Source organism: Notolepis coatsorum, assembly GCF_963971535.1.
Source record: "Notolepis coatsorum genome assembly, chromosome: 15".
NCBI lineage: Eukaryota > Metazoa > Chordata > Actinopteri > Aulopiformes > Paralepididae > Notolepis > Notolepis coatsorum.
Window position 1 is genome coordinate 41,947,131 of NC_140179.1, and position 72,089 is coordinate 42,019,219.

Consider the following 72,089-nt stretch of genomic DNA (forward strand, 5'->3'; position numbering starts at 1 on the left):
CCCAGTTATCCCATTAGTTCCCCCAAACTTACTGTAGGTCTGTTATGTTAAGCTAAGAAGTCTGCTAAGAAGCATAATTATTTATTATTATTATTATTTTATTTCATTGTGTTTTTAGCCCTAGTTGCACTTTTGTTGCAACCCCAGTTATCCCATTAGTTCCCCCAAATTTACGTATGTTATGTTAAGCTAAGAAATCTGCTAAGATGCATTTATTATTATTTTATTTCATTGGGTTTTTAGCCCTAGTTGCACTTTTGTTGCAACCCCAGTTATCCCATTAGTTCCCCCAAATGTACTGTAGGTCTGTTATGTTAAGCTAAGAAGTCTGCTAAGAAGCATAATTATTTATTATTATTATTATTATTTTATTTCATTGGGTTTTTAGCCCTAGTTGTACTTTTGTTGCAACCCCAGTTATCCCATTAGTTCCCCCAAACTTACTGTAGGTCTGTTATGTTAAGCTAAGAAGTCTGCTAAGAAGCATAATTATTTATTATTATTATTATTATTATTATTATTATTATTATTATTATTATTATTATTATTATTATTATTATTATTATTATTATTATTATTATTATTATTATTATTATTATTATTAATATTATTATTATTATTATTATTATTATTATTATTATTATTATTATTATTATTATTATTATTATTATTATTATTATTATTATTATTATTATTATTATTATTATTATTATTATTATTATTATTATTATTATTATTATTATTATTATTATTATTATTATTATTATTATTATTATTATTATTATTATTATTATTATTATTATTATTATTATTATTATTATTATTATTATTATTATTATTATTATTATTATTATTATTATTATTATTATTATTATTATTATTATTATTATTTTATTTCATTGGGTTTTTAGCCCTAGTTGCACTTTTGTTGCAACCCCAGTTATCCCATTAGTTCCCCCAAACTTATGTCTGTTATGTTAAGCTAAGAAATCTGCTAAGCATAATTATTGATTATTATTTGATTTCATTGGGTTTTTAGTAGGGATGTCCGATATTATCGGCCGACCGATATTATCGGCCGATATCGGCAGTAAAATGTGATATCGGAAAATATCGGTATCGGTTTAAAAAAAATAAAAAACAATAACAATATTTGTTATATATATATCCAGTGAAATTATTAGTTACCTGAAATTATTCAGTTTTTTGGACGGGGAAACCCTGCATATATCGGTATCGGTTGATATCGGTTGATATCGGTATCGGAAATTAAGAGTTGGACAATATCGGAATATCGGTATCGGTAAAAAAGCCAATATCGAGCATCCCTAGTTTTTAGCAATAGTTGCACTTTTGTTGCACTTTTTTGTGTTTATTTCATGTTTTGAAAGATTGCGTATTACTGCAAAAATATTTTTTTTACATAAATCATAGTGGTTAAAAATGTTGGGTCACGACTTAATGACTAAGGAAAATGTTGGGTCCCGAGGCTAGACCAGTTGAGAACCACTGCTCTACATTACATTTCAATTTCTCTAACATTGGTTCATAGTTTAATTTATACAGGAGTTTGTGATTCCTAGGAATAACAACTCCAAGATAGTCAATTTTATCTGTAATTCTAAAGGGCAGGTTCTGGAGGAATCCTGAATTCAGGTCGTCAGTAAGTGGCATAAATTCACTCTTTTGCCAGTTTATAGTGTATCCAGAGAGTCTGCCAAATCTTTCAACAAGGTCTAATAAAGGCGGTAGAGATTCTTCTGGGTGTGACAGGTAAACAATCACATCGTCTGCGTATAAAGAAATGTGGTGCTCAATTCCACCTAGTTTCACAGGTGTAATTGAAGGGTGGTTTCTAATGCTAATGGCGAGGGGTTCGATTGCAATGGCAAAGAGTAAAGGAGATAATGGGCAGCCTTGGCGTGTATGGTGAAGGGCAAAGGGTGGTGATTTATTGCAGTTGGTCAGGACTGATGCAGTGGGGTGAGAGTATAGCATTGCAACCCATGCACGAAGCAAAGTCCCTGCCCAAACCAAACTCTTCTATCACAGACTGAATATAGTTCCACTCAACTTGGTCGAAAGCTTTTTGTGCGTCAAGGGCCAGGATAGCTGTGTTTATATCTTTTTTATATTTGCCATATGTGATGTTCAGTAGTCGCCGAACATTGAAAAAAGAAAAACCTCCCGGGAATGAAGCCGGTTTGATCAGGATGAATTATGGCCATTATACATTTATTGAGCCTGTTAGCTAGAATTTTGATGAACACCTTTAAGTCGTTTCCAAGGAGGGCAATAGGGCGGTACGAGGAGGGGTCAGTTTCCTCTTTACCTTTTTTCAAAATTAAAGATATATTAGCTGTGTAGAGAGAATCAGGTAGGAATTCAGTTTGTATGGAATGTTTAAACATCTGCAACATTAAGGGAGCAACATCTGCAACATATTCTTTATAGAATTCTATAGAAAAACCATCAGGGCCGGCAGCTTTACCATTAGGGAAGCCTTTGATTGCTGTAAACACTTCCTGCAATGATATTTCTGCATTCAGTGTATTACGTGCGGTTTCGCTCAGTTTTAGGAGTGGTAGAGAGCGAAGGAAACTGCTAATGTCTGATTGGCTGGCAGTGCTCTGTGAGGTATAGAGCTTCTCATAAAAGTCCTTAAAACATTTGTTAATTTCCTCTGGGCTGGTAATGAGGGACCCGGTCACCCGTAGCTTGATTTTATCTTATGAATAGCTCTTTTGGCCTGGGTACCTCTCAGCTGACCAATAATGAGCTTGGTTTATCTGCTAACTCAAATAGTTTGTGCTTTAATTTTAATAACATTACACTTATTTGACTAGAAAGGATAGTGTTGTATTCATACTTGAGTTTCATAATATTACTTAAAGCAGGAGAGGATGGAGCATCTCTATATGTCTTCTCAAGAACAGGGAGCAAAGTTTCAATTTCTAATAATCTTTTTCTGCTATTTCTTTTTATTGCAGACTCATATGATATTACATGTCCACGTATAACAGCTTTAAATGTCTCCCATAGGACTGAGTCAGATACATCTTTAGTGTCATTTAAACAGATATATTCTTTGACAATGGTAGAAAATCGTTGACAGAACTGAACATCATTAAGCAGTCGGATTGAAACGCCAGCTATACTGTGATTTTCTCACTCCAAAATCAATCAACACTGTAACTGGGCAGTGGTCTGAGATAAAAATATTGTGATATTTGGAGGAGATAATATTGGATGTTAATTTGGAATCCGTTATGAAATAGTCAATCCTTGTATATGATTCATGTACTTGTGAAAAAAAGGAGAAATCTCTGTCTGTGGGGTGCTGTAGTCTCCAGATGTCTACAAGATTCAGTGATTTAAACATTGTTTTACATTTTACATTGTTCATGATCATGATGTCCTATTTCACGCTATACAGTCAGATTATGATGACTGCTAATATCAACACTATACGGGATGGCAATATTACTTTAGCCAGCTGGAATGTCCGAGCATTAAATACTCCTGTTAAACAATCGAAAGTTTTCTCTCACCTGAAATCGCTATCTGCTGATATTATGTTTCTCCAAGAAACTCATATTAAACACTGTGACGCGCACAAGCTGAGGTGCGGTTGGGTGGGCCAGGTCTATCAATCCACTTTTTCATCAAAGGCGAGAGGGGTGGCTATACTAATGCGCAAAAATATCCCATTCAACCATATATCTACCATAGCCGATCCCAACGGCCGTTATTTGATTGTCATGGGCAATATGTTATCATTTCATGTTACCCTCTTAAATTTATACGCCCCAAACTTTGACAACCCTGGTTTTTTTCGAAGTATTTTTAACTTACTTAAATTACCTGACTTGTCAACTACACATCTAATAGTGGGTGGAGATTTTAATTGCATTCTGGACCCATTTATGGACAGGCACTCTTCTCGCCCAGCCACTCCTCTTAACTCCACTACAGTGTCATAAGAGAAACTCAACGATAATTACACCCGGATTCACCAACGCGTGGAGAGGCTGTCTTTAAAGGAACACGCCAACATTATGGGAAATGCACTTACTGTCTTCTCCAGAATTGGACAAGAAGATAGATAGTAGTTTCCTCTCTGTGCGTTCATTAGAAAGCTAGACTAGCTTAGTACAAATTAATGGAAGCGGATACAGATGATACAAATGTCTGTACATTTTCCATAATGTTGGCGTGTTCCTTTAAAAACGTTGGTTTGTAATCATCAAGTAAAATATCGGAAGGTTTTGAGCCAGGGGGTGGGGCCAAGTGGTGTGTATAAAAGTCTTTGCAGACGATATGACCTTATACTACAGTAGCTTATAGGGGCTTCAGGTGCAAGTTGAATGAGTTGAACTACATACCACTAGGGGCACCTCATGTAATTAACATGTCTATTGTGTATTAGTCCAGCGAGACTCTGTCGGCACAGCAACCTAGGTGTGTGAACTGAGAGATAAAGGCGAGAGAAGCCGCCACACAACCAACCTCACACTGCCTCAGACTGGGTTATTAAGGGTCACACACACACACGCACACACACACACACCCACACACACACACACACACACACACACACACACACACACACACACACACACACACACACACACACACACACACACACACACACACACACACACACACACACACACACACACACACACACACACACACACACACACACACATGATCTCAATACCTCTCAATACCTTCTATGCGAGGTTTGAGGCTGGTAACAACAACACCAGCCTACAAGCCACGGCAATGGGGGGGGGGGGGGGGGGGGTCTGCTGATGGAGACTCAGTGTTCAGGGTAACAGAGCATGAGGTGAGGCGGACCTTTAAAAAAGTGAATATCAGGAAGGCAGCAGGACCGGACGGCATCCCCCGCCGCGTCCTAAAAGTCTGTGCCGACCAACTGGCCCCGGTATTCACTGACATATTTAACCTGTCCTTAGAACAGGCTGTCATCCCCACCTGCCTGAAGAAGTCCACTATCATCCCTGTACCTAAAAAATCCAAGCCTGCTTGCCTCAACGACTATCGCCCTGTAGCTCTCACCTCCATAGCCATGAAGTGCTTTGAGAAGCTAGTAAAGGGCTACATCTGCTCCTCCCTCCCCATCAACCTGGACCCCCTGCAATTTGCATACCGCCCCAACAGGTCCACGGAGGACGCCATAGCCCATGTGCTGCACACAGCAGCATCACACCTGGACAAGAGGAAGGGGAACTATGTGAGAATGCTATTCATCGACTACAGCTCGGCATTCAACACCATAGTCCCCTCCAAACTCATAGCCAAGCTCAGGGACCTGGGCTTGAACTATGACCTCTGCCAGTGGGTCTTGGACTTCCTGACGGGCAGACCCCAGGTGGTGAGAGCAGGCAACTGCACCTCCTCATCCATCACCCTCAACATAGGGGCCCCCCAGGGCTGTGTTCTGAGTCCCCTCCTCTACTCCCTGTACACACACGACTGTGTGGCTCAGCGGAGTAACAACACAATCATCAAATTTGCTGACGACACAGTAGTGGTGGGCCTGATCTCTGCAAACGACGAGAGGGCCTACCTGGAAGAGGTCAAGGTCCTGGCGGGATGGTGCCAGGAGAACAGCCTCTCCCAGAACGTCAGCAAAACAAAGGAGATGATTGTGGACTTTAGGAGGTCGGGGGTCAAGGACTACAGCCCCCTCAGCATCGACGGGGCACCGGTTGAGAGAGTGAACAGTTTTAAGTACCTCGGAGCCCACATATCCGAGGACTTGACATGGACCACACACATTGACAGTGTTGTGAAGAAGGCACGACAACGCCTCTACTTCCTCAGGCGTCTAAGGAAGTTCCAAGTCAGTCATAAGATCCTTAAGAACTTCTACTCATGTACAATAGAGAGCATCCTGACTGGCAACATCACCTCCTGGTTTGGGAATAGCACTGCACAAGACCGAAGCAGACTACAAAGAGAATCATCAAGGACTCCAGCCACCCGAACAACTGCCTCTTTGAACTGCTGCGGTCAGGCAAGCGATACCGGAGTCTCAAGGCGAGCACAGAAAGACTCAGAAGAAGCTTCTATCCCCAGGCCATCAGGCTGCTCAACGAACAATAAACACTATACAACAACCATCAAATGCACACAGCACACACATCCACACGCACACACTCACTATAAACAAACAACACACTGCAGCACCCACTCTCCACACTTTAGATCACCTAAACACACTTTATATTTATTGACAAAGGATTTGCACTACAACTTGTACACCTTACTGTAAATTGTACCTAAATTGTACCTCATCGCATTTCTGCTTTGCACTATATAGTATTGTATATTAGTACACTGCATAGTATATTGTATATTATATGGTAACTCAGTTACTTCTATTCTGCATCGAACATTGTACATATGTCTATACTGAACACTGTGACCTCATTTTTTACTTCTAATTTACATGCTATACTATTTTATTTCATACTTATCTTGTCTAGCACAGTCTCTGGAGCGTAACAGTAAGAAGCATTTTGTATAAAAGTATTCTGTACTTCTGTATGACAACTATTAAAGAAACTTGAACTTGAAACACAGAGACAGAATGCACACACATTCACATACAAACTGCCACGCTATTCCTTGAACACACACACACGCACACACTGGTAGAGCAGTGATAATGAGTTTATTGGGGCGTACAGTGGCCAGGGAGAGAGAACATGCATGGACCATGAAGATTTCATGGATGTTTCAAACACACAGAAACACACACACACACACACACACACACACACATACGGAAGCACACTGTCTGTCTCGTTCTCTCTCTCACACAGGAGCACTAATCAATTATACACATAATACACACTTAAATGTGGTTGCGCGCATGTGTGTATATACTGTACACACACACACACACAAGCAATCTCTCTCTCTCTCTCCCTCTCTGTCACACAGGCATACAGTAGAAGCACCAGTGAATGGTAGAAGCGTTAGGTTTGATGTGACTGAAGAGGCTCTGGAGAGGTTGTGTTGTGGTTGTGAGACTTTCAAGTATGACTGTGTCTCTGGCTGAGTGATGTGACTGTGTGATGTCACTGTGTGTCTGGCTGAGTGATGTGACTGTGTGATGTGGCTGGGTGATGTGACTGTGTGATGTGACTGTGTCTGGCTGTGTGATGTGACTTGGTGATGTGGCTGGGTGATGTGTGTATAACAGTATTTACCAGTACAAATTACAATATGATGTGACATTTATCTTATAATTGTCATGGTGCCATTTAGGGCTGACCCCGATTAGTCAAATAGTCGACTAATCGATCGAAAGTAGCCATAGTCGACTGCCAACCTCTTAGTCGAGGTTGGCAGTCGCAAGGAAGAATGTTTTGATTAACTTAATCACATACCATATGTATATATTATTTATGATGTGTATATCGTGGACGGCGCCGGCGGTATAGTAAACATCCATACCTTTGCATGGATCCATGCAGTATACCTTCATATTGAGTTATACCTCCCAGCAACTTGCAATGGGCCTGGTCTACAAGATACACTACACCACTAAGATACCCATGTACATGTCGAAATACTTCCCAAAGGTCCAGACCAGGCTGCAGAAACAAATTAGTGGGGGGGCATAAAATGTTATCGGGGGGGCACAATGGTTTTTCAACACAGTCTTTTATACGTTTCAGCTGGGACAGCAGCGCTGTGGCTTGCTTGGCGCTGCCCACGGTGCTGAACTAAACAGCAGAGAGGCAATTGAAAAATCTAATTTCTCTCTATCTTAAGAACTTTCACTTATACAAAAACAGACTGAACGGATATATATAACAGACCTGCTGGAGCAGGGGACACAAACAGGCTGGATAAGATGGTCAGGAAGGCCAGTAGCGTGGTTGGGGTGGAGCTGGACTCTAGCGAGGGTGGCGGAGAGGAGGAACCTTGCTAAGCAACCCCTCCCACCCACTAGTTGTATAATATACAATGCATCACTGTGCCTCACTGCATCACTGAGCACAGAGTGACAATTACCATCTTCCTGGACTCTTACTTTTTAAACAGCACTGTGTATTATTACACCTACTGTAGACTTCAGTATATTTTTAATGTATTTATTTACTGTATCTTTTATTCTATTTTTATTCTATTTCATTTTATTCTATTCTTAGACCATTTGTTTTGTTATTCTTATTTGTGACTTGTTCTGTCTAAATGTTTAATGTTGAGTGATTTGCAGTGTCAAATTTCCCTCAGGATAATACATCTCTATTCTATTTTATTCTATATCTTTGAAAAGTCTCCATTTATTCAACACTTCTGAATTCACTGACAAACTGAACTGAACTGACAAAAATAAGGTGCATAAAAAAGCAAACAAAATTCCTCCACAGGCTACTCACCATCATTAGTAGAGCGGCAAGCGGCGTTTGGGGACAGAGTGAAATCTTCTTAAAGGGGAACTATTTTACTATTTCTTTCACTATTTGGGCACTTTTACACAATTCCTGTGAGTCTATGGAACACCTCTGTAATATATATATTTTTTTTATTCATTGTTTTGTATTTCTAATCAAGTCCTCAAAAACAGCATTTTTCTACCTCAAGATTTCGAGCTGTTTTGAGCCTGGGCTGCAGGGCGGCACCTAAACCACTGCGGAGCGTCGTCGTCTATCTCAACATTACCATGCAGCAGTGACTATATGACATCACATATAGGCACATTTTCAAACGACTCAGTTCAGTGAGGGTGAATATTGTGAGAGGAGAATTGGAAGAATGCGCCAATATGAGAATTTTGAGACATAGATCATATTAATATAAGTTCACATAGCTAGGAAACAATGCTAAACACTCAAAAAGGCCATTTATAAGATAGTTCCCCTTTAAAACACTGCCCCTCCACTTATTCCTGAACTTTTTTGTTAAGTCCTTCTCAAATGCCAACTGAATTAAATTGGCCTTAGTTGCGTCGATGAAGCATACTAAGGCGATGTTCTGTAAAGACGTTCTTGAGGGTAGAAAACGAATTCTCACAGAGTGCCGTGCTAGCTTCAGTAGTGTTGTTGTTGACATCAGTGCCCACTAGGGCTGTCCCCGACTAAGGATTTAGATAGTTGACTTTGATTGACAAAAAAAAAAAAAAAAAAATTTACCAGGGTGGGCACAGCTGACTCAGTGGGCGGCCCGGCCCCCTAATGCCCGCCCATGGCGCCGGGACTGCAAAGGTCAGTGAATTCCACGACCACAACACCAGAGGGAGTTCCACAAATGTTGAACCCAGATTCGGCACAAACAAAGGACTAAACACGTTTAGCAATTATGCCACAACAATGTGGAACGCCCTACCCTCAGCTGTAAAATAATGTGAATCCCTACCCTCCTTCAAAACCGCTCTCAAAGAGCACCTACGGGTGGCTGCAATTTGAAACTGGCCTCGGTAAATGTCCAAACACCCCGACCCCCCCACCCACCCACCCAACCCCCTCCAATGTACAGTTTCTTCCCCCTCGAATGTATATATTTTTTATGATCTCTTTCTCTGAAACAGTACTGTATATTTGTATATCTTGTATGTCATAAATGTCAGGATGAAACAGTACTGTATATCTGTATGTCTTGTATGTCATAAATGTCCTGATGAATTGAAAATGGGGGACCCTGATGTAAACAAGACGAAAGTCTTTTTCTGGTCTGCATCCCCTTAACAATTGTTTGTATTGCGCCGTACTTTAAGATGTTGGCTTGAAATGTGTATACCTCATGTTCCAACGTATTGTAACAAAGAGTTAATCACCTATCAAAGACACTTTGACACATTGTGACAACCAACCCCATCATGGTTGTTGGTTGTCACCATGTGTTTTAATGGGGGAACATCTTAAAAAGAAGACAAGGCAGAACTAAATTTGAAAGTTTAATTGCATTGACAAGTTGACAAATACATAACTTAATGCATCTTAACATGAACATAAACAGGAACACATCTTTAGGCCATCCTATATAAAAAAAATAATAAGAATACTCATTCACTTGTTACAGTGATGGCAAATGTAGGGTCTGGGCACTCCATGTGACAACCAACCCCAAAGGAAATGTGACAACCAACCCCAACTGCAATGGCCTGATAGCATCAAGGCTAACAGCCATCTAACAACTAGTTAGCTAGCTAACAACAATCTAAACTATAGCTATCCCTTCACATATTTTATTTTTTTTATCCACTTTTTCTCCCATTTTTTCTATATTTTCTTCCATCCCAATTTCGTATCATCCAATTCAACCCTCCCCTGTCACGAACGCTGTTTTTGCCTCCCACAAGCCGGCTGCAATGTGGACTAAGTCATACATAGCACAAGTCCCCTCCGGTACTTGAGGTAACAGCAGTCGCATCTTTTCACCTGCACAGCTCGATCTCTCAGTGTCGAGGAGTAACGCGTGGGAGGCTCACGCTGCCCCCGACACATCCTGATTCTACTGCGCAGGCGCACAAACCGACCTGTAGGAGTCGCTGTCCACAACGCCCGATCCCCACCCATCAGTTTCCCACCCCCTAATACGGCCAATGTGTATTAGTATGAACGACCAGCTAAACTGAAAGCAATGTGGAGCGCTGTCCATTCTCGAACAAAACCATTTGTCTTGAGCTATGTTGACAATTGCTTCCATGTCTAGGAAGATATATTTTATTTTATTTGTATTTTATTTAGTTTTCTTTTTATTATTATTATTATTTAAAAAGAAAAGTTATTTTTTGTTATTTCACGTGTGGGTGTTTATGGTTGTTCGAAATAAATAAAGATAAAATCAAATATCAGTTTAAAACAAATAATATAATATAATATCAGTCTGAACTCATGGCTCTGTTAGTCATCTTTACTCATGGCTATGTTAGCCGTCTTTACTCATGGCTCTGTTAGCCGTCTCCTCTTGTGTCGTTGTTTTAGACGTCTGTTTCTGTCCCGCATAAACCTTCGGTGGCATGTTTTGAGCGAACCTATTCAAAACTTAAAGAAGTGTCATATTGGGGGCGGCTGAATAGTGCACCGGACTAAGCTCTCGCCTACCACCGCAGAGACACTGGGATCGAATCCAGCTGTCAGCGGTACCTCTGGCTTGGTCAGTCGTCCCTACTAACACAATTGGCAGTGTTAGCGGGTGGGAAGCCGGTGGGTTATGTATCCTGGTCGTTGTAAACAGCGACTCCTACTGGTCGGTCGGGGCGCCTGCTCAGCAGGGAAGGGATCTGTGGGAGGTAGTGTGATCCTCCCACGCATTACACTCCCCCCGTGAGAGTCCTCGCTGTCAGGTGAAAAGAGGCGGCTGGCTGACTCCACATGTATCGGAGGAGACATGTGATAGTCTTCAACCCTCCCTAGGCCGGTAAGTGGGGTGGAAATGCGCGCAACGACCAGGAAGGGAATTGGGATAAACGGCTAAATTGGGATGGGAGAAAAATACGAAAAAGGGGGGAGAAAAAATAGACAAAAAAAAGAAGTGTCATTTTAGAGCCTTTAGTCGTGTTTTCTTTTTTAACACTTTCAGTGCCACGGACGACATAACTCGTTTTATTAGCCCCCCCACTGAGTGCCGATGACGACAAATATCGCTTTATTGTTTTATTAGCGATCTGAAATCATATTTCATCAACCGAGTCTCCCGTTGGTACAACAGCCCCTACATGAGCTCAGAATGGAAAAAAGCGCCCCCTATCGTCTATCCCTGTGTAACTGCAGGTCAGTCACTTAGACTGACCTGGGATCTGTAGATATGTAGGGGCGGAGCCAGCTGGTTCCTTCTGCTGGCAAGGAGTCTGATCAACATGGAAGTCATCGCGGGACGGGAATCAGCCTGGAATATATATTTACAGCAGCCAATACTGAATCAATAAGCGTGATCGATATTTGGAATGGCGATCAGGAATTGTACATTGGAATACTGACAAAGCCATACTTGGTCATTTACTGTACAACTGGGTAGGACATTTGTAGGGGCCAGTTTCGAATTGCAGTCTCCCGTAGGTGTTTTTTGAGAGTGTTTTTGAAGGTGGGTAGTGATTCACATTCCTTTACAGCTTTGGGTAGGGCGTTCCACATTGATGTGGCATAATTGCGAAACATGTTTAGTCCCTTGTTTGAGCCGAATCTGGGTTTAACATGATTTGTGGAGCTCCCTCTGGTGTTGTGATCGTGGTATTCACTGACCTTTGGGAAGTATTTTGACATGTACATGTGTACCTTGGTCATGTAGTGTATCTTGTAGACCAGGCCCATTCCAAGTTGCTGTACTCTGTCGTCTACTCTAAGCCATCCTAGGTTGTCAAAGTGGGCAGGGGTGAGGTGGGTTCTAGGAGTCAGGTCAAGCAGTAGTCTGACTAGTTTGTTTTGAGATATTTGTAATTTGTTTTTTAGTGCCTTTGAGGTGCTTTGGTACCATGAGGTGCAAGCATAGTCGTAGTACCCTTGAATGAGTGCTCCTGCCAGAGTCTTCAGGGTATTCTTGTTTACCAGAGAGGAGATCCGGTACAAGAATCGAGTTTGTTGGTTGACTTTTTTTTATTACATTGGATGCCATTTTGTCACAGGAAAGATTAGCCTCTAGGATGGAACCCAGGTAGGTAATTTCATCTTTCCTTGTGACAATATTGTCACCCACTGTAACTGAGAAGCCGTCGGTCTTGCTGAGTTTGTTATTTGAACCGAAGAGAATGGACTCTGTTTTGACCATGTGTAATGATAGTTTGTTGTCGGCGAGCCATATGCAGATTTTGCCTAGTTCCGAGCTGAGGGCCTTTTCAACCTGTAACTTGTTCTTGTCAGAGACCAGCAGGGCTGAGTCGTCCGCAAACAGGAACAAGTTGCAGTCACAAGCTGACGACATGTCATTTGCATAAATTAGGAATAGTAGTGGTCCTAGTATGCTTCCTTGTGGAACACCACAGCTCACTGTGAGGGGGGGGGATAGGGTACCGTTTACCTCCACCATCTGTTCTCTCCCCTTCAGGTAGGATTGTATCCAGCTCACTGATAGACTATCAAAACCAATTGCTTTTAGCTTGTCAATCTGAATGGTGTGATTGACAGTGTTGAAGGCCTTTTGTAGGTCCAGCATGACCATGCCGCCGTATTTGCCGGCGTCCACCTCTTGTTTGATGTGGTCGTTCAAATAGAGAAGGCATGTGTCAGTGGAGTGGGATGTTCTGAAACCAGATTGGAATTCGTAGATTCGATTTTTTTCCACAACGTACTTTTCGACCTGTTCGTATACTATTTTTTCCATGACTTTCGAGATGGATGTAAGGATAGAAACAGGGCGGTAGTTGCCTGGGTCTAATTTGCTGCCCTTTTTGTGCAGGGGTGTTACTCTCGCAATTTTGAAGTCCTTGGGGACGTGTCCCTGTTTTATGGAGAGGTTTATTATGTGTGTGATGACTACGGTGATGGCGGCTGCTGAGTCTCTGAGGAATTTGGAGGGGATGTTGTCATGGCCTGTGGCCTTGTTCGGTTGGAGGGCGCTCAGTTTTTTGAGTACCTCATCTGTAGTTACCATTTCCAGTTTGAAGTCGTCTTTGTGGACGCCTAGGTTCTTGTAGTATGCTACTATGTGTTCTACCCCATACTGCCCTGAGTGGGAGGGTAGTTTGTTTACCAGTGTTGTGGCTATGTTAGTGAAGAAAGTGTTTAAGTAATTGGCTACATCCAGCTTGTCTGTGATGAGCGTGTTGTCCGTCTGTATGTTTATGTTTGAGAACCTGGTTTTAAGTTTTTTACTGCAGCCTAGTTGATTATTGAGTAATTTCCAAAGTTCACATGGTTTATTTTTGTTTTCCTCAGTTTTGTCATTGATGAATATTTTTTTAGCAGTTTTGATCATGGAGTTTACGTCATTTCTTAGTCTGTTTCTTTCTAGTTTGAGTTCAGTCACGTGGTCTTGGAGTTCACTGCTCGTGCTTTTGGTAAGCTTTGACTGACTTTTACAAAACTCAGAGCATCTGGCTTACATAGCGGTCAGTATTTCAGTGTGCATCCACGGCTCAGCGCGATTTTTTACCCTGGTGGTTCTTAGGGGGGCCATGTTGTTTAGTATTGTTGAACATTTGATGTTGAAGCCAAGCCAGGTTTCTTCAACCATTGAGCTCATCTGACCAGAACATCTGATCTGAGGTAAGGAATCTATTTTACCAGTCTTGGGATAATCAGAGTTGTATTAGCTGAGATCTCAGCGTTTGCCCTATGTGTGATGTGTCTGTACGTGTGCGCGATCGCTAATGAGGAAATAAGAGAATCGATTTTTCAGATCGCCTCTATAGCGTGCATACGTACACATATACTATCGATAATCTAGTGTTTATTTGAAAACTATTCATAAATAGGCCGAAAAATGACAACGTTTTTGTGTATTCTAGAATATTCCAGTAAATGTCTTTTATCATGGAATCTTTATATTTTCCTTGAAAACGAGGGCTTTTCAAAATGCTATAAAACGAAAATGAACAGATAAAAAAACAATCCTCTTCGACAATGTTGACTGGAAAACGAGTCATTGATAAGCGACGGGCAGATTAGACACATAGCCATAATTTAAAACATAGATTAGGCGTTTTTAATGCTAACATTGAAGTGGGTTGCGGCATTCAAGGAGGTTCCGGGGCACCGAGCTCCGGCACGGAAAGTGTTAAGTAACCTCATATGGGACATTTTTCGGATTTTTTGCAACCGGCACTTTGGCGACCCCTAGTGGCTCGGTTGTGAATATTTTGTAATACAATATATATATCGAATTGAAGGCTTATTGGTTGCCTGTCGATCTGACAAAATCCGTTCAGCTGTTCTCGAGTTACATGCCAGTATTTGAGGCTTGTGCAAAGTACACGGTATTGCGCAAAATACCACTCCTGACTCAGGCTGCAGTAGTTCCGTCAATCTAAATCCGATCTCGAAAATGATTGTGGATAGTTGTAGCCAATGAGTGTGGCTTCCAATGATACCCCATGTGGGGATGTGTAAATCAGGGATCTAGGTGAAGAACTAAATTCTTTAACAGGATGCCAAATGAATTGAAGTCTATGAGAAAACTGAGTTTTTCTTTCTACACAGTTTACCAAAATCACTCCTAATCACTCATTTCTAAATGGATATTTATGAAATTTGGATATATACTACATAATGCTTCAGGCTATGGCTCCGTCTGGATTTGTAAGCCATACCACCTTCTGGGGAAATACTACCTCTGGACTACTAACTACTACAGAAAAACATGAGTAACACGTTCTTTTACAACTCAAGTTCAGACCTATGTTACTCTATTACCTTAGCACTAAAAGTGAATTATTTTTCTGGAATCAGAAACTTCAGAATGTCATCTCTCAAAAGAGACCAGGCTCATGCATGTGCTATAAGTATAAAGTATGTTGTTTTGGTTTGCAAAAAAGTATGCTGTCCTCAAAAACGAAAACGCAAATGGCCAGGAGAGTCATTGCAGGTTAACAGGTTTTTTTTATTGCCATTGAAAGCTATTGGAGTCATTCACACAGACACGGCTGATGCAGCGGTCATGGTTAATCTATGATACACTGTCGTTCTGTATAATCAATAACGATTCATACATTTTTTATTTTTAACTCCACCTCACCACAGCCACCAGCGCTTCTACGCTCTCTCTCGACAGATGTAGGACAGGAAAATGTTGACCATCTGCTTGACGATGGCAGGGGGCGGGTGGACGTCGTGGGGAAGATGATGGGACACGACCATGTCCCAGGCGTCCAGCAGGTGAACGTCCAGTCCCTTGAACATCGCCCGGAGAACCCTGTCGTGCTGCAGCGCAAACCAGTCGCTGTAATCCAGGCTGCTGTGCAGCGGCTCACGATCGAGACCCCTCGGGGCTCCTGAACGAATCACCACTGACGTCTGCGGCGCCCTGTCCAAGAGGCGCACCACTGCCGTCCTGATGGTCCGCATGCGACGCATGTACACCTCGGCGGGGAAGGGGGCGAAATGGGCCCAGACGCTGACGACCACCACGGTGTTCATGCCTCCGGCCACGCCGTCGATCTCGTTGGCCACGTAGCGTAGGTCGCTGACTAATACTGGGGTGTACTGGATAGGGGGCCCGTGAGAACGGTAGGTCATCAGGATGTTACGTGTGCTGTCCACCGCCAGGTAAGGTCCGCCTAGCTTGGAGGCGTGGAGGTCGATCTTCTTCATCTCTAATGAAGGGACAATGTGATTGAGATACACAGGACAGTGTTATGAATATCAGATCTATTATGAAGGACAATGTACTATTCATATGCATGTTTTTCTTCACAATTTTACAAATTTACAAATTTCAACTGTTCAACTGAGTTCATTGGGTCAAGATTTTAAAAGTGGCTATGAGATTTTCTAGGGATAGATTCAGAATACAAAAAGACTATTTGAATACAAAATTGTCAGCGACTTTGGGTATATATAAAATAAATGTATTATTATTATTGTTAAAAACTCAGAGAGTTTTGATGAGTCTTGATGAGTTTTTTTTTTTTTTCTGGCGATGGGAGAGGGTTGTTTTGTACCATGACAACAACACTTACCCGGTAGCACAGCATCAAAGTACTCAAACCACTGTCTCATGGTGGAGTCACCGTACATGTAGACCAGCTTGTTTCTCAGACACTCAGAGATGATGGGTGCTTTGTTGAACTGGCGAACTGCAAGACCGCCAAGGTTTCTCCAGACTCCCTGGTAGTAATATCCAGACGGCCCCGGGTTCACACCGTCAGTCTTCACTTCTGGTTTATCTGTAAAGCAAATAATTTGTCAGTGTTCTTTAAGATAAGATTTTCCTTTATTGATCCCCTTGGGGGAAATTCAGGCATCATGGCAGCATCAGTCAGGCCACTGATATTAGAAGCAGGCCAGGCCAGTGTTTCTAGTTGCAGCAGCGCAATAGTTAGATAACCTAGGTGGGGAACAACCAGGAGATCACTGCAACTCACACAAGTTGGATAACTATATCTCTCTCTCTCTCTCTCTCTCTTGCTCTCACACACACACACACAAAGGGAGCCGCATGTGATTGATGGAGGCGGGACCCTTATAAAAAACAAAAAATCCATCAAAATCAGTGTTGTTGCTAATCATTGACACATACTAGCCTGTAATACCCCCCCCCCCCCCCCCCCCCCCCGAAAAATCTACTTTGCATTTGATATATTGCAAATATATGCCATCACACACACTGGCATTTAAAGGGTTAGAATTATAAAAATGAATATGTGGTGTTATTATCAGGGCTGAAGTTGAATAAAATATTGTATTTTCTTTTATCTGACAGAAAATCCATCTAAATCAGTGTTGTTGCTAACATATGCCTTTAAAGTTTAAACAACATCAAACATTTAGCAGTGCAATGACATGGGCTTGAATCTCTATGCTAAGGCTGTGTTCAGCAGCCCAGACCCCCATAAGAGGGCCCCCCCCCCCCCTCCCGCCATCCACCCCGAGAGATAGGACTCCCCCATATCCAGGGACCGCTATACATGGAGCCGGGCCCCAGCGACACGGGTCCCTTGAATTGATTGGGCCAGGCCCAGTAGAGGAGAGGGCAGGGGACTCACCCCCACCGAGCCAACCCCGTTACCGCCCATGTCCAAAAGAACCCCACCCCCCGCACATCGACCCTACAACACACAAGACCCCACCCTCCCGGGCCAAAACTATGGTCCCCCCCCCCCCCCCCCCCCCGCCCCCCCCCCACCCCCCCCCCCCCCGCCCCCCCCCCCCCCCCCCTAACTAAGCCCGTTTGGGACTCTCCTATATCCCAGGTCCGCCACGCGCGGAGCCGTGTCCCCAGCGACACAGGTTTCTTGAATTGATTGGGCTAGGCTCAATAGAGGAGAGGATAGGGGACTCCCCCCCACCGAGCCAAGCCCGTTACCTCCCATGTCCCAAAGAACCCCTCCCCACGCACCCCGACCCCACAACACACAAGACCCCCCTGGGCAAAGCTCAGCTGCTCTGACCACCCCAATAGGCCTCCCCAAGAATCAGAACACCCCCATATCCCAGGACCACTAGTAGGACTCCCCCATATCCCAGGACCTCTTTACACGGAGCCAGGCACCTGCGACACGGGTCCCTTGAATTGATTGGGCCAGGCCCAGTAGAGGAGAGTGCAGGGGGCTCCCCCCCACGAGCCAAGCCCGTTACCTCCCATGTCACAAATGACCGCACCACCGACCCCACAACACGCAAGGCCCCCCTCTCCGGGTCGATCCACCGAAACTATGGGCCCCCCCCCACGACCCTCCCCCCCACTGAACTCAGCCCACCCACTTCTGTACCTCCCATGTCACCGATATCACTATATACATTTATACTAACATGACTTAAAAAAACTGAAAACACAATAAATGAAAATAAAATAAGTTATATGGCTAGCACTCTTTGCCTCCGTTGGCGGGTTGGAGGGGAATCAGCTCTCCTATTGGAGAAGCCCCCCCCCCTAGTGACGGAGATACCCCCAATGGAGATTCTCCAAGCCTCTATTCATGACAGCTTTCGACACTGTTAACCATACTATTCTACTCCAAAAGCTGGTCAATTTCAACTTCTCCATAGAGTTCCTCAACCTCTTCAAATCATACCTTTCATTCCGTTCCCAACTTGTCAAAATAGAAAATCATAAATCTACTGCCATGTGTCTGTCAACTGGTGTCCCGCAGGGCTCTGTCTTGGGTCCAATCCTGTTCAGCATGTACATTAACGATTTGCCTTCTGTGTGTGGCCAATGTGATGTACTGATGTATGCTGATGATAAGGTGATCTTTACACACGGTAAAACCACAGAAGAGGTTGCAACAAAATTGTCTAATGTCATGGTGAATGTCACATCATGGCTTAAGAACAGCTGTTTACAATTGAATGTCTCTAAGACTGTCTGTATGTTCTTCTCCAAGGGCCACAGAGAAGTTGCAGAGCAGGATATCTTCATCTCCGGTCAGAAATTACAGGTAGTATGAGAATACAAGTACTTAGGAGTACACATAGACCCAAACCTTAGCTTCAAAAATCACATAAAAAAAGTCTGCAATAAGGTAAAGTTCAGCCTATCAAACTTCAGGTACATAAGAAACTTCCTTTCAACCGAGGCAGCAAAGCTATATTTTCATTCAATGGTTCTTTCCCACATCACATACTGTTTGATAACCTGGTCCAATTCACATTCCACCCTTCTGAAACCACTTCAATTACTATACAAACAAGCAATACAAATTCTAGACAAGACACCATTCAGGTACCATCACGGTCACATTCTAAAAAAATATAATCTACTCAGTTGGGAAAACCTGACTCTTTATCAAAACGTCTGTCTAGTTTTTAAAATAAAGTGTGGATTGGCTCCTCCCCCTTTGTCCGGTTTCATCAACCTCAAGTCTGCCCCAACCAGGAACACTAGTCGTGCGGCAAGGGGGGACTGTACAATCCCTTTAAAAAAAAGTGTATTTGGCCAGGCTGTCTTTTCATATAGAGCATGAGCAATGGAACTCAATACCTAGTACAATTAGAGTGTCCACATCATATCATTCATTCAAGTGCAGGGTTAGGGAATGGCTCATTGAAAACCAGCATTGTCAACACTGAGGTGTCTGTGTGTGTGTGTGTGTGTGTGTGTGTGTGTGTGTGTGTGTGTGTGTGTGTGTGTGGATATGGTGCATTTGTCTATGTCTGGGTCTTTTAATATGTCATGATGTGCTCTGTCCTTGTGTCCATGACTGTATTGTGACCTGTATCCCTATCGTATGTCTATGTGCTTTTGTTGGGTTTTTATTCTAATGTTATTTTTCTTGATTTTATTCTGTTCTTATTGCTAACCCTTTTTCACACAGGATTTTAGCCTGTACCTTCTGGTAGGGGGACTGCCAATGGAAATTAGCCTTTTGGCTAAAATTGGGTGCATTTACATTTGTAAAATGTTTTATTAGTGTACGCTGTCCCCCTTGATCAAATAAAGTAAACCTAAACCTAACCTATGTCCAACATTCTTGAATTCTTGTCCTTCACAAATGTCCATGTGCACATTTAAAGCAACTGCTATTCTAACATAACTCAGATTCTAACTTAACTCAAAGAAAAAAGACAACATTTGGCGCTCCCATGGTATTAGAGGATCTTAGTCGTTTCCCTCTGTTCCCCGTTGGAAGGGTGAGGAGTAAAGGCTCTCCTAGTGAGAGGGCTCCCCCTAGTGGCAAAAGTGCACACTATATAAGTCCAACTTTCGTTCTGTGGACGGCCTCAGAGCTCCCGGTCCATGTTCTGAATCCGTCTTTCTTATGCTCATGTTCATTTGTATTGTGTGTCACGTGTAATCCTGTAGTTCCTTCATACCAGTCCATCGTGTATTATTCCACAATATGTTCCTAATCAGCGTGTCCCTTTTTAAAATACATTTCAAATCGTTTGTCTATAACGTGTGTATTGTAAATCATAGTGTTAATTATTCCAGATTCTGGTGTTATAGTATACTTTTTGGGGTAACTGTTCAATTATCTTTCCTCTGTTGCATCTATTCTCATCCCGTGTATGCTTGTATTGGATACTTCTCCATGTTGATTTTGTCTTGTATCTTTATTTGGATCACAGTGTCCTTTCATGTCAGGATCCTAGGCCCGGTCCTGGCTGGACTGGGCAGGATGGTAACACTGGGCAGTACCCTCCACCTAACTTTGGGCAATGCCCTCGATCTGACATTGGCCCTCGGCCTGACATTGGCGCCCTACCACCCTCTAGTGGTGACAAACAATCGGTGCGCTCCAGTACACTGGACATCCTGACTACTGTGTTAACTATAATTAATAGTTTGATTAATGTGATGTCATGGTGTGTACTGTCATTGTCTTTCCCTTCCCTGGTGTGATGTCATACACGGTTTTGGGTTGTTAGGAGTTGCTTTTGTGTTTAGTTGTGTTTAGTTGTGCTTTGCTTATTGTCTAGGTGTTGTTTGTGATTCTGTGTTGGCCAGGTGTTCTTAATTGGTAATTAGTCGGGGTATTTAGGTGTCTGTCTGTCTCCCTTTCGTTGTGGCGACATTCCTCCAGTTACCCCCTGTTCCTCCACGTCGTGTCGCACCGTTCTCCCTCTAGTAAGTCTTAGTGTTTGTTGTTTTGTATTGTGAAGTTTGTTATTTAGTTTCTGTATTTTTCCTTGTATTGCACTGGATTCTACAGTAAACATCATTCTCCAAGCTTCACTCCTCGCCTCTGCCTCCTCCATTCCTTCCCTTTCTGTATTATTGCATTCTACCTAACCCCATCGTGACAGAAAGTCGCCACAAACATTAACGAATGCAGCAGGAAGGGCGAGCGATACCATCACCGTTGTCCTGGCCCTGATGGCCGGTGACATGAAGAGTTACTCACTGGCCAAATGGGGGTTCCTACTCCGGAAGATCGACCAGGTCGCCACTGAGAATCCGACACTGCAGACGGCGATGTGGGAGATGGCTGAACATGTTGCTGTCCTCATGGAGAAGCATAAGCCGAAGGCTGGGGTAGCTAGTCTGCCGACTGTTCTCAGGCTTACGGTCAGCCTAGATCCTCCCACAGCCGCTGAGATTGCTCGGATGTCCATCGCCGGTCGGACGTCCACAGCTAACCTAGCTCCGCCGGTTAGCTTCGTGCCAATAGCTAACCGGTCGTCTCCAGTTAGCACAGCTCCGCCTGTTAGCTCCGCCACTATAGATGGCCAGACGTCCCCAGTTGGTACAGCTCTACCCGTTAGCTCCGCTCATACAGCTAACCAGACGTCCACAGCTAACATAGCTCCGCCGGTTAGCTTAGTGTCAAGAGCTAACCAGCCACTCCCAGCTAACCTAGCTCCGCCGGTTAGCTTCGTGCCAATAGCTAACCGGTCGTCTCCAGTTAGCACAGCTCCGCCTGTTAGCTCCGCCACTATAGATGGCCAGACGTCCCCAGTTGGTACAGCTCTACCCGTTAGCTCCGCTCATACAGCTAACCAGACGTCCACAGCTAACATAGCTCCGCCGGTTAGCTTAGTGTCAAGAGCTAACCAGCCACTCCCAGCTAACCTAGCTCCGCCCGTTAGCTTCGTTTCAATAGCTAACCGGCCGTTTCAAGCTAGCACAGTCTCCACTGCCAGACTAGGCTCCAGGTTCAGGGTGAGCCTAGTATCTGAGACAGACCAGATGTCTCCAGCTAGCACAGTCTCCACTGCCAGACTAGGCTCCAGGTTCAGGGTGAGCCTAGTACCGGAGACGGACCAGATGTCCCAAGCTAGCCAGGCATCCCCAGCTAACATAGCTCCGCCGGTTAGCTTTGTGTCAATAGCTAACCAGCCACTCCCAGCTAACCTAGCTCCGCCCGTTAGCTTCGTGTCAATAGCTAACCAGCCACTCCCAGCTAACCTAGCTCCGCCCGTTAGCTTCGTGTCAATAGCTAACCAGCCACTCCCAGCTAACCTAGCTCCGCCTGTTAGCCCCGCTACAGTAGCTAACCAGACGCCCACTGCCAACCTAGGCTCCAGGTTCAGGGTGAGCCTGGTAGCTGAGACGGACCAGATGTCCCAAGCTAGTCAGGTCTCTGCAGCTAGCAGGTCTAGGAGGGCTATTAGGACAGGAGCTGCTAGGCTCTCCCCGACTGTTAGCTTAGCCTCAGCAGCTAGCCAGGCATTCTCAGCTAGCACAGTTCCCACAGTGAGTCCAGGGCCCACAGTTAGCCTAGCCCCCGAGGCTAGTATGGCTAGTAAGGCCTCCACAGCTGGTCCAGCTTCCACGCCCAGTCCAGCCTCTGCTCTGGGTCCTGGCTCCTCATCCCCGGATCCTACACCACGCCTCGCCGCCGAGACCGATCCGGTCTCCACGCCCTGCCCGGCCTCTCCACCTGGTCCGGCTGCCGTGCCGGCTCCCGTCTCCTCGACGGATCCTGGCTCCTCATCTCTGGATCCTACACCACGCCTCGCCGCCGAGACCGATCCGGTCTCCACGCCATGCCCGGCCCCTACACCTGGTCCGGCTGCCGTGCCGGCTCCCGGCTCTTCGACGGATCCTGGCTCCCCGTCTGGTCCAGCTCTGCGCCGTGATCAGCGTCCTGGTCCTCGCCGGGGTCCTCGCCGGGGTCTTCGCCGTGGTCTTCGCCGTGGTCTGCGTGGGATCCTGCTCCAGGGGTCGTCGCCGCCGCACCTCCGGTCCGGCTCTCCTGAACCGGCCCCGAGTCCGGCGGCTGGAGGGTCTCTCGCCCGGGATCCTGCTCCAGGGTCCAGCTCCCCTTCCCGGGCTTCTACACCTGTACCCACCCCCCCTCGTCGGGCCTCGGTGCCCGTCCCCACTCCCCCTCGCCGGGCCTCGGTTCTCAGGTTCTGCCCCCCTCCCCGGGTCTCGGTGCCCATCCCCACCCCCCCTCGTCGGACCTCTGTTCCCAGGTCCAGTCCTCCTCCCCGGGCCTCTGCTCCCGTCCCCACCCCCCCTCTCCGGGCATCTGCGCCCGTTTTCTACCCCCCTGGCTGCTATGCCCCTCCTGGGGTTTTCGCTCAGCCTCCTGGTCCCTCGTCTTCGGGTCCTCTCCCTGGGTCCTCTCCGGGGTTCCGGCTTCCTCCCTCACCTGCTTATGGACGTTGTTTTCGGGTGTCTGGAAGCCACCCGTTGAGGGGGGGTACTGTCAGGATCCTAGGCCCGGTCCTGGCTGGACTGGGCAGGATGGTAACACTGGGCAGTACCCTCCACCTAACTTTGGGCAATGCCCTCGATCTGACATTGGCCCTCGGCCTGACATTGGCGCCCTACCACCCTCTAGTGGTGACAAACAATCGGTGCGCTCCAGTACACTGGACATCCTGACTACTGTGTTAACTATAATTAATAGTTTGATTAATGTGATGTCATGGTGTGTACTGTCATTGTCTTTCCCTTCCCTGGTGTGATGTCATACACGGTTTTGGGTTGTTAGGAGTTGCTTTTGTGTTTAGTTGTGTTTAGTTGTGCTTTGCTTATTGTCTAGGTGTTGTTTGTGATTCTGTGTTGGCCAGGTGTTCTTAATTGGTAATTAGTCGGGGTATTTAGGTGTCTGTCTGTCTCCCTTTCGTTGTGGCGACATTCCTCCAGTTACCCCCTGGTTAAAAGCCTCCAATGCTTATTAGTGTGTGTGCATTTGAACGTTTGCATGTTTCAACTTTCAACCATACATTTCCATTTATAAAAAAATAAAAATAAAACAAATAAATAAAAAATAATGTAATAATATTTATTTTTATTTTACCTCCTATAATAGTGGGGGTCGCGGCTCTCTTACACCGTTATTTCCGGGGTCGCGGCCTGAAAACTTTGGGAACCCCTGCCTCATGGAATGAACTCCAGCAGTCCTTAAAGCTTGAGATTCTCCCCTCTGTTGCAGAGTTTAACACCTTGTTCTCCAACCTTTGTTGTGTGATGCGTGATTTTATATGCTTTTATTTGCTTAACTCTGTATGTACACTTGACATGACTGAAAATTAGGGAAACCTCAGTTGCCTTTCGAGTTTAAAAAGGTTTGACATTTAAATTTAAACACACACACAAACACAAACATAAACACACAAACACAAACACACTAACACACATACAACAAGCGTATTTACAGTACCTTTCGTCATTGGCTGCACATTAATAACTGAAGAGCCTGAAGCAGGAATGTGGACTTTGAGGTTGATTCTCCTGTGGAACAGGAGAGAAAATATCTGTTAAAAGAGAAGAAGATTAGCCTGGTGTCTTCTCTAATGGTGAAATGTACTGAAATTAGCCTGGTGTGTCCTCTACTGGTATACTGTACTGAAATTAGCCTGGTGTCTCTTCTACTGGTATACTGTACTGACATTAGCCAGGTGTCTCCTCTAATGATATACTGTACTACAATCAACTGGGTATTAACTCTGAAAGTCTTTGTATAACAGATGCACAACATAACTTAATACCATAGGCGTAGGTTTGGGGGGGGGGGGGGTTACAGGGGACATGTCCCCCTCAACATTGAGAAGAGGTCATTGGTAAATTTAAATTCTCCAAAAATATAGCTAACATGAAAGACAACCCCTCCCCAAAGAGGTAAACAAAATAAGGGGTCAAAACATTTATAAATCTTTCTTACCTGTAACTATAGAATTTTTTCATTTCAACCTTTATTTAAAATCGTAAGCATCTGAGGTTTCCCTCATTTACAGAAACGACGATTGTACAGTACATAATAAAAACAATATTCACAGAAATTTAAACACCAGAGTAAAACAAATTAAAAACGTTTAAAAATCATTTTAAAATATCAACTAAAACAGTTACAGGTAGTCACACAATGGTCTGAAATCATACATTTAAACATTCCAAGGGAAGGGAGAACCTCCAATTTTAGCGTGAGTTGAAGGACATTCCATGAGTTAGAGGCATCAAAGGAAAAGGCTGACTTCCCTAGCTCAGAACAAATCTGAGGAACCCTAAGAACCATCCAGTCATTCGATCGAGTTGAATAGGTTCCAATATTCCAATTTAACAGTGAGGAGATATAAACAGGTTGTTTACCAATAAGGGCTTTAAAAATAAATAAATACCAGTGTTTGTTGCGCCTTTCTGCAAGAGAAGGCCAACCCACCCTATCTTACAGGACACGATGGTGAGTATCATATCTGTCACCAGTTATAAATCTGAGAGCTGAGTGATATGCAGAATCCAGAGGTTTAAGAGTTGATGCCGCAGCATGCCTATAAATTACATAACCATAGTCCAAAACTGATAAGAAGACTGATTCCACAATTCTTTTTCTACTAAATAGAGGAAAATTGGATCTGTTTCTGTACAGGAAACCAATTTTCTGTCGCAGTTTAGTGGCAAGATTTTCCACATGGAACTTAAATGTTAATTTCTCGTCGAGCCACAGGCCAAGATATTTATACTCAGTGACTGTCTCTATACAAGAGCCACTGACAGTAGATATCCTCACATCATCAAGGTTAATATTCCTTGCTCTTGAAAATAACATAAACTTTGTCTTACTAGCATTAAGAACCAATTTAAGACTAGTAAGGGCATCCTGTGTAGAGCATAAAAGGAAAGTTGCAATTTCTCAAAGGCGAGCTGTACAGAGTCTGCAATACAGTACACAATTGTGTCATCAGCATACAGATGGGCATGACATCCATACAAAGAAGAAACAATATCATTAATATGAATTGTAAAAAGGACAGGACCCAAAACTGAACCTTGTGGCACACCTTTAGTCATGGCCAAGAATTCAGATTGTGCTTGACCTAACTTCACACACTGCCGCCTAGAAGATAGATAATCCTGAAACCAGACACAGGCATTATCATCCAACCCAATGTTAGATAGTTTCTTTAGAAGTAAGTAGTGATCAACTGTATCAAATGCTTTTGATAAGTCAACAAAGAGGGCAGCACAATGTTTCTTCTTATCTAATGCTGAAATAATGTCATTTGTAACCAAAGTGATGGCTGATGTTGTACTATGTTTAGCTCTAAAACCAGATTGTTGAGAGCTAAGTATGGAGTTAGTTGAAAGTAAACATTTTAGTTGTTTACTTACTAGTGTTTCCAGGACTATAGCTAAGCAAGGTAGCCTGGAGATAGGATGATAATTATCTAAGTTATCCCTATCACCTCCCTTATGTAAAGGAATCACCCGTGCAGATTTCCAAACTAGAGGAAATCTACCTGATGAGATAGAGAGATTCAAAATATAAGTAATCTGTTCAGCGATAACTGGTGCAGCCAACGTAATAAAAAAAGACTCTAAGTTATCCTCACCTGTAGAACACTTTGCATCGATTGATTGCAAAGCATCAAATACAGCTGACTGTGTAAAAGGTTGAAAGGAGAAATGGGAGGTGACGCCCACAGGGTACAAACAATCAGAATCAACAGGACAAGGTCCATTATAGTTCCTATTAAATAAATTACCAGCCTCTGCAAAATGCCTATTGAAGGCAACACAAATGTCACTCTGCTCAGAGATCACACAGTTTTCAACTTTAATATGAGAGGGTAAAGAATTAGATGATTTTATTTTGTTCACCTTCACCGCACTCCAAAACTTTGCCGGATTAGAGTATGAGTTTGTAACCAACTCCAGATAGTAATCAGTTTTAGATTTTCTTACTACTGCAGTACATTTGCTCCTAATTTGCCTAAAAGAAAGCCAATGTTGAGGGTCTCCAGAACGCCTTGCCCGAGACCATGCAGCATTTCTGTCTTTAATTAGGGTTGACAATTCCTGAGAAAACCAGGGTATTACTCTATCTTTAATGCGGACTTTTTTAAAAGGAGCATGTTTGTCAACTAATAAATTAAATGTATTTACAAAGGAGTCCAGGGCTAACTGAACATCAATTTCAGTGTTACAATAAGTATCAGAAAGAACAAGATCATCTAAAAATGATTCGTTATTAAAAGATTTAAAATTCCTCCTTAAAACTGTGTGAGATCTTGTTTTTGGCAGTCTCGTGCTTCTTACACAGACTGTGGGGCAATGGTCACTTATGCCTAAGTCAAAAACCCCACAAGCTGAGATCCTGTCATATTTATTCACAAAAATCAGATCAATAAGGGTAGACCTAGAGTCATTTTTAAGGTTTGGTCTGGTGGGCTCAGTAATTAACTGGGAAAGACTGAGGTTACCACTGACTTCTTTAAGGTGCTTTGCATCACCACTCAACCAGTCAATATTAAAATCACCCATGACAATCACCTCAGAGTCAATATATTGTGAAAGGAGCTCAGCTAATCTGTCTAAAGAGCTAGCATCAGCAGAAGGGGGTCTGTAGACACCAATTACATATATAAAATTGTTGATCCCCAACTCGACCTTTAAAACAAGTACTTCAAAACACATTGGGATAGTGACAGCATAAACAACAGAAGCCGAAAAACAAGATTTAACATAAATAACCACCCCACCACCCCTACCTACCCTATCATTTCTAAACACATTAAAATCATGTAGATCTATTGTGGAGTCAGAATCAGATTTCTTCAACCAGGACTCAGATATGACCAATATATCTGGATCAGCCTGTGCTACCAGTATGCTAAGATGGTCCAACTTCTGGTGCATAAGGAGACTTCTAATGTTCAGGTGAATCAATCCCAACCCTTTCCTTTCTTTAAAGGTATGTGGATTATTTAGAGAAAGTGGTGTGGAATCTGACTCACGTGATAAAGAAATAGAAGACTGTAAAGTGACCGATATTAAGTTGGAGTGATTTACAGTATGCCAATGTGTTGGGTAATGCTCATAAACCCTATCGGAAATCATGACTTCTATATTAAAAGTAATAGGTGGTAGAGGGAGATCTGACAGAGTAAAAGCAGACAACATAATAACAGACGTTGGAGAAGGAGTGTTCAGCAGGACCCATAATAGGATGCTCCTCAAAATGACCAGGAGAAGATTCTAGTGCAGGGTCATGCTGAGGTGTATATCAATCTGAGTTAAAAGCAATGTACTGGATATAATTCCGTGTAAGCTGTTGAATGCCCTTTAGACTGGGATGCAGGCCATCCAGTTTATAGAGGTCATTTCTGGTAATCAAAAGTAATCAAAGTTACTAATAAATCCATGTGTTGTTGCAGTACAAAATGATTTTAGCCATTCGTGGAGGCTAAAAATACGACTAAAATGTTCTGGACTTTTTGAGGAAGCTGGGATAAGACCAGAGAACACACAGGTTCTACCCAGGCTCTGTATCGTCATTGCAAGATAATCCAGCTGGTCACGGAGATCAACAGATTGACCACGCATGACATTATTAGTACCAACATGGATAATCAGTGTGTGAGCTGAGGGATGGAGGTCAGTTAGCACTGGAATCAATTCTGTAATATCAGAAACCTTACTGCCTGGGAGACAGAAAGTGACAGCACCTGGAAGTTCAACAGATCTAACAATGGAGTCGCCAATGATCAGAATTTCAGGTTGGCCATTCCTGCAGCCCCCCATGTAAACAGAGAGTTTGGGGTGAAGAAGAGTCTGACTGTTAGCTACACCAGCCACCAGGGCGGTGTCTGGAGCAGTAGTTGTATGCGGTTCACCTGGGCAGGAAGACGGCCGCGAATCATCACAGGTGATGTCATCATCGCTGGCCACAGTGTCCAGAGGTGTGTTGTGTTGAAGAGAGGAACGTTGAAGGCCGGCAGGAGAGATCCCAGAGTGGAAGACAACAGGAGGAGAGCAGCGCCGACGGCGCTTCCCGCTGGACACAGGGGACGTCGGGGAAAACCGTCTCTTCCTCACCGAGCTGGAGAAGTTCGCTCCAGAGTAACCCACTGCAGGCTGCTCCAAAAAAGCCGGACAGACAGTCGACGCGCCTGTGGAAGCTAGCTCTGTTAGCCCTTCAAGTGGAGCATACTGGTTGTATAGCAGAAACGGGTCATCATCCACGTTTGGGGAGAACAGGGGGAGCGATACCCTCCTCCCTTTACCCTGCTTTACTACACACAACCATGGAAGAGGAAGCGCAGTAGAAGAAGGGTTTTCCAGGAGATCCAACCGGGAGACGAGCAGAGCCTTTTGCTGGATGATGTCGTCCAGGAGGCACTCAATAGTACGGAGACCACGCCTGAGACTGGATAACTCGGTTTCCACTGTGGTGAGTGTTGACATCTTGTAAAATAGCTTTTCATTCTCACCGTATACAACAGTGTACACGACGGTCCAATAGCTATCCTAGCCACCAGGCTAAAGGCAAGCCTAGCTAGGTTAGCATAATAATAATAATAATAATAATAATAATAATAATAATAATAATAATAATAATAATAATAATAATAATAATAATAATAATAATAATAATAATAATAATAATAATAATAATAATAATAATAATAGATTGGATTTGAAGAGAGAGGCGCCTTTCTCAGACTCAAGGACACTGTACAAGGAAAGGATGGAAAAAATAAGAAATAAAATTGAAAAAATATAATAAAATACATAAAAGATCTGTGTATAGTAACAACAAGAAAAAACAAATAAGATAAAAGAGATAAAAATAAAAATAAAAAAAGGAGGCAAGTTCTGTCCAATTGGATGAAGTGGTTGAAATTAACAAACAAACAAACAACAAAACAAAACAACGGAATCTGTGGCTTAAGAAAAAAAAGTCTTCATAAAAAGTTCATAAGCCGGTAGTGTTTAGCTGTAGCTATGACAACCACAGCAAGCCCCGCTAGTTTCGATCACGACAAGTCGGAGTCACATAAAACCAGTAAAACGATAAAAGCAATAAAGTCACAATGATCAGTTAAGATCAATGGCTAAAATGTTTTAAAAAAAATAACGTAAAAGAAAACAGCCAAGGAAGTTTGGAAGACACAGAGCCTCACAAAACACGTCCATCGTAGCGGTGGTGATGTTGAATAAAAATAATAAGCAATACAGAATGCCTGAGAGCCTTACTGCATTTTCTGAAAAAAGACATTACCACCATAAATTGATGTAGAAAATGCACAAATTAGTGCATAAAAGTACACCAGAAAGCAGGAAATTAAGTGGTTGATGCTCAAGAGTTCATGGGGGAGGACGCCCAGACCCCCTGCTTTAAGTGCCCGCCCCCCCTGTTTAAACCAAACCTTCACCCTTGCATAATACGATACAACGTATAAATAAATAAATAAATAAATAAATAAATAAATAAATAAATAAATAAATAAATAAATAAATAAATAAATAAATAAATAAATAAATAAATAAATAAATAAATAAATAAATAAATAAATAAATAAATAAATAAATAAATAAATAAATAAATAAATAAATAAATAAATAAATAAATAAATAAATAAATAAATAAATAAATAAATAAATAAATAAATAAATAAATAAATAAATAAATAAATAAATAAATAAATAAATAAATAAATAAATAAATAAATAAATAAATAAATAAATAAATAAATAAATAAATAAATAAATAAATAAATAAATAAATAAATAAATACAAACATTGCCAAGATAAATAACACTTGTTTTCTCTCTCTGTAAGTACCACAACAACAGTCGAGACACAACTTAGTCCTGGCCTTTAGTGACGGCTGACCAACAGTCACTAAAGAGAATGTTCTGCTCACAGGGACAGCGTTAGCGATCTGTTCTGCATGTTTTTCCATTGGGTTTATCTTATCGGGAGGGGAAACCCTTACGACCACAGGGAGAACATGCAAACTCCACACAGAAAGGCCACCTGGGTACCTGGCAATGCGGCAAACTGGTCCCCAAGTCAAGAGGGGATCAAACCCAGGACCTTCTAGCTGTGAGGCGACAGTGTTAACGTAAGGTTAACCAAATTCTATGAATACTGGTGATGCTCAGCGTCATCTGCACTAACCTCACTTCGTGCATATGCACTGAATAAAAATCTACAATGTACCTTTACATACCAACATTCGTCTGGCCACACCCCTATCCGCTACCTTCATAAGCAGGTGTGTGGCCACACACTCGCCTCCTTCCCAATCTTTCACCACAAGGCGAGATCAAAGGCCGCAGTGGCGTCCAGACGCTGAGCGTCACCAGTATTCATAGAACTTGGTTATATTCATAACCTTACGTTCTATATCATACTGGCTGCCGCTCAGCGTCATCTGCACTACGGGAGCTGAGCGGGAGCCTGAAGCTCGACAAATGTACCCCACTGAGGCCCCCCACAACCATCAGAACCGGGGAGGACTGAGCCCCCCCGACCCTCCCTAATGGAGGATACCCCCCCTATTGGAGGACGGGAGGGAGACGGATCCGACCGTGCGAAGAGAAACTCGAGCAACTCAACGCACAGGGTGAGCAGACCGTGGCTTGACCCCACGACTACCCACACGCACAACCCGCATGCCACCAGGGAACGAACGGAAGGAACAAACCTCGTTACCGCCCCCAAAAACACGTGGTCGAGAGCAAACTCAACCCCGTGGCAAGGCCGTAGCAGCGGAGCGCGAAGGAAGACCCAGACCACTGAAGGGACTGGATCCCCCGGAGCATCAATACCTCACCAGGCGGTCACTTAGTGACACCGCCCCCCACATCGCCAGCGTATTCGGATAGGGCACCTCCAAGAGCGGGCCCTTCCCCCCACTAGTACGCCGCCTGGCACACTGACCCTGACAAACTCCAAAACACACCTGCGGGTACACACTGGCTATACCGCAGTACAAGTGTTACAGTTTTCAAAAAGGGGTTATTCCAGGCCTACGGGTCGACGAAACACAACTTCGGACCGGGCCTGGCGGCTCAGGAAGCACACAGGGCTGCCAGAGGAGGTCCATAAGACCACCCCAACAGCCCCCTCTTTGCCATGCGTAAGAGAGGAGCGAAAAGAATGGAGAACCAGCCCCTTCATGATACCGCAGGGTACAACATGTACCCAACAAAGGGCCTCCATAACGCCCAACCCTGTGACACCCGGGCCGACCCGGCATTTTTCCCCCCGAAAAAAGCACAAGTCCCTCAGGGTACCAGAACAGCAGATCTGCGTCCCCGGCGGACAACGGGTTAACTAACCTAGACCAGCATGACCAGAACCAGTCCCGTGCCCTAACCACGCCGACATCCCCACTCCAAGAGAGTGTCGATCTAAAAACATGAAAAGAGGGCGCCACCCAGACGGTCCCATTCGTACCGTGCTCAGTGGCCCACCCCAAGGGCGTGAGACCCCTCTACCTATGTTTTGATCTATTCCGTTAACATCCCCCAGATATGAACGAGAATTCGTCGAGACCTAGTAACAGGCGCTCGGAAGAGAAAACCTCCATCCCAGTTGCCCTATAAAAACGCCGTTTTAATAATGAGCAACCAAGGCGTACCAGCCTCATGCGTGATTCTTATCAGAAACACCCCGAGCCAGCACTATGTATGCGTCGAGACCCAAACACATCAATGGATAGTCCAACCAGACACCAGACATTGGTCCTTCAAGTCGCCTGGGAGAACGACAAGGAGTTGTCGTGCTTCATATTCTCCCCTCTTCTTTTTTTTTTTTTTTTATTGATCTTTTTCCCCCTCCTTTTTCCTCAGATTTTCTCCCATCCCAATGTTAGTCGTTATACCAATTCCCAATCCCCTTCCTGGTCGTTGCGCACTTACCCCCCACAGTCGGTCTGGGAGAGTGGAGGCTATCACGTGCTTCCTCCGACACACGTCTAGCCAATCAACCGCTTCTTTTCACCTGGCAGCACGGACACTCACTGAGAGCGTGTAACGTGTGGAAGGATCACACTACCGCCCTTAGATCCTATCCGCGCTTAGCAGGCGCCCCGACCGAACTGTAGGAGTCGCTGTTTACAACGACCCGGACCCACCACGCCAGCTTCTCCCACCCTCTAATACTGCCAATTGTATTAGTGTGAACGGCCAGCCAAGCTGGTGACAACCCCGGAGCTGTGAGCTGGATTCGAACAGGCGAATCCAATTCTTCCCTTTTTATTAAAAAGAAAGAAACACAGACTGACATGAATCCCACGTGACGCGGCTGAGGGTAAAAATAGTTTTCATTCTTACATCCCGCCACCCTCACCACAGAGAGGAGACGGGAATCCTCAGAGAGACTTCCCACGTGAGCCATGATTTGAAAAGTCACGGTAACATTGAGCCATGTGACCAACAGACTCAAGTTACACGTATATCGAGCTTAGCAGAACACTAAGTACTAACCTCTACCTTTATGTGAAGACCTAACCTTCAGGTCGAGGCAGAAAAAAAACCTTTTTCAACCGAGTGTAAGCTGCAGGCCTTGCTTAAGCTCTAACATGAAATGTAGCGACCAACAAGACTTAAAGTCTAGCCCTTCTATCAAACCCACACTAGCGAAAGGTTCACACATCGTATCCCCATCATATGTAGTGAATAAACACACAGTTTGTAACAAAAATAGTCCCTCCCAGGAGGGACCTATTATTTCTTTAACAAAATCATATGTTGGGCCGGGAAGGGAACAGGGGGGACCACAGAGGGAAAAAAGTCACTTTTAGCGACGCCTGCCACGAGCCGCTCGGGACTTGCCACCCCGGGGAGCCCCGGAGGGACGGTAAAGGATAGGAGGCTGGTCACGACGATCCCTACCGTCACCTCCGAGCGTGGATGGGCCAGCTGCAGTGGCGGAGTCGCCCTCTTTCCTCCTGGCCTTCTTTGCTGAAGGTCCAGCAGTGGCGGTGGTAGCAGCGGCGGCTACGGCGGCGGAACCCCGCCGACGAGCCTTCCGTCTGACTCCACCAGCGACATCGGGCGGGGGGAAATGAGGCTGGAGCACGGAACGCTCCTCCTGCATCTCCCTGCAGGTTGAGGTCATCAGCTGCAACGCCGACCCGAAGAGCCCAGCATGGGAGAGGGGTGCCGTCAGAAGTGGAGTCCTCTTCCTTTCCGGCACATGCGCCTGCTCCAGCCAAAGGTGGCGCTGGGCTAGAGTGGCCAGGGCGCGTACTTTCCCAGCGGCGATGGCCTGCAGCTGGATCAGATGCAGGATGGCTCCTGCCGACTGGGCGAGCTGATCATGTTGCAAATCGGTCAGCTCCGTACCACCCGTCAGTATCCCGGACATGAATCTCGCCAGCTGCACGATGTTAGAAGTGGCAGCCAGAGATTGAGTCGCGGAGATAAATGACTGGTCACTCCAGTAAGCCAACCGCCTCGCCGATTTCCCTTGGGGAACCGGCTTCCGTAACGGCTCCCACACCACCTCAGGACAAAGGAGAGCTGCCATCGGCCTATCAAGCCGAGGCAAGCCGAGGCACCCCCTCCTTCATGCCGTCTACCAAACCCACCACCCTCGTGACTCGCACGTAGGCGGGGGTGAGGCCCATGATGTGGGAGACCACCTGTCCCTGACGGACGTAGGCCTCCATCGAGGGGAAAAATGGAAAGACAACGCCCATCTCTCTCACAGGACGGCGTTGCCATAGATGACCTATGAGATCATCAGGAACAGGAACAGGCAGTGGCTGCGGCAGCGGCACGCCGTTTGCTGACTGCCGCCACCGCTATGAGCTCGGGGGACCAAAGCACGCAGTTCCCCCTGCATACTTTCCCCCACCGAGCTCGCGTCCCTCACATGCAGCAGACTACTGGTTACAGAGCCACATTCTGATGTGGCTGATAGCAGGGCATCCCGCCGCCGAGTCGGAGGTTCTAACCCAACATCCGCGTACGAGGGACCCCAAGGAGACCTATCACCCCCCTCCAGTGTTACCTGGACGGGCGGCGGACATGTCTCCACCGGGGCGTCAAATAAGAACCCGTCTGCTTCTACCATGTAGTCCTCTGTTTCCATCGGCCATGGAGAATCAGACGCATCCTCATCCGGCTCCAGCAACTCACCAAAACCAGGCCGTTCGCGTCTACAAGCCACCATCTTACGACGGGAGCGAGCCGACGCAAAAAGTTTGTGTCTCAAATCCTCCGCCACCAGAGGAGCCGGCCGCCCAACAGCGGACGACTCTCCGGCGGCAAAGGAACCAGAGCCGGAACCAGGCCATCGCACAGGAGACGGCGCTGGTGCACCAGCTCCTTGGAGAGGCAAACTACCTATCGGACGCCTACCGGGCGCGGCTGCCGACCACGAAAGTGGCCTCAACCCCACTCCAAGACGCACGACAGAGGAGGCAATGGAGAACCGCTGGTGAAGGGTAACGTTGCTAGCGCGACCCTCCGAGGTAAACATTATGACTTAGCTTTTTTCTTTTTAAAGTTATGAGAGAAAGAAAAAAGCAAGAAAAAATGTAAACACGTAACTCAACTTTCTTCAGCTTAAACAACCTCGTCAAGTGATGTATACAACAGGCACTTCCTTGTGGTGAAAGTGAAGAAGGAGGCGAGTGTGTGGCCACACACCTGCTTATGAAGGTAGCGGATAGGGGTGTGGCCAGACGAATGTTGGTATGTAAAGGTACATTGTGGATTTTTATTCAGTGCATATGCACGAAGTGAGGTTAGTGCAGATGACGCTGAGCGGCAGCCAGTATGATATAGAATCAATGTACTGTACTTGTGCTGTATGATGACAATAATTAATCGAATGTAATAGAATCTTTCCACATCCCCAGTTTCAATGAATAAAACATAGCACACAAGGACCATGTTCACTTTTAATTCTAGTAGGGAAAAACATTTCACGGAAAGCTGTAATTTACCTTTGAAAGAACAGTTCCTCTGCCTTGGCGATGACGTTGTTCTTGAAGCCAGATTTACTATGGTAGATCCTTTTCTCACAGCTCAGGCCCTTGGGTTTGTAGCAGTACCAGGGCTCCCCCGTGTGGAGATCCGTGTAGTTGCACAGCGGTTGCCGGTTTGACGGCAGGCAAATATTACAAGATGTAATTTCGGACTTGGAGCCTGAGCGGAACAAGCTTACGCCGCTCACCCGGTCTGGCTGCTCCCTTGTCAGCCTGCTCAGCACGGAGACGGCCTCGCTGGGATGGACCAGCGTCACCTCCACCTGCAGTTTCAGGTTCAAGTTGTGTTTTATTTGTCACATAATGTACGTGTACATTACAGTGAAATGATTGGTTCTGTATGAGCCTCCTGAGAATGTGCTTCATACAGTAAAAAAAAGTTAAAAGAATAAAGACCAACACTATGCAAAATATACAATATACAACTAAAGTACAAACTAAAGTACACAATAAAATACAAATGCAAACAATGAAGTACAAATGCAAACAATGAAGTACAAAATGCAAACTTTTTAAAATGCAAAAATTAGCTAGGGGTGTGCAGAAATGAAGTAGGGGTGTGTAGAAATGAGGTAGGAATGTGCATAAAAGAGGAATGGATGTGTATAAATGAGGTATGGATGTGCATAAATGAGGTAGGGATGTGTATAGATGAGGTATGGATGTGTATAAATGAGGTAGGGATGTGTATAGATGAGGTATGGATGTGTATAAATGAGGTATGGATGTGCATAAATGAGGTAGGGATGTGTATAGATGAGGTATGGATGTGTATAAATGAGGTAGGGATGTGTATAAATGAGGTAGGGATGTGCAGAAATGAGGAATGGATGTGTATAAATGAGGTATGGATGTGCAGAAATGAGGTAGGGATGTGTAGATGAGGTATGGATGTGTATAAATGAGTTAGGGATGTGTATAAATGAGGTAGGGATGTGTATAAATGAGGTAGGAATGTGCAGAAATGAGGAATGGATGTGTATAAATGAGGTATGGATGTGCAGAAATGAGGTAGGGATGGGCAGAAATGAGGTAGGGATGTGCATAAACAAGGTAGGGATGTGCATAAATGAGGTAGGGATGTGTAGAAATGAGGTAGGGATGTGTATAAACGAGGTAGGGATGTGCAGAAACAAGGTAGGGATGTGCATAAATGAGGTAGGGATGTGCATAAATGAGGTAGGGATGTGTATAAATGAGGTAGGGATGTGCTCACCTGCGCCCTCCCCTCCCAGAGCAAAGGGAAGAAGGCAGAGTAGGACCCATTGAGGTGGTCCACCAGCCGCCCCGCCACGCCCGCCACAAGCTTCGGGTCGTGCAGCCGAGCAACGAGGAAGTCTCCCCCGTAGCGCTTGGGATGCCCCTGGAAGTCCAACATCTGGATGATGGCCTCCAGCTGCTCCCCGACACGCCACCCTCTGCCTCCCTCCTCCGCCGGGGGGAGGGTGAAGCTGCTCTTCGCGGGGTCGCTCGTCTGGCTCAGGGGTCGAGGCGTGACATCCGGAGGCTCGGGCCAGGCGATGGAAGCGAGGAGAGAGCGCTCCTCCAGAGCCTCCTCGGGCGAGGGCTCCTGGCCGCGGTAGCTGCATGCTCTGTGGGCGGGTTGAGGCGTGGGAGCACAGGTAGAGGTTGAGGTGACGGTTTGATTGATTGAGTGATTGAAACGTTTATTAACAGATTGCAGAATGGGTACAGTACAGTACAGCTCAATACATACAATTGTTAAGGGGATGCATTGCAGACCAGAGAAAGACTTTCGTCTTGTTTACATCAGGGTCCCCCATTTTCAATTCATCATAACATATATGACACACACGACATACAGATAGACAGTACTGCTACATCTATACATTTATGACATACCACATTTGCAAATACAGTACTGTTTGTGATACAAAGTGTTCAGAAAAGATTGTATATACATTTGACGTAGAAACTGTACATTGGAGGAGGTTGGGTAGGTGGGGTGGGGTTGGGTGGGTGGGGGGGGGGACTGTACATTGGAGGTGTGGGGGGGGGGGGTTGGGTAGGGGGGGGGGGGCACATTGGAATACTGACAAAGCCATACTTGGTAATTTACTGTACAACTGGGTTAGGACATTTGTAGGGGCCAGTTTCGAATTGCAGTCTCCCATAGGTGTTCTTTGAGAGTGTTTTTGAAAGTGGGTAGTGATTCACATTCCTTTACAGCTTTGGGTAGGGCGTTCCACATTGATGTGGCATAATTGCGAAACGTGTTTAGTCCCTTGTTTGAGCCGAATCTGGGTTTAACATGATTTGTGGAGCTCCCTCTGGTGTTGTGATCATGGTATTCACTGACCTTTGGGAAGTATTTTGACGTACCTTGGTCGTGTAGTGTATCTTGTAGACCAGGCTGATTGCAAGACGGTTGAGGTAGATGTAGAGGTTGTGTGGATTTTATCCTGAAAGTGCTGGAGGAGGAGGAACAGGTGAGGATGCAAAACGTGACATGTTTAAAGATAGCTATGTGCAAGAGTGGCCAAAATCGTTTTTTGCTCATATGTTTGATTGATTGATTGAAAAGTTTATTAACAGATTGCAGAATGGGTACAGTACAGTACAGCTCAATACATACAATTGTTAAGGGGATGCAGACCAGAGAAAGACTTTCGTCTTGTTTACATCAGGGTCCCCCATTTTCAATTCATCATAACATATATGACATACATGACATACAGATAGACAGTACTGCTACATCTATACATTTATGACATATCAGATTTGCAAATACAGTACTGTTTGTGATACAAAAGTGTCCAGAAAAGGAGTGTATATACATTTGGCATAGAAACTGTACATTGGAGGAGGTTGGTTGGGTGGGGTGGGGTTGGGTGGGTTGGGTGAGGGCTGTACATTGGAGGTGGGGGGGGGGGGGGGGGTTGGGAAGGGGACACACACACATTTTACACTGTACATTGGAATATTGACAAAGCCTTACTTGGTAATTTACTGTACAACTAGGTTAGGACATTTGTAGGGGCCAGTTTCGAATTGCAGTCTCACGTAGGTGTTTTTTGAGAGTGTTTTTGAAGGTGGGTAGTGATTCACATTCCTTTACAGCTTTAGGCAGGGCGTTCCACATTGATGTGGCATAATTGCGAAACGTGTTTAGTCCCTTGTTTGAGCCGAATCTGGGTTTTACATGATTTGTGGAGCTCCCTCTGGTGTTGTGATCGTGGTATTCACTGACCTTTGGGAAGTATTTTGACATGTACATGGGTACCTTGGTCGCGTAGTGTATCTTGTAGACCAGGCCCATTGCAAGTTGCTGTACTCTATCGTCTACTCTAAGCCATCCTAGGTTGTCAAAGTGGGCAGGGGTGAGGTGGGTTCTAGGAGTCAGGTCAAGTAGTAGTCTGACTAGCTTGTTTTGAGATGTTTGTAATTTGTTTTTTAGTGCCTTTGAGGTGCTTTGGTACCATGAGGTGCAAGCATAGTCGTAGTACCCTTGAATGAGTGCTCCTGCTAGAGTCTTCAGGGTATTCTTGTTTACCAGAGAGGAGATCCGGTACAAGAATCGCGTTCGTTGGTTGACTTTTTTTATTACATTGGATGCCATTTTGTCACAGGAAAGATTAGCCTCTAGGATGGAACCCAGGTAGGTAATTTCATCTTTCCTTGTGATAATATTGTCACCCACTGTAACCGAGAAGCCGTCGGTCTTGCTGAGTTTGTTATTTGAACCGAAGAGAATGGACTCTGTTTTGCCCATGTGTAATGATAGTTTGTTGTCGGCGAGCCATATGCAGATTTTGCCTAGTTCCGAGCTGAGGGCTTTTTCAACCTGTAACTTGTTCTTGTCAGAGACCAGCAGGGCTGAGTCGTCCGCAAACAGGAACAAGTTGCAGTCACAAGCTGACGACATGTCATTTGCATAAATTAGGAATAGTAGCGGTCCTAGTATGCTTCCTTGTGGAACACCACAGCTCACTGTGAGGGGGGGGGATAGTGTACCGTTTACTTCCACCATCTGTTCCCTCCCCTCCAGGTAGGATTGTATCCAGCTCACTGATAAACTATCAAAACCAATTGCTTTTAGCTTGTCAATCAGAATGGTGTGATTGACAGTGTCGAAGGCCTTTTGTAGGTCCAGCATGACCATGCCGCAGTATTTGCCCGCGTCCACCTCTTGTTTGATGTGGTCGTTCAAGTAGAGAAGGCATGTGTCAGTGGAGTGGGATGTTCTGAAGCCAGATTGGAATTTGTAGATTAGATTTTTTTCCGCGAGGTACTTTTCGATCTGTTCGTATAACATTTTTTCCATGACTTTCGAGATGGATGTAAGGATAGAAACAGGGCGGTAGTTACCCGGGTCTAATTTGCTGCCCTTTTTGTGCAGGGGTGTTACTCTCGCAATTTTGAAGTCCTTGGGGACGTGTCCCTGTTTTATGGAGAGGTTTATTATGTGTGTGATGACTGGGGTGATGGCTGCTGCTGAGTCTCTGAGGAATTTGGAGGGGATGTTGTCATGGCCAGTGGCCTTGTTTGGTTGGAGGGCGCTCAGTTTTTTGAGTACCTCATCTGTAGTTACTATTTCCAGTTTGAAGTCGTCTTTGTGGACGCCTAGGTTCTTGTAGTATGCTACTATGTGTTCTACCCCATACTGCCCTGAGTGGGAGGGTAGTTTGTTTACCAGTGTTGTGGCTATGTTTGTGAAGAAAGTGTTTAAGTAATTGGCTACATCCAGCTTGTCTGCGATGAGCGTGTTGTCCGTCTTTATGTTTATGTTTGAGAACCTGGTTTTGAGTTTTTTACTGCAGCCTAGTTGATTGTTGAGTAATTTCCAAAGTTCACGTGGTTTATTTTTGTTTTCCTCGGTTTTGTCATTGATGAATTTTTTTTTAGCAGTTTTGATCATGGAGTTTACGTCATTTCTTAGTCTGTTTCTTTCTAGTTTGAGTTCAGTCACGTGGTCTTGGAGTTCACTGCTCGTGCTTTTGGTAAGCTTTGACTGACTTTTACGAAACTCAGAGCATTTTTTGTCTCTGGCTTTCATAGCGGTCAGTATTTCAGTGTGCATCCATGGCTCAGCGCCATTTTTTACCCTGGTGGTTCTTAGGGGGGCCATGTTGTTTAGTATTGATGAAAATTTGGTTTTGAAGCCAAGCCAAGTTTCTTCAACCAGTGTACCATTGAGTTCATCTGACCAGTCCAGACTCTCCAGTTCAAGGTTAAAGGCCTCGCTAGAGTAGGTTTTGAGGTCTCTAGATGTGACTGTTTTGTGACAGCCAGCCTTTAGTTTTAGCTTTTTGCGGGTACAGAATATCATATAATGATCACTTAACCCGCATGCTATAACCCCTTTATTGGAGATCTTGGTCTTGTCAGAGGTCAGTATGAGGTCAATGGTAGTCTGAGTTGATTCACATATCCTTGTGGGTTGGGTGATTAGTTGGCTGAGGCCGTGCAGATCACAAAACCTATTGAAGGATTTGAAGACGGGTGCATCTTTTTGTTGCATATCCGTGTTCCAATCCCCAATAAGAATTTTTTCCGCATCCTCAGCTCCAGCTAAGCACACATCCAGAGTATCATAAAAGCCAGTTTGATCTGGCGGTCTGTATATTGTGCCGACTAGAACAGATTTTGCCCTTTCAAATAAAATGTCCACCCATACGGTTTCAATTGTCTCATGATGAAGGTCAGTACGGGTAATGAATTTGGTGTCCTTATGTATGTACATACAAACACCACCTCCATACTGGTTTCTGTCATTACGGACTATAGTATAGTTCTCTATTTCTATTTCAGGGTCTGTTACAGATGGATCAAGTTTAGTTTCAGTAAAGCATATTAAGTCTACCTTACCGCTCATAAACAGGTTTCTTATTTCGTCCAGCTTATGCTTAATGCTGTTCACATTAAGGTGAAAGATGTGTAGTCCGTTTTTATTAGCTGTGTTATTGATGTCTTCAAGTTCCAGGTAATTGTTTTCTGGTGCTGCTGTGGGGGAGGGAGGGGGGGGGGCTTTGTTGTTGTCTCCGTGAGGTCTGTGTGCTGGTGTGTGGGGAGGGGGGATACTTTGTCCTGTCTTTTCTGGCGGCAACCCTTTGTTCTCCTGGGCTGGTAAACATAGCCAGCCTGGCTAGGTTGGCTAATTTATCAGGCGATTTGTCCGTGGGGTTGCCGGTTGGGGGGGCTTTGTTGTCGTGGGTGGGAAGGGGGGAGGGGGGGGGGTCGGGACCCGCGCCGTGCTGGTACAACAAATCCCGCGTCGGGATGGTCGTCATGGTTTCGACCCTCGGTTCACCTCCTCTCGTCTCTGCCTCACGTGTGCTCGTCTGCTGCGGCGTCATTTGGGAAGAGTTGCCGTCCGCGCAGTGGATGTAGCCACAGGTTGAATTGTTGATGTTGGTCGCGATGGTAACGTCCATCGCTTCTTGCGCTGCCAGACCAAGTCTTCTCGCCTGAGTTCTGGTCAAGACCGGGCCTGGGTTTAGATGAATGTCTCCCGAGAGTAGCAGGATAAGGGACAAAAAGGTCTTTCGGTCCATTCTGCCATTCGGGGGTCTGTTCTTTCTTTCAGGATTGGCCGTTAATGTTGCGTGAACGGTCGCTGTCCCCACGGCCAGGTGCTTATGCTCCGTGCCGTTTTGGAAATAAAAGTCGCTGTGTACCTCCTTTTCTATTTTTGCTCTTCTCTCCTCTTCTGTCTGGTTATGCTTCATCGTTGAGTAGAGGTACGAATCCGTTATCCAAAACATAACGAGGAGAAAATGTGCGCAAAATCTCTTTGTGACTATGTGATCTGTTTTTTCTTCACGACAGTGTGAACAACACAAAGATGGTAGATGTAGAGCAGTGGAGGTTTCTCTATGACAACACGTGAAATACAAATTCACTCATAATTCATAATTATTATTCATTTACATATACATATATATATATATATATATATATATATATATATATATATATATATATATATATATATATATATATATTTTTTTATTATTATTATTTTTTTTTTTATTATAAATGTTTTCCTCTGTAAAAAAATGTCAGTGAATTTTTTTTTTTCAAAAATGGCCAAAATTGACAGCTCTGAGCAGGCCTGCACTGCAGTATTGCCTGCAGTAATTATTCGTGCAGAATACTTCACAGGTTGACCCATTGTTAAATAAATAATAAATAACAGCCAATCAAAATAGGCTATTAACTTCATCTAAGCACGGTCTGTGCAGTTAAACTCTTGCCATTGAATGGATAACAAGGCTGTCAATCATTCAATCCACCAATCAGCTAATGGTTTCTCTTTTTCTGTTCTGTGGCTCTGCAGCTAGCATGATTGACAGCCTTGTGGCCCAATCAGATAATGGTTTCTCTTGTGCCGTACTGTGGCTCTGCAGCGAGCTTGTTTTCAAAATAATTTTTATCTCAGTTTAAGAAGATAACTTGTTGTAGCTAATGTAGCTAAAGGGCTACCACCAGGGTGGAGTGTTTTGTTATTGTTCATGAACTTATTGTGCATCGTTTGATTATATATATATATACACCTGCGATAAAAGCTAAACGTCACAACAACAACAACAACGTCATCGCCTCGCGGGCACTTTGAATTCTCTAGTACTGTAGATAGCGTTGCAATGGAGGAACGAGATATTGTCGACTAGCTTGCTTGCTAGCTAACGTTACGCAAGTCTTGTGAATGTCTAAACAGGGCTGATGGCATTGATGAAGATGATATCAATAACAACAATGCCGCCGCCCTATCTGGAATGAATTAATGGAAAAGATGACGTTGTGGGATGTATGCAGCAGGCGCGGCTCATCTAAGGTAAGGGACAATACATAATGTTGTTGAAACTGCCGCCGTGCAGTTGTAATGTTATGCAAGTCTTGTGAATGTCTAAAAAACAGCATTGTTTGATTGATTGATTGAAAACTTTATTAATGACGCAATGAAGCATATAGCACTAGTTAGAGGGGACATTCGGATTCCTCTCGGATTCATTCATTGAGCAGAACTGCAATTTGCTTGATTGAATTGATTGATTGATTGAAATCTTTATTAACAGATTTCAGAATGGGTACAGTACAGTACAGCTCAATACATACAATACAAAAGCTCAGCTGCAGAAACGTTGAGGAGACAATACCCACAGGACTTCGAGGATAACTTTGTTTTCACTGTCTGTCTATTGTCTACACATTCTGCCGTGAATTGAATTGAATTGAATTGTAAAACTTTATTAACAGATTGCAGAATGGGTACAGTACAGTACAGCTCAATACATACAATTGTTAAGGGGATGCAGACCAGAGAAAGACTTTCGTCTTGTTTACATCAGGGTCCCCCATTTTCAATTCATCATAACATATATGACATACATGACATACAGATAGACAGTACTGCTACATCTATACATTTATGACATGTACCAGACTTGCACATACAGTACTGTTTGTGATATAAAAATAGTCCAGAAAAGGGAGTATATACATTTGACGTAGAAACTGTACATTGGAGGAGGTTGGGTAGGGGGGGGGACGGGACTGTACATTGGAAGTGGGGGTGGGGGACATACACTGTACAACTGTACAAACAAAACTGTACATTGGAATATTGACAACCATACTTGGTCATTTACTGTACATTGAGGGGGTTGTGTTAGGACATTTACAGGGGCCAGTCATAGCATACTGTGTTATTTTTTGATGTCTGCTTGGTTTGATCGGGCCGCCGAGCCACTGTATACTGTACATGGTCTGCTTGGTTTGATCGGGCCGCCGAGCCACTGTATACTGTACATGGTCTGCTTGGTTTGATCGGGCCGCCGAGCCACTTAAACAGAATAAAGTTGTGAGTTGAGCTGAACAAATGCATTTTTTTCTTAATTTGATTGAGAGGATATGCAAATGCCTTAGTTGCAATTTTATGAAAGCATCCAGTCACTGCAGTCAGTGAGCGTTGGCAAGCCCTGAAATAATCTCTCATTAAAAAGGTTCACTGTTAACGTGACAAATAGACAGTAAATTAGAGGTTTTCATAATTATGTAATTTGTTGTGTTACCAAAATTTTGTGATGCAAGTAAAATGACACAAATGTAATTGACTGCTTTGGTGTTTGTGGCTAATCAGACACACCAAGTGGTTTGCTTTGAATAACCAACAGGCTTGCTCTTAACACATTCCCGCCTAGGCACGGAGATCTCCCTGTTTCGATTCCACCCGTTGTGGACAGAGGCACGGACATATCCGTGGGAAGTTGTTATTGCTTTTATTCCATTTTAATAACCTATTCAAGGTCGCAGAGCGGCATTGCAGATTTACCCTACTCTATGAATTCGAGAAGGTGCAATACCGGCCAGATCCTCTTGGGGGCGCTATCGCGCTAATGCAGTGTGCCCTGTGGCTGAACGGATCAGTCTTTTTTTTTTCCTTTCAATGGAGATTTCAGTAGCAGGATTCTGGATGTGCAGCATGTAGCTTGGATTACGTTTCGGATTGCAGATTTCACCATGCAATAAGGGGATTTATCATCAGCCAATTGACATATCGATCTACCAGATGGCGATCGATAACGGGGAAATGCTCGGGGGGATCAGCCCGGACCACGGTAAGATCTTTTTCACGTAAATTACAGCCCGATCGGGCATTGTTTTGATAGCCATCCAGGCGATCGGCCTATGTGGCTAGTTAGACGAACACGGTTATTGGTAATCAATAATAATAAACGACGTCCCCAGCCCCCCCCCCCCCTTCATGCATACATGCTTTGGGATCGTCCCGATCATATGCAGTTTGAGTTATTTCTGTAGCATCTGTAAAACGGAAATGCCATTGGTTATAACGTTAGCAGCTATTAGCCCTATATCTAGCCTTCCAGAAAATATATTAGTCCCAAATCCCGTATAACGCTTATATTCACGGCGCTATAAAATGAGAACCTATTGATGATTTTTTTTTTCTTTAAGCCATTTTGAAGGGACGGTTTATGGACTCAATTGACAATGAGAATGGACAGATAGCAATACTATAAAGTATAGATTTAGCTGTACAAAAAGCCCCATGTTTGTTTACATTCCCCGGTCTTCTTGACATTAATTAGACTCAGCCCAATGGCCCCGAATGTGTTAAGCCTCGAGTTGTGTCTGGCAACACTTATTTACTTACAGCATACTTATTATCATTACCAAAATCATTAATCTCATTTCCGAAACCCATGTATCATTACCACAACAGCTGTTAATTTAATGTTTATTTAATTTAGTGAACAATTATAATTTGATTCTAAAAGCATGTCCATGATCTATTTGTTATGTGCTTTCAGGTTTACAATGACATTTTAAGACAAATTCAGGTTTCCATGAAATGTTGTCGTTGTCGACTGCAGAAGGTGTTGCGGTAATGAGAGTAATATGACAAACTATTCTAAACATCAGTATTTAAAGATATATATTATTTTATAGTTTCAGGTATGTGTCTATGACTGTTAATAATCAATTCTTAAAACTGTGAAAATGTATACGCTTTTCTTATTGTCTTGAAGTTTTAAGACTGTTGCGGTAATGAGATTTTGAAGGACTTATTTTGGAAAATGTGTTCAAAAAGGTGTTAAATTGTAAATAAATATTTTCTAATTATTATTCACATATACTCCAGACCTGGCTTATAGTGCTTGGAAAGGACATTTGTTGATGCAAGTTTGTTAAAAAAAAATTATGTTTGAAATTTTGAAATCAAGATTTCATGAGAATCAGCAATGCATGCTGTCACACTCCATTTGTATGTGTCCAGCAACAAGGTACTTCTGTGTTATTAGTACCTCATATTTCCTGGCAAGCTCAGAAAATGCATTCGCCACATTTGCATTGCGGTTCTGATAACCACAACCATCGCTCCACACTACTATCTCCTTGATTTCTGGATGATCTTTGATCAAACCTTCAAAATGGCGAGATTGAAGGTGTGCGAATACTTCGCTACTGAGATCGCACTGAGTCTCGTCCCACATGTAGCAGTACCCTTCCTTTGATTTCAAGTCATAGAGGGTAAAGTTATGGACCTGCAGTTTTGTTTTGTAATACAGGCAGCTGGCTTGGGTTTTTGGACACAGCAGCACAGCTTGCAAGTCCATTGTCCAAACGGACTTATCATTGTTTGCAGAATCCTTGTCGTGTGATTTCTCTTGTCTTGCTTCATCTTTTGCCATCACATGTGCATCATATTTGGCCTTACTGATATTACCATGCTTGAATGAAACACAAACATCACACTGATCTTTTCGAGGAATGAATATGGAATACTTTCCTTCATGGAACACATCTGTAAAATGCCATATCCCAACGGCCCTCACTCCAGCAGTTGCAGCTGCTTGTTAATATTCCCGATGTAGTTGGGAGATGGTTGTGCCTGGGTGAAGGAACTTCTTGTCTTTGTAGGTCGCTGTGCTCAGTTTCCAGCTTTGCATGCTTGCCACTCTTAGGTCCAGATTTAGTTGGCGGGGCTGCTGCTTGTCTGTCATGGTCGATGGTGTCTTTATTCAGCCATGGTTCTTTCATGGAGACAAAGAAAAAAGTGCCTGGCACACTTTATGACTCGTTCCATCCTGAAGTTTAAGTTGGTAGGACAATGACACATTGCGCCTGGATTCTTCAGCAACGTTCCTTTGCTTTATGGCGACCTTTGTGACCAAAGTTTTGATGTATAACCGACGTTCTTCCCAGATGTTCATCGACCAAACATTCTGAAATATCCACTGCCTCTGTTCTTCTGTAATGGATTGGCAGTCTCGAGTCTTGACTCGTTGACAGAACTTTGAATTGCAGGGAGGACCCTTAGCCTTTGCAGGTATTTTGTTGCCACTTTTGCCCTTGTATGGCATTCCTTTGAGACGTTTCTGCTTGGATTCATTCACTATTTTGTGTTTGTAATTAAACTATAATTTGTGACAGTAAAAGACTAAATAACTACACAACATGTATAGCCTGGCCTATATTATAGTAAACCTTATCACTTACCAATAGGGGACGAGCCCTGAATCATGGAAATTACTTCATCCAGACTGTAGCTTTTCTTGCTTCTCGAAGCATCTGCCATCTTGAAAAGTTGTAAAATTGCCTAAGTCGCATGTCTTGTGACTTAGGCAAAAGATAAAACTGCCTAAGTCACACTCTTGACATAGGCAATATTCTTCCAGGGTAGAAACAGCATGATCCTTTCAATTAAGGATGTAGGCGATTGTACCAGAGGGTGGCCAGCATCATGAAGATACTGTATGAGTTAGGCAAAAAAAACATTTTCTCCAAAAAATGACTTAGGCCATTATTTTAAGAGGGTGACGATATGGATGGTATTGTGCATTTTATGAAAGAAGCATGACACTTTCTACAGTGTTTCTATATACCATGAAGTTTGTTTTCAGATGTGGAAACACTTCTGAATTTACCTCTGGAAATTGTCAGAGGCTGTACACATTTTGGGCTCTCAAAAACATGTTATTTTAAACTTTTTTTCCAGGCACAAAGGTATTATATCAAAAAGAAGAGTTGTGGAAGAGTTATTTAAATTCACCGCCTTCCTAAACTTAGCAGGATCTGAGTATGAGCTGGTTACTAGTTCTAAGTGATACTCAACTTTAGCCGTTCTCACAGATGCTGTACATTTATTTCTGAGCCGTCTAAATGCTGCCCAGTGTGACTGATGATAAGGAAAGTTGTATTATGTTATCAGTCATTTCTAAATACAATAGCAAATTATCAATATGCACTTCATTTCTGTATCATATGTATTCATAAAGAACATAATACTGTATGTGCTCTCTCTGATTCGGATGGCACAGGATAACAGGTACAAAGGTTAGCTCTACAAACAGCCACTGTTTAGCCTCACTCCTAACCTACCCCCACCTTTTGTGTCATCATGACCCAGAGCCACTCTGTACCCCATGTCTACCCCTCCCCAATATCACGCCACTGTTGTGTTGAACCAAGAGTACACTATACTGTGTATGAATCTAATTGGCTAAGAACTGTCATGCCATAATGTACACTCCTCTTTTTGTTCTATATAAACTGACTGGAAACGTCCATTAAGTGTGTGTCGGCTCCCATGTACTCCTTGTGGTCATGGGAAGTCGGTTCACTATTCTGCAGAATAAAAGACTCTGAACTGAGAAACCTTGAGACAAGTTTCCTTTTGTGTGCACACCCCGGATAAGACGTCTTAAGATTTCCATAACACTGATCACCAGAGCGTCTGGCAAGTGACCAGGCTCTATCGCTCTCCTTAATGCGAGACAGCACCCCCAAAATGGCCTTTTAGCTTTTTTTCGACTATATTTAGATTTTGTTATATTTTGCTTCCTAAACATGTCTTCTATGAAACGAGTGGCAATAAAATGTCAATAACACACATTTAGTTGTTTATTTGACTTCATTTTGCCTGATTGCATCCATAAATGTGCACATATTTAATGGAGAAGTGCTTCATTTGCATATATAAACATACAATTCAGGAAACTTGCAATATATTTTTTCTTAGTTTATATGTACATAACAAACTGGCAAAGTTTCATAGTGATATCTATTCAAATATTTGTTTGCCTATTAGAGTGTACTACTGTACACTTACTACACTGTTGGTAGCCTGTGTCTAGTTCTGTTCAGTTCAATAACATCATTAGTATTATTATTATTATTATTATTATTATTATTATTATTATTATTATTATTATTATTATTATTATTATTATTATTATTATTATTATTATTATTATTATTATTATTATTATTATTATTATTATTATTATTATTATTATTATTATTATTATTATTATTATTATTATTATTATTATTATTATTATTATTATTATTATTATTATTATTATTATTATTATTATTATTATTATTATTATTATTATTATTATTATTATTATTATTATTATTATTATTATTATTATTATTATTATTATTATTATTATTATTATTATTATTATTATTATTATTATTATTATTATTATTATTATTATTATTATTATTATTATTATTATTATTATTATTCAGTTATCAGGCATGTGTTTAGGTTGTCTATTACTAATGGTTTGATTGGGTGTTGTGTTTGTAAATAGCGATTTCAAAAAAAAAAATTGCATTTTACAATACAAAACGTTGAGGTCGTTTTCTGAAAAACTAGTTTTTATGCATTTTACTTACACACAAAGAGTTGGAACTCCATTTACCTAGTACCTACACACACCAAACTTTCCACATTTCTTCCCATCCATATTATGCTTCTTTCTATAGAACGTTTTGTTGATATATATCATTCATAGCCAGGTTTATAGTACATTTTATACCAAAACTAGGGGGGAAATCGTATTTTTTTATGACAGTAGACAGTATTTCCTGATATATGGGCTGGTAAGAGGACATAGCCACAAAGTCTTTCTATACAAAGTTTAGTTTTGAATGTATCAACAAAATTAAACCAAGTTTTTGAATCTGGCATTATCCATTTTGGTGATGCGAGTCTTGGCGATACATGCAATGATATGTGCATATTTAATAGGGGAAGTGCCTCATTTGCATATATAAACATAACATTCAGAAAACTTGTAATATATTTTTTCTTAGTTTATAATTATGTACATAACAAACTGGGAAAGTTTCATAGTGATATCTATTCAAGTATTTTTTTCCCTATTAGGGGGTGCTGTCCCCCCTTAAGCAAGGCAGATAATTCAGGTGTAAACCAAGGGATTAATCTATTTTTTATTCTAAGCCTTTTATAAGGTGCATGTTTATTAGCAATTGAGAGAAAGGTTTTTGAAAAAAAGTTTAGTGCTACTTCGACATCGGGAATCTCCAATGTGTAGTGGATGTCGCTATGGAATAGGTCAATTAGAAAAGCCTGATCACTAAAGTTTTTAATATTCCTTTTGTTAATAGTGCGAGACTGTGATTTCTCTAATCGAGAGTTTCTAACACAAGCTATAGGACAGTGATCACTGACACCTAATTCAAAAACACCACAAGCACTGATTTTATCAGTCTTATTAGAAAACATTTAAGTCAATTATACTTGTTAAAGTTAGAGGTTCTATGTAGGATTGTTAGTAACTGTCTAACTGCATATATATAACTGTTTCCACTAGAGGGCGCTCTAGGCGGAGCTACTCATGATACCACCAGGTGGCGAGTATAAAAAGAGATGTCTCCTCCTCTACCTCTTTCTCCACCAGCCTCTCAGTGAGAGGAGAACTCATGTGCTGCTGCTCATACTATGTGAATGAATAAACCACGCCAAAGGCTAAAGATAGAAACCATGCCTCTTGACCACATTATTGTCGCCCCATAGCCAGATTCTGTCAACAATACTTGACCTAGAATAATTTTTTAGATTTGGCCTGGTGGGTTCAGTAACCAACTGAGATAAGCCAATGCTACTATTAATGTCTCTAAGATGGTTTGAATCATTACTAAGCCAATCAATATTAAAATCCCCTAGAACTATCAGTTCAACATTTGAGTACTGAGATAGTAACTCTGCTATCCTATCAATAGAGTTAACATCGGCTGAATCAGAATCACCTTTCTTAAGCCAAGTTTCACTTAAAATCAGGATATCGGGGTTAGACTGCATGACAAGTATCTTGACATGATCAAGATTTTTATGTAAACTCCTAATAATCATATGAATGATCCCTAATCAGGTTCTCTTTTTAAAAGTAAGTGGGCTGAATAGAGACTCTGAATTGGTGTAAAAATCAATAACATGATTAATAACAGGGGGCTGAATTGATAAAACCAAGTTTGGAGTAACAGCAGTACGACCTAAATGATCAACCGGGGACCTGGTAGTGATTCGAACAGGAATAATAGCAACAGAAGGATTTGGACTATGAGTAGACACAATATTAGTTACACAAAGAGGATTAAAAACAAAAGATTATTTAAACTACTTACATCATTGCTTTCCTAACTTAGTGAAACTAAATGTAACAAATTAACACATAGATATAAATGTACTGAATGGTTATTTCTTATTTTATTTCTTATTTATAAAAGAATTAAATGAATAAATCCGATATATATATATATATATATATATATATATATATATATATATATATTTTTTTTTACCAATACCCAATCCAGCTATTTTACTGATATCGGATCGGTGCATCCCTACTTTTCATGTCACGCATCCCCAAGAGGGCTCACGCACCACAGTTTGGCAACCGCTGATCTAGATTAATCTAGATTAAAAATAGCATTTTTCGACTTAAGACCGAAGCTTGTAACTCGAGGAAAATCATGGAATTAATGTAAAATCAACACAAAGAAAGTATATTTAGATTCAAAGACTATTTTAATAGCTTTCTTTGAATACAGTTTCTCTCCTGTGAAATACAAAATGTTCAACAAAACCATCAACATTGACTCAGCTGCACATGACAGTAAGGTTAGTTAGGGTTAGAATATTTTTTTTTTTCCTCCATTTCAGATAATGCAAGTATTATTCAGTTAAATGATCCTACCCTCTCTGCTGTTTGTCATCAGAATGAATTTAAAAACAGAAAAAGCTGGTATTTAACAGAAAAACCTGTCTATCAAGTGCCCACTCAACTACACAAAAGCCACATGCACAATGGCCACGCCTCCAGTCTCTGTCAGCTGGGTGAATCTACTTTAGGTTTATTTAATTTTATTTTATTTTATTACATTGGAGGGGGTTGAGTTTGGATATTTACAATGGCCAGTTTCGGATTGCAGTCTCCCGTAGGTGCTCTTTTAGAGAGGTTTTGAAGGTGGGTAGTGATTCACATTCCTTTACAGCTGTGGGTAGGGCGTTCCACATTGTTGTTGCATAATTGCGAAACGTGTTTAGTCCCTTGTTTGAGCCGAAACTGGGTTTAACATGATTTGTGGAGCTCCCTCTGGTGTTGTGGTCGTGGTATTCACTGACTTTTGGGAAGTATTTTGACATGTACATGGGTACCTTAGTGGTGTAGTGTATCTTGTAGACCAGGCCCATTTCAAGTTGCTTTACTCTGTCGTCTACTCTAAGCCATCCTAGGTTGTCAAAGTGGGCAGGGGTGAGGTGGGTTCTAGGAGTAAGGTCAAGCAGTAGTCTGACCAGTTTGTTTTGTGATGTTTGTAATTTAGTTTTTAGCGCCTTTGAGGTGCTTTGGTACCATGAGGTGCAAGCATAGTCGTAGTACCCTTGAATGAGTGCTCCTGCCAGAGTCTTCAGGGTATTCTTGTTTACCAGAGAGGAGATCCGGTACAAGAATCTAGTTTGTTGGTTGACTTTTTTTTATTACAATGGATGCCATTTTGTCACAGGAAAGATTTGTCTCTAGGATGGAACCCAGGTATGTAATTTCATCTTTCCTTGTCACAATATTGTCACCCACTGTAACTGAGAAGCCGTCGGTCTTGCTGAGTTTGTTATTTGAACCGAAGAGAATGGACTCTGTTTTACCCAGGTGTAATGATAGTTTGTTATCAGCGAGCCAGGTGCAGATTCTGCTGAGTTCCGAGCTGAGGGTTTGTTCAACCTGTAACTTGTTCTTGTCGAAACTGGCCCCTGTAAATGTCCAAACCCAACCCCCTCCAATGTACAGTCCCCCCCCCCCCCCCCCCCCCCCCCCCCCCCCACCCTGCAAAAACCAACAAAGAAAATGGAATAAACTTCCTTCTCCAAAGCCAATGTGCTCTCATTCAAGATGGAAACTCCTCATTCTACTTGCGTGATGTGCCACGAACAATGAAGAATATATCAGAGCGCACCTTCAAAAGTCGGCTACCGGCTACAGCTGAAACACTATTCAGCAAAGACACTTACCTTGACCATCTTCATTTACCAAAATCAGCTGAGAGTTTATTACATATGAAAGTCAATTTTAAGTATGTAGTATGGTAACTACATCTCTGACATTTGTAACAAACCAAACCTTTGGAAATCAGTTGAAAATTGAGCAAGCTATGGTTATTTCAATAGTACATGCACCATAGACATTCATGTTATGAGTGGGCGTGCTGCCTGTTTGGGTGAGTCATCTAGCCTTTATATATGTCTATGGTCGGGGGACTGTAAACTGTATATGGCCGCCCCCGGTGATGATGTCACTCAGTCCTCCTAATCTACCCCACAATGCAAAGCGTCCGGGAAGAAATAAGGGTAATGCTTGAATGTTCCATTTTCTCGATTTGAGGTACAGTGGAGAACTTTTGGTCATGGCAGGTGTAATCATTTAGATAGAAAGGTCATCTTGGACTTAAGTTGAAGCGTATACATGTGGGACGTTTTTCATATCCATGTGAGGCAGTGACATGTTTAATAAAATACTTGAAAATGATCACTTTTGATGACAATTTGTAAGGCGGTCAGAATTTGTTTTGTCTTTTGAGGTATGCTGAGAGTGATATTTGACAATAGAAAGGCAGTACGCCCCAGATTATTATTCTGATACTTTCCCCTATGTGTCAGGATACTTCATGCAAAGTTTCAGACGTATCTGACCATTTATGCAGTTGCAGTACCCTAATATTTGCAATTACATCATTTCATCAGAAGCTTTTCCCAAAAAGAGTTTTTTTTTTGCCCCTAAGGCCAAACGGGGATGAGTTGGGGGTGGTCATTATCAACTGGTTATGGCCCAAGGTATGGGATAACAGGAAATAATAGTGAAAAAAAGGTAGCAAAAAACATCCTGAGGGGTGGACCTGGCTCCCGGCCTATTATACTTTTAGCCAGAGGAGTGTCATGGTTTCTCCATAGAGCTCCATTATACTTTTAGTCAGGGGAGTGTCTTGGTTTCTCCACAGAGCTCCATTATACTTTTAGTCAGGGGAATGTCATGGTTTCTCCATGGAGCTCCATTATACTGTTTGTTGGAGCCAGATTCAGTTGTTATTATTTATGCATAATATGTGAGAGAACATTACCTCCCTCCGCGGGCGGGATGGTGAAGTGGTCGGTTGTCTGGCTCAGGGGGGAGGAGGCGTGACGTGTGGAGGCTCAGGCCAGGCGGCGTGTATCGCTTCCGCGCGGCAGAGAGCGGCCGCGGACTCGCTTGCTTCCTCAATTTATACACATGGAAGTATTGACTGAATGAATGAGAACTTTATTTTTTACATGAGTGCATGCTTACCAACTGTCCGTCTGCAACACTACTATCACCAACATCTAAGAAGGGAGATCCCCCCTTGAATGGCCCTTCTAAGGTTTCTCTCCTCCACACTGCCTGTGGAGCTTTTTTCCCTATTGTTAGGTTTTAGTGAGTTTTTCCTTACCTTTGCGTGGGGTATGTCTGGGAGTGCTTGCATTCTTTCATTTATTTGCATTCATCTAAAAATGTTTGGACCTTATGGTGTTCTTGTTCTGTTCTTGACTTATTGTTATGTTTTCTTCTTGACTTGTTTAAAGAAGACGTGTACGGCCCATGGGGACATTAACGTGTGTTGTCGGGCCCTATAAATAAATTTGATTTGATTTGATTTGATTTAACAGATTGCAGAATGGGTACAATACAGTACGGCTCAATACACACAATTGTTAAGGGGATGCAGACCTGAGAAAGACGTTTGTCTTGTTTACATCAGGGTCCCCCATTTTCAATTCATATAGAACGACTACGCCTTAACAAATCATTAAAAAAATATACCGTTAACTGGAATATGTTGTGCCTTTACACATACTGTATGTTAGATTATGTAATTGGTTTGTCATGACAAACAAATAAAAAAATCACGATTTACCCGCTGGCTACGCCAACACACAGTGACTGCATGTAGTCACTGTGTGTTGATGTTGTAGCCACCTCCTCCGCGGCAGGAATACTAAGCTCCCCCTTAAGCTCCAGGAGAGAGGGGAGAGGCTGAAAACCCGCAGTTCTTGCCCGCCTGATCGGAGCCGAATCCCCGCATCCGATTTGTCTGATGAATACCCCCAAACATGGAGGTCAGGAATGCATGGAAGTATTGATTGCGCCGTAACAATCATAAAAAAAGATACCGTTAACTGGAATATGTTGTGCCTTTACACATATGTTGGATTATGTAATTGGTTTGTCATGACAAACAAATAAATATCGCGTCGTTCTATATGAATTGAAAATGGGGGACCCTGATGTAAACAAGACAAACGTCTTTCTCAGGTCTGCATTCCCTTAACAATTGTGTGTATTGAGCCGTATTGGATTGTACCCATTCTGCAATCTGTTAAATAAAGTTTTCATTCATTCATTCATTCATTCATTCATTCATTCATTCATTCATTCATTAATTCATTCATTCATCATTCATTCATTCATTCATTCATTCATTCATTCATTCAGTCAATACTTCCATGCGTATAAATTGAGGAAGCGAGCGAGTCCGCGGCAGAGCGGTGGATAGGGGGCGGGTCACGTGGGGGTCGCGGCCAATCAGAGGAACCCGGAAACCGAATTCCGTTGCGGAAGCGATACACGCGGCCAGGCGATGTAAGCAAGTAGAGCGCGTTCCTCCAGAACCTCCTCGGCTGACGACGGCTCCCGGCAACTATAGCTGCAGTTTCTGTGGTCACGCTACCGGAGAGAGGAACCGCTGTGAACAGCGACCGAGTACAATGCACTTGTTGAGAAGAAAGAAAGAAAGATTTATATTTTTATTTCATCTCAAGATTAAAGATTAAAGATGAAAGAAAACGGAATTGTCCGTTATTCGATTTGATTAGATAAAATGTAAGGTGGGCTTCCCACTCTCCAGGGCATTTACACGAGGCGTTGCAGGGCCAAGGCTAAGAGAATAGTCAAAGACTCTAGCCACCCAAACAACTGCCTCTCTGCACTGCTGCGGCCGGCACAGAGAGACTCAAAAGCAGCTTCTATCCCCAGGCCATCAGAATGCTCAATGACTCTATGCAACACTAACCCATCCATTCTACATTCATTACACACACATACACATCCACATGCACACACTCAGTTTAAACAAACACTCACCCTTAACACTCACTTTAAACACTTTTAACACATATTTTGTGTCGAGACGCCTACCTGTCCTCACCTCTCTTATGTTGACGGTATGGAGCAGAAGGATAAAGCCAGACAAGACCAACGTGAAGAAGAAGGCATATTTTAAATTCATCTTTCCATGATGAGGCTCTGCCCAACACTCCTCCATCATGGCGGCCTGTTGCAGTGGAAGAGAAGAAAAGGGAAAAGACTGAGTGACGCTAGAAGAGAGGTTAGAAGACACGGCCTCAGTGTAGAATAAGTGACGCTGAGGTTAGAAGACACGGCCTCAGTGTAGAATAAGTGACGCTGAGGTTAGAAGACACGGCCTCAGTGTAGAATATTAAGTGACGCTGAGGTTAGAAGAAACGGCCTCAGTGTAGAATAAGTGACGCTGAGGTTAGAAGACACGGCCTCAGTGTAGACGCTGAGGTTAGAAGACACTGCCTCAGTGTAGAATAAGTGACGCTGAGGTTAGAAGACATGTCCCCCTCAATATTTGACCATAGGTGTAGAGTTAGGGGGGACTGCAAGGGACATGTCCCCCTCAATATTGAAAAGAGGTAAATGTTTCTCCCTATAGCTTTGAAAGACAACCCGCTCCCCAAAAGAGGTAAGAAGGACCTGGTGAGAGGACACAAGTTCCCCTTGAAGGGTAACAGGAGGGACAAAGGGGACAAAAATAAATAAATAAAATGAAACTGAAAGAGACAGACGATACATACTTCACAGAGGTAAGGGAAATAATTAAAACACAACATCAAACAAACAACCAAATAAAATGACAAGTTACGAAGCAGAACAGACAAATTACAGTTAAGAGCATAGGCGTAGGTTTAGGAGGGGTTGCAGGGAACATGTCCCCCTCAATATTGAGAAGAGGTAAATTTGTCCCCCTCAAAAAATATAGCTAATATGAATAAAAAAAAAGTAAAAAAAAAAATAACCCCTACCGGACCATACCATCTCAACCGTGCAGACTCCCCTACAGGACCGTACCATCTCAACCTCGCAGACACCCCTACCGGACTGTACCATCTCAACTTTGTAGACACCCCTACAGGACTGTACCATCTCAACCTTGCAGACGTGCCTCTCATGAAAGTTCACCAGAATGCAGGAAATCCCCCCCCCCCTGTTGAAACCAACTCTGCGCCCTTGGGCTGAGAACTCCCATCACTGTCAGGTGAGAGAGTTATTGAGACGTTTCAGGAGAAGAGCTCAGTGAAAGCAACTCCACAATGGGTCCCCGCCCCGTCTACATTTACATTTCCATGTAGTTTAGTCATTTAGCTGACGCTTTTATAACCCACCTCATAATAACTGACTGTCATTTTAACCTGCAGCGGTTTTGTTTCTCACAAACACCTATTTTTGACACCTAAGACTGTGGAATAATAAGATAAGATAAGAGAAATATACCCATAGATACATACATACATACATACACATACATACATACTACATACATACATACATACATACATACTACATACATACATACATACATACATACATACATACATACATACATACATACATACTGACAGACAGACAGACAGACAGACAGACAGACAGACAGACAGACAGACAGACAGGCAGGCAGGCAGGCAGGCAGGCAGGCAGGCAGGCAGGCAGGCAGGCAGGCAGGCAGGCAGGCAGGCAGGCAGGCAGGCAGGCAGGCAGGCAGGCAGGCAGGCAGGCAGGCACGCACACACACAGTATTACTCATACGTAAGAAAGTTTAAATATTATTATTATTATTATTATTATTATTATTATTATTATTATTATGGTTGTTTTGTTGTTACCTGTTGTCTAAAGTCCCTAATCTTAAAAGGAAAAAAAGTTATTTCAATTACAATTCTTTATTTCCTAATAATTTGAATGGGGTTTTTTATGGCAATATAAACTATAGACAACAAAACCTCTTTACAAAAGTAAAGAAACACTTTCTGGGATGGTTTACTTTTCATGTACAGTATGGCAATGTAAAAAGAATAATTATTCTAAAAACCTTTTCCAGCGCCCAATGACCAAACTCTGCACCATGGGAGATTGGGCTTTCTACTTATCCGCTCCCAGTCTGTGGAATGCTCTCCCTGACCACCTGAGGGCACCACAGACAGTGGATGCTTTACTGTAAAAAAGGGCCTCAAACCACGTCTTTTTAATAGAGCCTTTTGTTGATTTTTATCTAGTTTTAACCCTTCACATTCTATGAAGGGTTAAATTCATTTCATTTCATTTTCATGTTCTTTTGACAATTTTACTAGTTTTAGCCCTTCTTAATATATTATGTTATTTTACTCCTTTACTAGTTACATTTCGTTTTTGCTCCCATTCTGCTCTGCTGCTCATCATTACTTATTGTATCACTGAAAGCTTTTGCCACATGCACCTTCATTTGTCCGGCCATGCCCATTTCCGGTTATGTATAAGCGAGGAGCTTGGCCGTACTCTTCCTTCCCTCATTATTCATTCGGAAGTGTTTATGTAGCACTTGTGTCACGTATATCTTGTATGTCATAAATGTCAGGATGAAACAGTACTGTATATCTGTATGTCATGTATGTCATAAATGTCCAGATGAATTGAAAATGGGGGACCCTGATGTAAACAAGACAAAAGTATTTTTCTGGTCTGCATCCCAATTGTGTGTATTGGCGGTCAGGTGGCATAGCGGACATTGCGTTCGTCACCAACGCTGGAGACGCTGGGTTCGCCTGTTCGAATCCAGCTCCCGGCGTTGTCACCAGCTTGGCTGGCCGTTCACACTAATACAATTGGCAGTATTAGAGGGTGGGAAAGCTGGCCAGTACTCGACCAGAACCTCTGACAGCCATTACAACTGGTACAGGCAAGACTAGTACCAGAGACGAAGTCCTTCATGCAGCATCTGAAAGGCTTGATGAAGATGTACATCTTCGGCTACTCTCATACCCAGATCTCTTTGCGTATGATGCCAAATATCATAGAAGCTGCCGTGCACACTACATATCTGAACGAAATATAGCAGCTGCCAGGCGAAGACAAGAATAAAAAAAGCAGACCATTATCTATGACAACGCCTTTATTAAGCTCACTGAAGCCATTGATAAAACAGTATTGTCTGAAGATATGAAAGTGATGACTCTAATCTCTTTGACTGATAGTTATGATGACATACTGAAGACCCTTTCTGAGGAAGAAGATGAGACCACGGTCCAACACAAGAAATATAGATCCTGGAAACTGAAGGAAAGGCTCATACAGCATTACAAGGATAGGCTGGTATTTGTCACACGTGCCGGAAAGTCAGATCTGGTGTGCTCTGAGAGTATGCCCGTTGGTTATGCAATGAGGGAAGCTGCCCAACTCACAGAAAAGACAGAAGACTGTGAGACAACACTTCCACAGACAAGTCAGAGTCTCTCTGAAACCCAAATATTACACAGGGCTGCAGACATATTGAGGAAAAGCATGGAGCAGGTTGAACATGACTGTAAATCATATGTCAGCAGTGATCGGCTATCGCGTCTCCAATGCAGCAAGTGTGTACCCAACATCCTGTATGACTTTGTGAACTGGTGTGTTGATTCACACACCCACAGACATTACCAAACATGTGATGAGGAACTAGCTTTGAAGGACAATCTGTGTGTGATTGCAATCTGCCATGATCTCATTGCACAGTGCTGTCACATCAAGACGCCAATCACACTGGGACTTGCCATTTTGATTCATCATGAGTTTGGTAGTAAGACACTCATCGATGAGCTCAGTGCAATGGGGCACTGTGTTTCCTATACAGAGGTTAGGCACTTCCTCACATCTGTGGCAGCAGACCAGATATCAAGGACAGAGAGTGGTGTCTACATCCCAACTGGCCTCACTGGAGTCTCTGAACACGGAATTGTTGATGCAGCCATCGACAACTTTGATCAAAATGAGGACACTCTGGATGGGAAGCATACAACATATACATATGGCTTCTGTTGTGTACCGAAGAGGCCATGTCTCCACAGCAGATAAATGCCTGGCACGGGTCCCAGAGAGGTCTCTCACCACCTTAAACACATTTGACTTGAATGGAGATAAACTTCACAGGTACATTTTGTGTATTTCTTTTTTATCTGAAATCTGTTTATGTTATGTATTTGCTCAGTCACATGAAATACAAAAAATGTATGGGGGGGGGGTCAGTATAAATGTACTTAGAGTATTCTGATTTGATATTTAATGCATATGATCACAAGCTTATCTTCTCATTTCAATTTTGATCTCCAAATCTCCAAAGCGGCCAGAACCACCTGAACTTCCCAAACTTGAGATACTGCACACAAACACAGCAGTCTATAAAGCTGTTTATAGCTGAAGATAGAGATCTGGTTTGGAAGCTGGCCCGAAACATAAGAGAATCAGCAGCATGTCCCTGTATGGTCTGCATTCAATGCCTTCACGTCAGACACTGCTTGTCCAGTAGCCCGTGTACTCTACATGCCCTTCATAAGAGAATCACCCACATAAATCTACAAATCTATGATACGACTTGTACAGCGTGCTGCAGACCTGGGACAACACCATATTCTTGTGACTGCAGACATAGCTATTTATAGAAATTGCCAATTTTGGACTGTCTGAAAGCCTAGAGGAGGCTTTTCCTGTGGCAAGAAAGTATGCCCTCCTCTTGTATGGCCAAAAGAAAATGGAGAATGGATGTCCTTGCACCAACCTGGATGAGCAGAGGTACACACTAGCATCTACCACAGATTCATCAGCTGCAAATCTACCCCCAACAGAAGATGCCTTCCAGCAACATGTGTTGAGAGCCTTATACCAAACAGCAGTGTGGCGTCACAGCCATCTGGCCAAGCCTCTTCTCTGGAACCCAGTTGGTAGAGGGTGAAGGCTCAGAGAAGATGGGTCCATTGAACCTGTGATGTTCCAGAAAGCACCGGCACCTAAGGAAGTTCGAGACATCACCCACCTGTACTGTAAAGATGGAAACTGCAATGATGCCAGCAAATGCCAATGTCTTTCAGTGGGCTTGACTTGCACTGAGTTTTGCTCTTGCTCTTTCCCTGACTGCCCAAATATGATCCATTTAGTCACTGATGATAATGTGGATGAGTGACAGTGATGTGTTGCTGTAGATTGAAATAAAGGTGTTCTATTTCAATTTCAACCTGATTTAATTGGATCTTTGTTTCCATATGAAGTATCATAAAATGTATCATATGAAATGTATAATTTATTAAATGTATTATAAATATATTAACATAGACCAGAACATTACCTCAAGTGACTTTACTTTGCAGTAACATTGAACTTGTCAACATGCTTCTCACCACTGATAATGGGCTTTGGACTGAAGACTTCATTATGTCAATGTTTCATTTTTCTTTAATTTAGGACACCTCATACTTTTACTGATGTAACTCCCTGACCATGCATGCTATATTTACACGTGTGGTATTGCTGGATTCAGCACAACCACACCTTTCCGAAAAGCCCTCATCTGTGTTTCTATGACAATCCATGGCAGAGGTACTACAAAGTGAATGAGAACATTCTGCATATAATTTCATTTTTTACATTTCCGCTTATTTTAAGTATGTGTACATAGGTATATATTTCCTACATGCAAAAAGATATTCACATCCAGGTTTTTCTATTAGGTTAAGCAACTGTCTGACTGCTAGCATGCCAATTTTGAAAGCTCTTGGAGCTTGCATTATTAATCTACATGAGTTTACATGTCTCAACTCCCATACGGCCAGGCTATATTTTGGTTATTTTTTCCTTTGGGGGTGTATAACAATATCTATCAATTGACCTATTTTTGCAGTAATTCTTTTTTATACAAGAATCCATTTCATATATGGGAGACCTTAGAGATGAGGAAAAACAATGTTGTGTTTTGTTCTACCTCCGGTAGGGGTATCTCAACATTTTGGGGGCATTGTCACTAGACTATAAGGGGGCGTGCTAGCGCGGGTCACGTGGGGGTCGCGGCCAATCAGAAGAACCTGGAAACCGAGCTCCGTTGCGGAAAGTATAGACGCATCCTGGGCACGTGAATACTTTCGGCAACCAACATGTCCTTCCGCATTGCTCTGATTGGCCGAGCGCGAGCATGCGCATGAGCCGCGATGGGCTCCTCAGCCAGCTCCTCAGCCAGGCTCCGCTTAAGGCAATTTATACAAATGGAAGTATTGATTAAGCCGTAACGAATCATTAAAAAAATATACCCTTAACTGGAATATGTTGTGCCTTTACACATATGTTGGATTATGTAATTGGTTTGTCATGACAAACCAATAAAAAATCGCACGACTCGGGCATCGCTTGCGGTCTTGGCTGCAGCCATCCTCTCGGCGCCAGCTACAGTAGTCTTCCAGAATATATCTTTGAAAAACTTTCGGGAATGATACCCATTGTCCGCTTCTGTATATTTGAGAGGAAAGGTGAATCCTCTTAGTAAATTAAATGTAATCACGTAACCTTACTGTGTTGGAGTATTGAATTTGAATTGAATTGAAAACCTTTATTTATCCCAGAGGGGCAGGCACGTGCACACACATAGAGCCCAAGGGGTGCTTGAGCACCTGCCTTTTTGAGCCTCATAAAAAAGTGCCATAAAAAAAAATATTCATCTTTTTTCGTTACGCATAGACTGCCCTTCCAATTGAAAAATGTCAGGATAGAATAAAAATATTAGGTAAAGAGAGAGAGATGCCCCATATTCCATTGCAGTTTGCACGGCCTCCTCAGCGTGCATAGTGTGGGTGGTGATGATGATGATGATGATAGAAACCGCTGTGGCGCATACAGTTGAATGCTGGTATTACACTTATTACACTTTGATCGAAGTAACGCAATGTTTGTGTGGAAGCTGGTGCACTGGCGCAAGTTCGATTTATGTCAACAGTCAGTGAGCAACTGGATACAATGAATAATAATAATAATAATAATAATAATAATAATAATAATAATAATAATAATAATAATAATAATAATAATAATAATAATAATAATAATAATAATAATAATAATAATAATAATAATAATAATAATAATAATAATAATAAATTGGATTTGAAGAGAGAAGCGCCTTTCTCAGACTCAAGTTTTGTGTGAATGTATCTGAGGACGTATTTTGCTCACAGAGCCCGTTGCTCGTCGTGCAACCCCGTCCCATGACCAACGCACCCCTGGAGAGAAGCTATATTAAAAGAAAGGGTAAATAAAAATTTGAAAAAATGATGAATATATGTGTATAGTAACAACAGGAAAAAAAACAAATAAGATTAAAAAAGGAAGCAAGGTGCTGTCCAATTCGATGAAGTGGTAACAAGAAAATTAACAAAAACTAAAAACAAACAACAAAAACAACGGGATCTGTGGCTTAAAAGAAAAAGAGTCAGGGGATGAGCTACCTGGGAGCAGGGTCGTGTTGTGTGAAGGCAAGTGTGAACAGGTGTGTTTTTAGGTGTGTTTTGAAGAGGTTGATGGCGTCAGAGCCTCGGATGGAGGGGGGGAGAGGGAGTTGAACCGCCCTGACATATCACAATGAACTTCCCTGACATATTACACCATTGCTGTACAGTGTACACCAACCTATAGTAAGTAACCTAATCCCTCCCCAAACAATGTTGCTTATCTTGTTAATCTAAATACAGATTTGACGCGGTTTCTGGTGTAACAAAAGGAAAGGTCTTTACCTTTGTTTTACACTATTCATGATAAGACCGAATCAAATCAAATCAAATCAAATCAAATTTATTTGTAAGGCCCGACAACACACGTTAATGTCCCCATGGGCCGGACACGTCTTCTTTAAACATGTCAAGAAGAAACATAACAATAAGTCAAGAACAAAACAAGAACATCATTAGGTCCAACTAATTTAAAATAAATGCTAAATAAATTAATGAATGCAAACAGTCCCAGACATACCCCACGCGAAGGTAAGGAAAAACTCACTAAAACCTAACAATAGGAAAAAATGCACCACAGGCAGTGTGGAGGAGAGAAACCTTGTAACACCCCTGTTGGGATGTTAGATCCTAATGTGAAAAACTGTGATTTTATATGTCTGCACTTTGTGTGCTCATTTTATGCCTGTCTTTTTTCTGTTGTGAAGCACTTTGAGCTGCAGTTTCTGTATGAAAGGTGATTGAATGAATGAATGAATGAATGAATGAATGAATGAATGAATGAATGAATGAATGAATGAATGAATGAATGAATGAAAACTTTATTTAACAGATTGCAGAATGGGTGCAATACAGTACGGCTCAATACACACAATTGTTAAGGGAATGCAGACCAGAGAAAGACGTTTGTCTTGTTTACATCAGGGTCCCCCATTTTCAATTCATAGTGAGGTGCTATACAAATAAAGTTTATTATTATTATTATTATTATTATTATTATTATTATTATTATTATTATTATTATTATTATTATTATTATTATTATTATTATTATTATTATTATTATTATTATTATTATTATTATTATTATTATTATTATTATTATTATTATTATTATTATTATTATTATTATTATTATTATTATTATTAGGTAGCACTTTATAATAACACCCTGTTATAGTCAAGTCAAGTCAGTTTTATTTGTATAGCACATTTCCAGGCAGCGGCAGCTGACACCAAAGTGCTTCACAAGCAAGTTGATAAAAAATAATTGTGTGAGGCAAGGTATAAGATTAAAAGAAAGAAAGAAAGAAAAACATAGCAAAGCAATGAAAGCAACAAAAACAAACCAATATGGTGCAAGATATATGATTAAAAACATAATAAAGCAATGAAAGTAATAAAAACTGGTAGGACACAGTAAAACAAAGAGGATAGAGGGGCCAGGGGTCTAGTGGTGGTTAAGTAGGGGGGAAGGCCAAGGAGAACAGGTAGGTTTTCAAGAGTGATTTAAAAGCCTGTACGGTCTGGGCAGTCCGTACGCTGAGGGGGAGGCTGTTCCACAGTCTAGGCGCTGCGGTGGAGAAAGCTCTGTCTCCCCTAGTCTTGAGCCTGGTTCTGGGTACCACCAATAGCATCTGGTCAGCTGATCTGAGGGATCGGTGGGGGGTGTGGCGGTGCAGGAGCTCGGACAGATAGGAGGGAGCCGTGCCATTTAATGATTTAAAAACATTTAGTGCTAATTTATCCTGAAGCTGTTTGTTCCTAATGTGTGCTCAGTGCTCAGTTCATCACATACCGCAATATACTGAGCACTGAGCACACATTAGGAACAAATGTAACGTTAGCGCCCACCACATCAAGTACGTCTACACAACATATAAGAGTTGTTTGTAGGTCGGAAATGATGGAATAGATTTACCAACAAAAAATCTGTTTAACCTATATATATACCTTATTAAAAGCGTGGGGCAGGAGCAGCACGGATAACTTGGTTCTGCATGTATCGTGCTTCCATTCAAACAGACGGCAACACACGTGACATCAAGTCTCACTCGCGTGATACTTCCTCTCTGCGTGTTGCCTTTTAACAGCGGAGGAGTGCAAGAATGTGACAATGTGACCATGTGACCGCGGCAGCGCGAGAGAGCGGCAGTGCGGAAATAGGCTGTCTATTGCCATTCTCTAAGACAAACGCTAACCTTAACCAGCTCCTTAACAGCGCCTAAACTTAACCTTTCTAACCTTAACCAACTCCGAAACAATGCCTAACCTTAACCTTAACCTTAACCATGCCTAACCTTAACCTTTACCATAGAAAGAATATTGCCATTCTCTAAGACAAACTCTAACCTTAACCAGCTCCTTAACAGCGCCTAAACTTAACCTTTCTAACCTTAACCAACTCCGAAACAATGCCTAACCTTAACCTTAACCTTAACCATGCCTAACCTTAACCGGCGAAAGAATACACGTTAAAAAAATTTAAATAAAAAAAATGAAACCAACGGACTGCCGGACCGCAGGACCGCCGCTCTGCCAGGTGAGCTAAGCTTCGAATGAGAATCATGGCGGTTTACGGCTAAATAATGCCGCAAGCTCTGCCGCTCCGCTCTGCGGTTGCCGCGCCTGCCGCGGGGCGTGTCGTTTGTCGTAGCCAATCAGGGAAAACGCAGAAGCATTCGGCGCACTCCTTCGCTGTTAATAAGCAATAGGCTTCCTCTCTAGATACTCTACCTGGCCAGGGTACTCCTGGGTCCTAGTGCCCCCCCATGTTACACTATATGTCATGCACATGTATTTTATATGTTAATAAAATTGCATTTATCTATAGTCCTAATTCCAAATTGCAACCCTCAGGATCATCATCGAGCAATTCATAGAATGGCACGCACCTGTCTATGTCAATTTCATAGATTTTGAAAAGGCATTCGATAGTGTAGACCGCGAGCTGCTTTGGAAACTCATGGCACACTATGGAATCCCTAAAAAATACATCAGCATAATCAAGAACATGTATCAGGACATGAAATGCCAAGTGTTAAATAACGGATGTGCACAAGAACAATTCAAAGTGCTCACCGGCGTGAAACAGGGCTGCCTACTTTCCCCCTTCCTCTTCCTCCTATGCATCAACTGGATCATGAGGCAAACCACAACCAATAAAAAGACTGGCACCCAGTGGAGTCTAACGGAGCACCTCGAAGACCTGGACTTTACGGATGACATCGCACTACTCTCACACAACCATCAACAGATGCAAGACAAAACCCAGCTGCTAGAAACAACTGCAGCTGGACTTGGGCTCAAAATAAATGGACAAAAAACTCAAGTAATCAGGGTCAATAATAAAAGCACAAACCCCACAACCATCGGGGGCCATACACTGGAAGAGGTTGACAAATTCACATACTTGGGTCGTGTTATAGCTGTGGATGGCGGGACTGAGGAAGACGTAAGGGCAAGAATAGGAAAAGCAATAGCAACATTCAACAAGATATGGAAAACCCGAAACATCAAACTCAACACTAAGCTCAAAATCTTCAACTCCAATGTCAAATCCATTTTGCTATATGGCTCTGAAACCTGGAAAACCACCACTAACATCAACAATAAACTGCAGACCTTCATCAACCATTGTCTGAGACGTATCCTCAGGATCTTCTGGCCAAACACAATCACCAACATCAAGCTGTGGGAATGCACCAAGCAAGAATCAGTGGAGGTCCAGCTGACCAGGAGAAAATGGAGCTGGATTGGGCACACACTTCGAAGACACAACACCGCAATAACCAAACAGGCATTAACCTGGAACCCACAAGGCAAGCGAGGCAGAGGAAGACCCAAAAACACCTGGAGAAAAGACACTGAGCAGGAACTCAAGACAAGGGGACTGACGTGGAAACAGCTGGAGAGGATGGCGCAAGACAGACGGGAGTGGAAACTTTTCATCAATGGCCTATGTTCCGAAAGGAATAAAAGGCCTAAGTAAAAGTAAAGTAAGTATAGTCCTAATTCTGTCACTGTTTGATGTCACAAAGAAGGGTGTATCCGAAAGCTGTCTACAACATTTGTAACAGGTGATGAAAAAGTAAACAAATAATTAACTGTATTAGACATTTGTTAATGATGAATAGGCTTCACTTCAGATTAGGGCACACAATAGCATCTGCAAATGATTTATAGATGTTTTATGAATGTCTTAACAAATCATTTGTTGAACATGAACAAATAAATGGAGGTACTGTATAGTCGTTTTTCATATCCTTTTTCAAAGGGTCTACAAATGTGTTACTACACATTAAACAACATTATTTAATGATGAACAAATCAAGTACAAACAATGTTGATAATGGGTTATAAATAATGTAGAACTAATTTGTAAATGTTATACAAATATAGTTAAAAAATGATTTAATAATAATTTACGAATGTATATAAATGATTTGTTCATGATTTGTTCATTATCTACAGATACCTTATAAACGTATTATAACAGGGTGTTATTATAAAGTGCTACCAAACATTCATTCAAAGGCAGCTGATCATCCAGGCGTGCTTTGAGGGGCTGAATTCTAAGTGAGGTTTCAGTTTGCTGAAGATGATGAGTGATGACAGATGGACTTTTTTTTGTTGAAGATATTTTTTCTTTAATCTAAATTACATTTGTGATTGACAATCTTTGTTGTGATACTTTTATGAGCATAAACATTTATGTCATCAGCATTTGGTTGAAAACAAAATAGGCCACCACAAATGTGACCAAAAGATTAAATTTTTTTTTATTATTGATTTGCCATGAAGGCTATTCAATTCAAGGCTATTGTGTATTATTTCAGTTAACAAACTTTGCCATCTTATTTATATTGAAACATATTTTTTAATAAATTGTATAGTACATTTTGCTCTGGTAATCCACTGGAAATCCACCCCTCTGGTGGGATCAAGATAATCCAGTTTTTTGGGATCAAACTGATACCAATCCTGTGTTGTCAGTTTGAACTACCCGTTTTGAAGATTTGATCCAGATTAAAGCTTGGATTTGATTTCCTGATCTGATCGGATATCAAAGTGATCCTAATCCTGTTTTTTGATTTTGAACTATATCAAATCTGATCCAATCAGATAGGGATTAAACGTTTTGAACTCCTGGGCCCTGTACATTGTATATCACTATTGCACTTTACTGTTACATTTGCACTCTGGTTGGATGACAAAACGTCTTTTTGTTGTGTATGATGACAATTGACAATACATTTGAATCTAATCTAATCTAAAATTTATTGGAACGGTCATAATAATGCTCTTAATCAGTATACTGTCTGTACAGCTCCTAATACCACACACATCCATAGCACATTATGATCCATATTGGCTGGTACCGAAAATGAAAGTTGACCAAATCTAATATGACAAAGAGATGACTGAAGTCTATAAAGTATAAAGTGCAATACTCTTGGAATAGTCCTGATTGCATACGAATCCCTTGGTTGTTTAGTTTAAAAGCCTTAGTGGTGACTACATTTTAAAAGCCTTGGTTGTTAAGTTTAAAAGCCTTGATCATGACCAACCAACCAAAGGATCAGGCAATGACTTTCACACATGGATCAATTCAGACAGAAATCTCACATAGAGAAAGAAAGCTTACCCCTGGTACTGCAAGCCCAGGGACAGTTATGTAGAGAGAACACTATCCTATACTGACATAATCAACATTAAAATCAGGACAAGCAAACCAAATAGCCTATATTTTACAAATGCTGCTCTACCCACGCATTTAAGTGTGTGTTTATCTTAGCACTTTGTCAATAAATCCATCTCTTAGCACTCAAACACCAGAATATCAGAGTTCTAAATCTGCTTCAGATATGGCCAATATAGTTTAGAAAGCAGATACCATGGAGATACCTACAGTAAGACAGTAGAGGTTGAGGACTTTATTATCTAAAGATGGTGAGTTAGAGTGTTGTGTTCATTCATAGTTAAAGACAGTAGAGGTTGAGTACTTTATTATCTAAAGATGGTAAGTTAGAGTGTTGTGTTCATTCATAGTTAAAGACAGTAGAGGTTGAGTAATTTCTGATGATGCATCACATTCATACTCCAAGTGATTTAGAATAGATTACCTTCACAACTGCAAATACATGGACTGTCCAAAACATTTAAAAAGTGCACTGGTTCAATCTGCTCCCATCACAGTAGTGATACAGCATGCATTTCCCAAAACACACCATCCGCTAAAGTAATGAAATTCAATCACAATCACAATGTAAATGTAAACATCCCCACAGAAGCAATAAAAGGAGTTCTCTGTTTCTTACCTTAAGGAGGTTCTTTCACTACGACTCCTCTCTCACACCACAAAGCATCACTGCCATGGATTTGCAAAGCAGCCTCACATATAGTCTGCTCTGGCTGCCCCCCCCCCCCCCCCCCCCCCACATGAAACTATGGGACACATCCTGAAAAAGGAATCAGGAGTAAGGGGCCTGCTCAACAGGTTTAGTTATCTCTTCTCCTCTCTCCCTGCGAGACACACTAGTCGCACACAATAGGCAGACTGAATAATCAGAGCAGTGTGTCATGTGTGTGTGTCTGTGTGTGTCTGTGTGTCATGTGTGTGTCTTTGTCTGTGTGTGTCTGTGTGTCATGTGTGTGTCTTTGTCTGTGTGTCATGTGTGTGTCTTTGTCTGTATGTGTCACACATACACACATTCACATTGACAGGGCCTTCACACATTGACAGTGTTGTGAAGAAGGCACGACAACGCCTCTACTTCCTCAGGCGCCTAAGGAAGTTCCAAGTCAGTCAGAAGATCCTTAGGAACTTCTACTCATGTACAATCGAGAGCATCCTGACTGGCAACATCACCTCCTGGTTTGGGAATAGCACTGCACAAGACCGTAGCAGACTACAAAGAGTGACACGTTCAGCCAAACGCACAATTGGAGGGGGGCTTCCCACCCTCCAGAACATTTACAACAAGCGGTGCATGGGCAAGGCTAAGAGAATCATCAAGGACTCCAGCCACCTGAACAACTGCCTCTTTGAACTGCTGCGGTCAGGCAAGCAATACCGGAGTCTCATGGCAAGCACAGAGAGACTCAGAAGGAGCTTCTATCCCCAGGCCATCAGGATGCTCAATGAATGAACAATGAACAATAAGCAAACCATCAACACACCCACAGCGCACATACACTCACTTAAATAAACAACACACTTTAGCACCCACTTTACCACTTTAGACACACTTTACACTTTATATTTACATTATTGGTAAGGAAATCGCACATCATTCTCATTCCTTATTGCACCTCACCACTACAAGGTGGCACCACAAGCTAAGCTATACCTCACCATTTTTGTACCAGCTGTACATACTGTATATAGATACACTGAACAATTTTGTTGTTTACACTTGTTTACGTACTTGACTTCTTGACTTTCTATTTTATACTTATTATACTTATTTTATACTATCTTGTTATTATCT

At 42.6% G+C, this 72,089-nt stretch overlaps 1 protein-coding gene across 1 annotated transcript; it reads right to left on the reverse strand.

The window, feature by feature from the left end:
* Positions 1–15,671: 15,671 nt before the first annotated feature.
* LOC311242023 (NXPE family member 3-like) lies at positions 15,672–48,648 on the reverse strand (the record flags this gene model as incomplete). Its single annotated transcript, XM_084330979.1, has 6 exons — positions 15,672–16,231; positions 16,598–16,804; positions 24,638–24,708; positions 36,165–36,469; positions 37,423–37,798; positions 48,620–48,648. 6 exons carry the CDS (start codon positions 48,646–48,648, stop codon positions 15,672–15,674), a joined length of 1,548 nt encoding a protein of 515 aa, XP_084187105.1.
* Between the last annotated feature and the right edge of the window lie 23,441 nt (positions 48,649–72,089).